Raw genomic sequence first — 70,083 nt, forward strand, 5'->3', positions numbered from 1 at the left:
TGTGTGCTCAGCCGGGTCGTACAGGCGGAGACCAGCCGTCCGGCTGCACATCACACCCTTGGTACTACCTGGCCACGGTTTCAGACCCAGCTGTGGGAAGAAAAAAAACAAACCAGTGGTAAAACTGTCAATCTGAAAAAAAACCCACCGGGAAAGTTGGAGTGGGGCAAAAGAGGCTGGTAATGGGGATTTCTGCTTTTTAAATATCTATTTGGAGCAGCGACCCTACTTTCAACCCCTTGGAAACACAGTGAATTTCAAAGCCAGCCAGAAAGGCGCACCGATTTTGGGGCGCCGAGCAAGGCTGACCCTTTAACAGCAGGTTATTCTGCGCTTCAGATCAGTTTGGATATTGGGCTGGAGGGGCGAGCGCCCCGTCCTCCTAACAGAACAAACAGCACCCTCTACTGCCCTCTAAAAAATTATCCAAAGCACAATTTTATCAAACTTAATCACTGCAGCTTTGGACTGTGGTAAGCAATACTCAGGCAAGTTGTGAATTAGAGAAAAAAGGAAAAACGAGGGGAAAAAACCAATTGTCCTCGGTGGGTGCTCCTTGGACTTGTCCTGTCGTTGTAATTCAGCTTTAAAAGTTAAATGTCATCACCTGCAGGATGAGGGTGGACCTTGTGTCCCGATGAAACCCCTTTTTGGGGCAACAGTGGGGAAAATTTGGTGGAAATTCGCCTTTCCTCTTGGGGACACATGTAATGGGGGCTGAGGGGAATTTGACCCTGAAGAGGGATGGATTGATCAAGGGGAGGGCTGGCAGTGACTTGGGGACTTTCGGGGGTGTTTTGGGCGCTGGGGGCAGAGAGGGGCCACCCAAGGTGAGGGGAGAGTCCCGCAGTTACTAGTAGTTTCTAGGCAGATACTAGGAAGTTACCAGGCAGACACTGAGTGTCTACTAGTAGTTACCAGGTAGTTCTTACACGGTTACTAGGCTCTTACTAGTAATTATGCAGTTATTAGTAGTTACTAGGCAATGATGAGCTGGTTACTAGTAGTTATTAGCAGTTTCTAGGCGGCCACAAGTAGCCCCGGGTCAGCCCGGAGGGCGGCGGGCCCCTGAGGGGGAGGCCGCGCGCTGACCAGGGTGGGGTGCAGCGGGAGGGGCCGGGCGCAGGGCAGCCGACGAGGACTGGCGGGAGCTGCGGGGGAACCCCGGGGCGGTTGGCGAGGGCGGAGGGGTGACGCCGGCCCACCAGAGGAGCTCGCTGCGGGGGAGGCGGCGGCTGGGGGCCGTTAAGGCAGCCCGGGCCGGCCCCGCGGTGTTCGTAAGGGCGGCGGGGGCTGCCCGTCGGCAGCGGCACGGCCATGGCGGCGGCGGCGGCGGGGCGGGGTGAGGAGGCTGCCCTGCCGCTTCGGCGCGCTGCGGCCCGCCGCGGAGGTGAGTGCGGCCTGGTCCCGCGGCGCCACGGGGGCCGGGCGGGGAGGGGGGGCCTGTGACGCGGGCCTGTCGGAGGGCGGTGGGGGCATGGCGGTGCCGTTCCCTCCCTGAAATGAAATATGTTCTCATGATGCCACTACTGAAAAGTAATAGGCGTTTGGTGACACAGGCAGAAATTAATGAGGAGCAAAATACAATGAGAGTCTTGGCTGTGTTTTGTGTGTGGAAGGAGGAGGTAAGGTATCTGATGTTGGCCCAGACTAATGTGCAGCTCGTAAAAGGTAGCCTTATATTTAATTCTTTAGTGCAAAGAGGTCTTGCTCTGTCTTTATAAACTAATCCCGTGTTTCTGGGACAGTTAAGATGACAAACAGATTAGTTTCATACACCAGACCTCTGGTGGAGATCCCTAGAATTTAATCTTAAGGTTGGTGGCTTAGAAATTGGGGGAACTTTCCATGTCCTCTCCTTCCCAGGTAACCTCTCCTGAAATCTAGCAAATACCACCCAAAAAAAGGATGTTGAACTTCCAGGAACACCAAGCAACTTGTAGTAGGTGTAAAATACTTGCATGTTGAAAGGATTTGGTCAATGGTTTATAAGCATTGACTATTCACTTGTGTAATGAAAATCAAGTGTAAAAAAAAAAAAAGCCACACACTTAGCAATGCATAAACAAGCTTTTAAAATACGTGACACATCCATTAACAGCAGATTTCCTCACTGTCAGTTAAATTTAGTAGTACTCTTGAACAGAAAGAACACTGGTGGAATTAATTGCTCTGTTTAAAAAGCTGACACCTATTTTAAACGGCCAGATTGCTGGAGGAAAGAAGTGACACAAGTATGTATGCCCTTCAAAGGAATATACTTGGGGAAAGGTAGGAATGTAGTCTTATTATGTTTGGGTTTAAATTCTGTTTTTCACTCATATTTCTTGTACGGGGTTGTCATGTTCTGAACTCCAAAATGTGCTTTGATACTTTGACCTCCTGGGAATTGCAAGGGACTTTAAGATTCTGAAGGTTGTGTTTGTTGAATTCTCAGTGTCTAGAGGTAGCTCACCCCCTTATTTTTAGTGCTCAGCTGGTACAGGTTTTGTTATGAGCCAGATACAGCAAGGATTGCTGGGTATGCTTGTAAGTTGGTACCTGCGGCAAACAGTAGCTGTTATTATGGGTAATTTTTGGTTTGGTAGCCTGTTGAGGAGGGAGGGTATAATTTTCTTAAATACAAAATCAGCAGTAACCTTTGGCTTTGGAAACTTTCTGTGGCAACAGGCCTTGCTAATTTCTTCACACACACCCTGCCCCCCACCCACCCCTTGGGGTTTCTTATTTGTTTGCTTTAGCCTAGGGGATTTCTTTTGACTCAGTAGCAACAAGATAAAAACCCTTGGTACCTGTAAGAGTGTTAGATAATCTGTATTTACAACCGTGCATCCTTTTTCAAGACTCAGTATGTAGCACACTCATGTTAAAAATGACTAATTTTCCCCTCTCCCTCCTTTTCTATGCTACACAGCTTCACATACTGGAGGGGAACAAAAGAGTCAGGTACCAATTCACTGATTATATGTTTCTCACGCAGTGTTCCACAAGCCCATCTTAAATAGCACTGAGACTAGGCTGAGAAGTAACATTGCACAAACTACTATCATACAATTGTATAGGAGCGTTTATATGTCAGAAGAGAGCTGGGCAGAAGGGCAAGTAACTTGTTTTAACCTGCCTCAGAGTTTACAAAGTGGTGACTGGGAGATGTATTTAAGTGTTGTGAAGACCCAAGGAAGGTTAAACCATGACAGTGGAAAGGGAAAAGGGTCTGTTATCCTAAGGAGATAACTTAATGCCTGGCAAGGAAGCTAACACTGCTTATCTTGCAGTGTTTAAGAAGTCTAATGCATTAGAGTCTCCTTCAGAAGGAACCAACCATCCAGCATAGACATAATCAGCCTTCTGTTGCACCCTAGTCACATTTTGACAGTGTGTTTCAAGAAGTACAGTACAGCTGAATCAAACTATGCTCACAGAAATTTAAAAAAAAAAAATCAAAGAATTGTTCCCTGAAATCCTGAGCAATTTATTGTGATAACAATTATTTGATGATTTTAAAAAAAGAAAATTGCAACTTTTTTGCTGGTGAAAGCAGAGTAGGTGATTTCAGTTTACTTCAGCTGTGGCAGGCTGGTCCAGCCCTTGCGGGTGCGATAGGATGCAGGGAGCAGAGGTGGGTGTGATGTTCAGCAGAGACAGAGTAGTGGAAACAAGAGGGCTTGGACCAACAAGGAGAAAAATAAAGAGAATGAAGGGACTATGTTGCAAGAAGTGGATGCTTTAATTTTCTCAGTAGTGATCGGTATAGTGTACTTCAATCTGAATGCTTTAAAATATTTTCTGTGTCCTGGCTGTATTCAGAGCACTAAGAGAGCAGGCAAAGTGTCTTGTTAATTGCTCACCCTGGGCAAAAGGGGGAGCATTGTGTTTCACATCAGTTGCAACTTCTTCTATTGTGTGTCAGGGCTGATCACAGATCCATCTGGCCATCAAGGCTTTTAGCACTTTTTCGGTTTAGTTTGTGCATTTGAGAAGGTTTGGGCAACACTAGGTTTAACCCCTTGTTTTGTAGTGTAGTTGTAGGCTTCAAAGGCCTCATGCATGTGTACAGGCTTATCTATGTGCCTTACTCAAATCTGATAACATGTAGTATTCAAAGATGCATATAAATGCTTGTACGTTAACTTGTGGTATTCTGTGGAGGAAAAAATGTGTTAGTTTGAGCGATGAAACTACTTTATGGAAACATGCAGTGCTGGCATTAGCAGCAGCGTCCCTTTCCAAACCACCGAGTCCAGCTCGGCATTTCAATTTTTATGATCACCTGAGCTTTGAAAACAAAAGAAAACAAAATAATTCAAAAGGATATTTAGTGACTAGCGGAAAAAAAATAAAATTTTGTGTTACTATAGTGTTGTTTCCTTGGAGAAACGTCTTTCACCTAACTGCAGAAATCAAAATCTGTCTGGTTCAGCCTCCCTTCCTCATATAGGAATACAGTGCTGTAAAAGGACAACTCCGTGTATTTGGTAAGGGTTTTAAGGTTGCTTGCCTTTTCTGAGTTGGACATTTGAGGATATCTGAATTTATTTCTAAGATTGCTTTCTGACTTCTACTGTACAGTGACCATACTTTCCTGCTGTACCACAACCAAAAGTGGCTGGATTTCAGTGTTGCTGTTTGCCTGCAGTTTTGGACAGCTGATAATCCAAGCATTCGTGCTTTTGTTCATCTTTCATCCTGTTATGGAGTAGGAATATGATTGCCTGATTACAAGCAATAGAGTTTGCACATCATGTAAAGTTACAGCCAGTCAGCTGAGATGAGGTAACTGACTGCATGCAGGCTCCTGCCTTTCTTGCTTGCAGAGTAAACCAAATTAATGTAGTGCACGTGATATAAATTAACCTGTTTTACTTTGCAGCTGGGACAGGCTTCAGCATGCACACTCAGTTACCATGAGGCTGACAGGTGGTAGCCTGGTAAGATGTGCTAACCCCATTGCTTGTGCTCATCCTGATGTGCCTTGGAGACAGCCGTGCAAAAGGGCTTGTAAAATGAGAAAATATGTGGGTCAATATTTGCTCTTGAGGACTTGCAGTTGTTGAACTTGATTCGTGTGTATCCATCTATTTTTCATTAAAATGCTACGTTTGCTGCTGGCGTTTGAGGGCAGAATTTGGCTATGTCATTTTGTGGGTTTAGTACCTTGAACTTGAAACTTTATACCTATGCCTTAAGGGATTGTCTAGCCTAGACTCTTTCCTTACTCTATTATTCTGTTTTCTGTCTTCCCTACCCTCAAGAAATGGGAAAGAAAAATTAATAATAGACTAAAGCTGGGAGCATTTCCTTTTTAATCAAGTGGTAGAAAATCCTGGGCTGAACAGTCTTTTTTTAAAATTACCTGGTCTCTGATATTTTAATTAATGTTAGTACTTTTCCTACCACATTTATACTGCCCTGAGGGAAGACTTTTTTTCCCTGCCTTTCCTACATGGCATGCCACAAAGATTCCTCTACAATTAACCTAGTAAAAAAAAAAAAAGATAGCAAAGGTTTAAAGTTGAAAAGACATCCTCAAGCTTCTCTCAAATAGTAAAATACACAAGTAATGTTAAAATGTCCCTGAGCCATCTCACATCAGTGTTTTAATGCCTTAACTGAATTGCTGTTCTACTGAAGAAGGTTTAAAAAAAAATTTTTAAAACTGCTGGCTGTGCTTCTAATATCATAACTGAGAATTGTGAAACAGTAAGCAAATCGTTATCTTTTAATTCAGACATGAAGAGTCCGATTTTTTATTATTAGGCAACCTGTTTGGTTCCAGATTTCCAAAATCCACCTCTGTTACTTTGATTTTTTTAAAAAAATTTATTTAAATTACTTCAGTTTTCTTGTTAAGAGAGATGCTGAGTACCTGCCGTTCCCATTGCGTTCTCCGTGCCCATATTTCAGTGTTTGAACATTAAAACAATCAAGCTGATCATGTTTTAAGAATGTGTTTGTCATTGCCTATTGATTGCTCCTCATTGTCTGTTTATTTAGGCTGGGTTTACTCTCAGCATTAAAACACATCTATGGAGAAGTAATTTAGAAATGCTAAATGAATGAGCAAAAATATAAGTGTATTCAGGTGATACTTGATGTTCTGTCTTCACCTATGTTATTCACTATTATGCCAGACTGCTTTTAATTTCAATTCTTATGGAATATTTAATTTCTGTGTCTTCTGAACGCTCTCAGAAGATGCCAGTCAGAAAATTATACTGATAAAAAGTATGCTGGGTTTTAAGCATACATTTATTGTTATGATCTACTCCTGCTTTAATAAGAGTCTTATATTTACTCAGACATTTTATAAGTCACATTAGAGATAAGAATGAGAAGTTATTTTTATGACAGTGAAAGTGAATGTGTTTATGAAACTTTTCTTGCACCAGTCTGTAAAGTTTGAGTGGGTTTTGGTAATTAATAAATCTTCAGTGATTCGTGGCTTGTCTTAATGATAGAGGACTTGTAACAGTGAAACCAACTCACTAAAACTTTAGATTTTAATCAAACTATTAGGAGGCATCTCTATCTCAAGCTTCGAAGGTGGCGTCATAAAAAATAAAATTATAAAGAACTCCGAGTGTGACTTAAATGGAAGGCTGACTTAGAGGGAATAGTAGAGAAGCAAATATACTGATGGTATTTCTTCGAAGAATAGCTGAAGGCATGATCGTTTTGCACTGTGGCCTGCTTCTCCAGTCTTCGCAAACATCTGAATGTACTAGGTTTTTTTTTCCTGGGGAACTATATTATTTTCTTTAACGACTGGCTATGAATTAAGACCACAGAGCTTTTCACCCCTTCTGTATTAGACGTATGTTTGCCATCTGGAATGTGAAGATCATCACTCTTCCCAGGCTGAGTTGACCCATCTTTGCTGCACGTGCTCAGGGCTGGCCATATGTACCTCTCTGCAGCTGTAGCCCACCAGGCTCAAAGTTCCAGTGTATTCTGGCCCCTGCAAAGTTGAGCTGGTATTATTAACTTTGATCAGGACCTGATGGGACTTGGAAGACTCTTGAGGCCACAGCACCATTAGAAAGAGGAACATCTCTTACACCAGTGTGGAGCAGCCACCACCAAGAGAAGTTTTGTAGCAGAGGTGTGTTTCATTGGCAGTAGCTTACTGAGTGCTTTTCAAAAGGTAACTTGTAAAATGCAGCTCAGGTGGGAAGGAGGAATTGAGTCCTCTTGATATTTCCTATTTATTTCATACTTAAATAGGAAGGTGTTGGCATCTGGAGTCACTTACAAAAGCACTTGGTTTGAAACATTTGTTTTCTAAGAAAACCAAGGAATTTAAACCATGATTGTTCGTACCCTAACTAAAAGCGGTTGTTTCAAGTGACTGTTTATGCCAGTTGTGTTGTTTAGGATAATATTGAATAGGCCCATCCCTGTGAGGAACTCAACACAGTTACATTCATAAAAATTAGGTTTAACTCAGCCCTTTGCCGTAGGTAACTCATTTCTCCCATGGTACCGTTGCCAGAATCAAAGATGCACAGAAGTGAAAACCAGAGTTTTCAAGCTTAAACACTAAACAGAAGTGTACCTACCTTTGAGAGGGTAGGTTTCAGCATGTTGACAAAGTTTAACAAGTTGGCAGTAGAGCTGAGTGTAGACGCAGGGTCTCCCAGTCAGACCCTCACACTGAAAAGTTTGGGGTTTGTTTTACGTTAAGTCACATTTGGATGCAACTGAATGACCTTAACAGTTGAGTCCTCCTTTCCATAGATACCTGCATATTTGACATTCACTTTCTTTATCTCATCATTAGGTCTCGAGTGAACTGTTTTTATTACAGTTCTGTAATTTATTTTAACACAGATGTCCAGAAGTATCAATAACTATATATGTGTATAAATCCATGCTACTAAAACAGCAATTTGAGTGGCTGGGGAGCTAGTAGTGGGGTAGCAAGCAGTCTTAGTATTCATTTGAAACACGACCAGAGCTGGTACATCCCTTTCTCCTGAGACATGCATTACATAAATTCAGCATTATCTGGGTGTTAAATACCTTAGCACCAGTAAGGGGCTCTCTTTGGCTGTATCAGTAAAGAGGGCAAGGACTAAATGGACAGGGAGAACCAAAGCATTGTTTGGGGCAAGATTGCACAATATTGCAGTCAGTGAGCAATTATTAATTCTGCAGACTGTATAGGAAGGCAGCTTTCCAGTCTGCATCTAGCATACAGAGCGCTTGGCATGGCAGGCACTTGGAAGCCCAGGAAAGAGATGGCTGTTCTGATATTTTGTGGAGGTACTATCTAAGTAAGTAACTGCCAGGGTGCCTGGAAAAGGATCCAGTACTGAATCAGACTGGGATTCCTGGTGAACATGAGTAATAAAGCACAAGAAGGTGCCCAGCATTTTTGCTGAATGAGATGTATTTCATTAGCATACAGCACTTGAAGACAGACAGTGATGCCACTGTCTGGTTTCAGGTAGGTTTCTCAAAACTTTTTCATAGTGTGGAAATATAACCAGTCTTCAGCATCTTGAATGAACCCACCTCGTCCCATTTCTTTGTGGAGAGGCATAAGCTATCTTTCCAGCCTTGTCCTCTCTTACCTCCTCCCACCCCCGTCTTCCTTCTCTGTTAGAGCTCCATAGCCTCTGCAGTGTATCTGGAATTTGAATCTGATTGTAAAGCAGCCCTTTATTAAAATGCCCAAGTATCTCAGATGACTACTATCAATTAATAGTGTTACAGAACCAAGAAGGAATACACATTGACATATGTGTGTATGTGTGTTTTGCTTTTTTGCATTTTATAGGCATTTTGACTGATTAAAAAGAAAAATCTTTTTGGCACCTGTTCTGTGTCCTAGACTTTAAGTGCTTGAATCATAATAAGAGCTGAAGTAATCACAAGAAATACTATAGTGACTGCTGGGAATTAGTAGTCAAAAGAATCAAAAATATTCCTTTCTTTGGAAAGAAGATGGAAATCTTGACCTGTTTTTCTAGTTTTCCCTTTGGGATTATGTTAATTCTAACATGGATTGTCACTAAGGATAGCAGTTGTCGCCAGGGTCTGCTTTTTTTGGCTGTGACAATCCAAAAACAATAATATTTTCCTTTATCTTTGAACATCTGGGTTTTTTACAGACAGCTTCTTAGTAGTACATTCATGGAAATCTAGGGTGTCTTTCATATTTTCTTTTTGAGCTTACAAGTGAAGTATGATGAAACAGGAAGATGTTACCTGGTTTATTGCTGGATTTTTCACTTTATGCCTGGGTGATAAGTGAATGTTCATTTCTCATTCTGTCTAATCAGCTTTGACAGGTACATTTCTCAGCCCGGTTCCCTCTGAAAAGAAGTATTTCTTAAGAGCTTAAAACGATAACGGGCAAAGTAAATGGTACAGGTGAGGCGGATGGTGTGTTGGTGAGCTGATAGTTACGTTTGCTTGAAATAAGAAGTCTGTAAATAGACATGGTTAATATGTGCAGCCTCGTGTTTCTGTGATTGTCCATTGTCATCCTGGCTCCTTTCCATTTGTGTGCATCCTTCTGGTGTGGTCAGCGTCCCCTTAGGTCTGAGCAGAGCTCCTTTTTCTTTACATTTGTACTATACCCACTAGAAATGGGCTGTAATGCTTCTTGGTGCTTCTAGACACTTGCAAGTCAAGAACTGCAGTCTTGTTTTCAGCCCTGCGTGGTTACATATCTTCATGTAAATGGGACACCCTCAAGACTATTGAAGCCCCAAAGCTTATCATTTTAATCTACCATAGGAGACCCTGTGCCTTTTAGTGACAGCCTTAGCTGATGTTAACATCCATAAGCCCCAACAAAGTTTGGATCACGTGCGCTTTCAGAAGCTATGCTGCCCAGGATCAGTCCTTGCTCTCATTGTGAGATGACATCGAAAGCAGGGCCATTACAGAAGAGGAGCACCAGTCTGGTCGGTGGGATTTCTGAGCCCAGAAGCTAGAGGGGTTTGTTACAGTGCTCCACACTTCCCATGAACTTTGTGCTGAATCTTAGAAGGATCTTTCCATTTCCTTGTAAGGTTGTTCCATTAAAGTATCTGAGGTTAATTGGCTGTGCTAAAGTCACCTGCAAAGCTGCTCTTGGGATCAGATTCATCCTTTGGTTGCCAGAAACTCCTTTATGCACACTACTTCACTTTGTGCATCCTTTTAGATACTTAAACTGCTCTCAATATTTACTGTTGCTATAGTATGTCTTTTCTGAGGATGTCAGTGGACTTCACAAAACATGAGATCTTGCATCGTGTCTGTGCCAGTACTAAGTACTAAGTACTAAGTACTGGTTTCATAACATAGCTGAGAAAACTGTGGCAAGGACAAATTCATAAGACCTAGTAAGAATCACCTAAGAAAATATTGCCATTGGGTCATTAGTAAATAGGAGGTGTGGGCTGGATTAAAGACTCCAGTCCATGTAGTCCAGAGACTTGCCTTGTCCTCTGAAGTGTGGGCTGTTGACAAATGTAAATGCTTTCTTGGGGAATAGCCTAAAAGTAAGGGAAAAATTGTACTGAAAATTACTGATTGACTTCATCATGCAGCATGAACATCTATATCTTTTATTAAAAAAAATCTTATGTCTTATATGGATTAAAATGTTTTAGAAATATCCTTTTGTTAGGGAGCAGTCCCTCTGTGACAAACAGTAGTTGGTCTGTTTTGCAGTGAACCATTTCTTAATGACAAAAAACTGGCCCGAACAGTTGCTCAGAGTTCATGATACCAGTACCTTTATTTAAACATTTTGGAGGCATAAAAATGTCAAGGTCAGTACAGGGGTTCTGCAAGGCTACTGCTTTTGATTAATTCTCTGAAAAGTTTCTGATGGCATGGTTGCAAACTGAAAGCTAAGCTATTTTTTAAAAAAAGTTTTCCTTAGTTGCCAGGAAAGATGTCTTGTAAATCTGAAAGCTGAAGACCTCAAGTTCAGCTTAATATTTATAGAACTGGTTACACACAGGCAGCAGTAGCATAGATCTCCCTGTGCTCTGTGATTTTTGTGTGTCACGAATGGTCTTGAGGCATAGTTAAAAGGAGAAAGGGCAGACTTGTTCTTGACCCTTTTCTGGAGGTGAGCAGAGACGTATCATATAGCAAAGAGGACTATGGATGTGCATGGTTACCATTGGGAAGGAGCCTGCAGTTGTCCAGACCAGACTGAAGACCATTTACCACTCATTGCCTGGTTGGGATTTAAGTGAGAGACGCGTCAGTTTATTCCTGAATTTGTCTCTATGCAGTTCATCAGAAGACCACATAGAAATACGTTATCCAAGGCATATATATCTGCCTAAAAATCAGCTAACCACACAGAAAATAAAAAGGTTATGCTTATATGTACAGTTTTTCATGTGGTTTGAGGCTGATATTATCAGATATGGGGTTTTAAAAGTTTTTTCATGACTACTCAGTAGCTGTGCTTCTGACCAACTTGCAGAGCAGCTGCTGTATCCTTTTTGTGGATCAGGATGGTCTGGCCTTGTTTGGTCTAAGGAGAGCAGACAGGGTTATGCTGTGCTTGGCTGTATCGTAGTGACAAAGCCGGAGCTGAACTCCCATGTTATTGCTAATTTAACAGCAGGTGAATGCCAAGAGCTGCATTAAAGGAGGCTACGTTACCATGCTCATGGTTTGCATTCCCCAGCCAAGTCATTGTTTGGGAACACTGCCTGTTTCATGTGGTATGTGTTAATAGTCATCTTGTGACCACGGAGGAATACTGAGTAGAGCAAATCTTTAAGGTTCCAAAATCAAGGGAACTGTTGTGAACTCTGTGTCTTTATTCTTGTAGATCTCTTCTTGGGGGGAAGCCAATTCTTGGGCTTAGCAATGCTACAGGTGTTAGACTGAGGTAGGAGACTTTACTGAAACTATTGTAGTTCTCCCTTCATTGCAGTTGTCTCAGCTGTAGTAGCATAACCTTATCTTTTGAAAAGATGGAGCCAAAACAAAGGGACAACAATGTTAGGAGGTGAAAAATGGAAAGACTTAATGAGAAGTAGAAAACACAGTTCTACAAAGAGAAAATAGAACTAAGATGATGTGATAAATTTACAAAGAAAGAGAGAATCTAAGTCAAGTCCTGTCAGGCTTTTTACAGTATTGAAGAATGAAAACAACTCCGGTAGCGGTGAAAAGCACTATTTAAAACTGTCCCTAGAATATATATTAGTGCGATTCATCAGTTAGTGCAAAATGCCATTGAGGACAAGGACACAGCAGGGTTCAGGGCGGCTCCAAGAGGCACAGTAGGAGTTACTTGGACAACCAGACTTCTGGTCCCTATAATCCAATCTTTTCATTACAGTGGCTAGCCAAGAAGGTGGTGAATTAAAAACTCAATTTTAATTTCACATTACAATGTTTCTAGGATATTTTTTTTTGCAGCATGCACTTGGTTGCATTTTGTCTGCCAAGAAGGCTGTGCAGTTCACTGCTAAGTCAGGGAAAATATGCATAGAATACTGTCCTTAACTAATATAAAGAAACAAAAATCTGCTTTCCAGCGAGAAGTTATGCAAATTGAAACACAGTGAATACTGCCCATGATAGCGGTATTTCATAGACTTGGGTCTAGTTGCATTGCAATTTGCCCTTTGTTGTATTTTTTAAATAGAGAATATTGTTCGAGTTATCTTTCTCTAGGTAGCTGTTTTTACAGTTCAGTACGCTTGAGCAATCTGGTGTAATTTTCCCCTGTAAGTGGCTTTTTCTGCTACAAACATTGGCAATTCATGCGTTTCGGGGCGAGGTGGGCTTTCATCTAATGCCCAGAACTAAATCATTGGATTTTCATGAGTGGATTAACTCAAGTTGTTTATTGTGTCCATCTTTCACTCCTCTACTTGAAGTAGCTGAGCTATGTGAATCAGTAACTGTAGAACATTGAACATTTCTGGATGATTCAAAATACAGGAAAGAAAAGCTCTAAAGGACTAGTCACCTGGCCATTGTACCTCATGAAAATAAAGGTTTTATTAGAAAATGAAGTCTTGCATCAGGGAGTGATAGTAAACCATGCTAGACAGGTGTCATTTTGATACTCAGTTGTCAAAATCTCAGCAAAAAGCCTCATAAGAGCCAGCTTTATCAAGATCTGTATGTCAAACAGTTCAGGAGTGCTGCTTTGGGAAGTCAAAGTGGGGTTAGCCATGCACACAGCCTGAGAAAGGCCTCTGAATCTGCCATCCCTCGGGTTTCGTCAGTGCCCATAGAGCTGCTGATAGATTTTCACCTGGTTGCACATGTTAATGCTGGCTTGTCAAAACAGTTTGGCATTCCTTGTTTCAGGCTTCCACTGGAACCACATTCCTGGGGTGATTCTGGCTCATTAAAGTACAAGTCATACAGCTTGCACTGAAATTCATGCTCCATTTTTAAGCGGCCTTTTACTTGTGCAAAGAGGGCAGTCATGTTGTCCAGGGCACATGCAGTAGACTGGATAGACTCAAGTCTTTCCTTAGTCATTTGTCAACTGACCATCCCGCAGCTTAGCACCATTATTTAGAGCTACAGGACACAATACGGAGTATTTGATTCTGTTTTTTCATGTGCCCTTGGCCTTGACTTTGCTTTGGCAAGGCACCAATAAAGCAACCTTTAGAACTGAGGGTAAAAGCTGATTGCCTCTATGGGTCTCTAGATGCCTTTTGGCACTGAGCCTTGAGACCACAAGGAGTGGTGCATTCCTTGCCCATGATATCTCCAGGCTGTGTGCAAAGCATGGAAAGCCAACTGCTCCACATGTGGCTTCCAGGGTGGACTGTTGGGTAAAAGAGGTTTTAAGCGCAGTTAAGACATGGCAGTACTTCCCCCAATATTTTCCTCAGCTTCATTTGAAGAGCATGGTTTATTTGAACGGTCTAGTTATGTGGCTTCCTGTGTTTTTGCTTTAAACTTGTTTAACTTTGGCTTATTTTTAAGAGCAGGGCAAGCCACTAGCTTAATTGGAATTAGTGTGACCTGCTGGGGATGAAGGAGAAACAGGTAGTCTTAAGAGTTTGTCAGTGCAGGAGAGTTTCGGTGGTATAGCAGTGTGGGTAAGCGTGCTCCCTGAAAGCATAGCCTGTACCAGAGAAGTGTTTCAAGAAAGATGAGTTAAGCTGGTTTCCCTAATGAATTAAGTGTATTAAGAGAAGAAAGAACTGGAGTGGCGATGTAGTTTTATCTTTGTTGATGGTTTTGCTAGCACAGCTATGCTCTTCTGAAGGGTGTTTTTAGTTCTCTTAATTGACACGATGCTGGTGCTACTTCTAAGTGTTCATTAGAGTGTGTGTCGTCATCCCCCAGATCAAATGTGCCTGCACATATAATTGTTCAGGGATAGCTTCAAGTCTGGATCAATTTTAATATGAATTAAAGTGTGTACAGGACATGAGTTAACTGGGAACAGGGCAAAGGAAATCAAAACAAGCCATTGGAGCAGTTTTTCCCCATATAACTAAATCAGTCAATTTGTTATAGCGGATATAGGTACAACCTTCCTAAGTGTCTGAGACCTCCTGGCCTTTCTCATGTACGGAGCCACTCCCAGACTTTCTTTAAGTCTCTTCTTTAAGCATTCCCATATTTAACTAACTGTGATGTAGTCCAGTTAAAATCCTTCTTTGTAAGCAGTTAATCAAGTATTTCTGACATTGTGCCCTTTTTGAAGTGGACAGAAAACCCAATGAAGAGCTCTGTCTTTGTATTTAAAGTTCAGGTACTCTTATAGTAATGCTTTGTAAGTCCATGAGAGCAATAATTCTGTAAGTAGGAAGGTTTAGGCTTTACAGCATTGCTTTGATGCTACAGCAACATACAGTGTGATTCAGTGGATGGACATTGGTTCCTTCATCTGTGCTGCATGTGAATATTGAAGTGGCTGATGTTTTGTGTGAGCAAAGACATGCAAATATATCTTGTCCTGACTACTGGCTGATTTTTGTCTTTTGCTCTTTCTGTTTAGATGACATGCTAGATGAGGCAACAAGGAAATACCTTTTTACTGACACATTCTGTAAGGTCTGCAGGGCAGTGCTGCAGTTTGAGTCTCAAAGGATGTCACACTATAAGGTAGGCTGGAAAGGAGCATTTCTCCTAGCAAGAACTGGGGCTGTGGTTTGTTCATTTGGTGTTTCTACATAGTGTTATAAAAGACTTCTTATAGTGTGTTTCTCAAGGCTTATGCTAGGCTTAGACATTAACCAACTTGAATGTAGCAGCTGTGGGTTCAGTATAGTGAAGGGCAACCACCTGCATATTGCAGCACGATTTTAGAAGGAACTGAGCAGGTTCAGGCCATGCTATGTATGGGACTGAAGCAGATCTGCACCACGTGAGTCAGAACATGCGTATGGCACAGGGCAGCACTAGCTGTGGAGGATTGAGGTCATGCCTTCTGATATTTCACCCAGCAATACACACGTGCTGCTCTGTGCACCAGTGTCTGCTTGAGGCAGGTTGTATGAATCACACCGAAGGCATTTCTTGGAATAACTGTGTGTCTTGGGATATTGCTGTAGATGTGGGAAAGTGTGCTTTATGTTTAAACTTGATCTTGAGGGTATGCAGGTTTGCAGGCACAGACATTTCTGTCTTTTCCTTTCTTCTTGCAAAAGTTAAAGTTTAAAATGTCCATTGGTGTCAGGAGTCTTTCTTGGTATTCACATTATGAAGACCCAGGTCTTGCAGGGTGTTGTATTTCCTTACTTTGATTTAGCTTAAGCAGACGTTATACTGTCAGAACTTAAGAGTTCAGACCCTCAGCTTGATTTTCTGTTTCTTGGATCAAAATCCAGTTGAGGATAATAAAGACAATTGTAGACTTCACCATTACAAAATAAATTGATGGAAATAACCGACTCCTCTCAGTAGGGCTTGTATTATCTAGCCAGGTAGGATAGGTCCTCTTTCTCTTTTATAATATTGTTATAATATCCTGCCCTGCTCCTCAGAATCCTTAAAAGGCATCTGAAAAGCCTCAGGTCAGAGAAGGCAAGTTACTTTTTTTGCTTTGTAGGTTAGCACTGCATAGCGTGGCATGTGGGTAAGGACATTACAAGTGCAAGAGTTTGAAGGTTATGAGTTCAGAAAGCATCTAAGAATTAAAAAATAATTGCAGCTGAGGGAAGTATAAGTTAATACACAATTTTAGGTACCTGGCCCTTTCAGTAGAAAGGTGTAGGAATCTCCATAGACTGACTCCAAGCTGCAGGTACTTTAACTCAGCTTCCAGGGAAACCTGTTGCTCTCTACTGACTGTACAGGGGACTAGACTTTTTATTTAGGAAGGTAAGTTAGGTCCTGCTGCCTGTTATTCTTCTGTGCCATGACACAGCCTTGATGTCAAGCCACCAGGCTTAGTGTAGAGGAGCACAGAAGACTTGCTCTGTGGTGTGCTTGCGTTCCTTTCCTTACCTGTTTTAGAGTCCATGTTTGTAAGGGGGCATGTCAGGATTTTGGGTTCCCCAAGAAGTTGAGAGTAGATGACCCTGGGGGCTGCTTGAGCCAAAATGTTATGAGTAATGTTAAGTACTATGTTACTGATTGAAGTGTAGTATTGTTACGTGAGCAGGCGTTTGTCCGCTTGTGGCTCTGCTTTATACAAATACAGTTTGGCAAGTGTTGAAAGCAGTTTTTGAATTAGGAAGTCCCAGTCCCACTGGATATATCACTGCTTGGATCCTTGTTACTGAAGCAGGAGTAATTCTAATTCTAGTCTCTTCCCAGGGCAAAAAGCATGCTCAGAAAGTTCGTCGTTACATTCTAATGCATAGTGAGAAAGATGAGGGGCAGGAGCATGGCAAACAGAAGAAAACGGGTTGTAACAGTTTTCAGGTGACTATTCCTCTTTATCCCTAAATAAAATGTTTCCCTGTATACTTCAGTGAATGCTTCTAAATGTTGCCTTGTTTCAGATGGATGGGAGTGCAGCACTGGACAAAAACAAATACTGCAATCTCTGCAATGTGATTTTTACTTCCCCAGTTGTTGCTTTGTCTCACTACTTGGGAAAGATCCACACTAAAAAGCTGAAGCAATTATCAGGAGACCAAGCCCCCATGCCAGCACAGATCATGCAGCCTATTTCTGGTAAGAACTAAATAGTTTGCTTTGTATGTGCTTTCCTGTCGCTCTCTGAAACCAATACAGAGAAGCATCTTCCTACACTTACCACATCTCTGTGCCTTCCTATTCTGCTGAAGTTGCGGAGCTGTCTTGTGGTAACTCCTTAGGTGAATAAACAAAGATACCACCCTGTGCAACTCTGAAGCCATGGAAACTTGCTTTCAGATTCCCTAGCTTCCATTGACTGAAACTAAAGGCAAATATGCCTCATGTTTTATTTATGAAAGGTATTTATTGTTCTTCTGAGAATTAACTGCAGTTCCAATGAGAAGTTCCTCTGATAAATTAATGTGATAAGAAATTAAAAAACAATTAGTCCATGAGCAACATTTAACTGGTGTTAATCCTGTACAAGTTGCTGAACTGTATTTAAAGATGGAGCATAGTGTATGTGCTCTGAATCACCCTCTGCAGGGTACATCTCTCTTCTTGGACTGTATAAGGACCTTAGAGTGACCAGCCATCAAGCACAGCTGATTTTTAGGTATCTAATGGTTGGGTTTCTGATAATTCCAGGGTTGTGTTCCTTATCAGTCTGTACTTTCATATCCTTGCAGGGATTAAGACACTTTATGGTCTCTTGCAAGTAGTTCAGCACCCAGCATACTGTTGTCCCTTCCAGCTCTGTAGTTCTGCAGTCACCTGTTTTGCTCTATGGAATTATTTTAGCCTTTACTTTGTTGCTGTCGGCAGATCTGTCCTCCGCTTCCACATCTCCAGCTTTACAGAAGCCACCAGCTGAGAAGCTCTTGCTGCCTTCAAAAGCTGAAGAGTCTTCATCATCCTCCAACATAAAGTTGAAGTTAAATGATCCAGACAAGTACTGCAAGCTCTGCTCTGCTCCCTTCAATAATCCACTCATGGCCCACCAGCATTATGTTGGTAAGAAACACAGAAGAAATGAAGCACGGAAAAAGATATTGGAGGAGCTGGGAGACAAAGCCATCCCTGCAGAGTCCAGCATGAAAGGTAAGCAGAACATGAACAAGTGTTAGAGTCTCTGAGTGTAGCCTGAGTGCTCAGTTCTGCTTTGTTCAAGGACCTGCTCTGATGTGCGCAAGGGAACAGTAGTCTTCTCCTGTGTTACAGACTAGTTCATTTCTTCCTTTCTGTTTGGTCTGTGAACTGCTAAAGTTCTGTCTCTGGCAGCTGTAGGTTGGAAAATATTTCCTACTGACGTGGAGACCCACATTCAGTTCTCACTGAGTTCTGCAGTCAGATTCAAAGGGTCATAAAAATAGCCCAGTCCCCTGAATCCAAGGCCAGGATCAGTTGTATCTGTGTCATTCTTAAGATGTTCATCCACCTTGTTCTGAAAAACATGTCTGTGCTGGGAACTCCACAACCTCCGTAAGGATGATCTCCCAGGACTTCTTGATCGTTACCTTCTTGACCTTAAAACCTTCTACTGACACTGAACTCAGCTGTCTCTGACCACCCTGTATTTCTTCACTGTGCACAGAACAAGAAGCAGACATAAGAATTGAATCATTTGTTTCCTTTTTGTCGCATTCTTTAAATAATTGAAAACTGGTGTCATGTCTTCTCTTAATCTTTTATTCAGGACTCCGGTTGCCATAATTATTTCAGTCTTCCCACATCTGGGAAATTTGTTTCCTAAACAGTCATTGTCCTCTAGCCGCCCATCAGCACTGTCTCCAGCTCAAGCACTGTGTCCAAAGCCAAAGCCTTGTTGCTGTGCAACTTCCATTAATTTTGAGGGGGCAACATCTGGTCCTGTGCAACAGATCTGTCAATCCTTTCTTTAGTAAGGAATTCAGAATCCTACCTGATAGTTGAAAGTCATTGTTAGTATAAACCAGCTCGCATTAAGTCATGCTGTAATTTAAACAAAGCAATATGTTTTGAGGCAAAGCAATAGACTGTTGAAATTAATGCTGCATTTTGCTAATGGATGAGGCTCTTGGGTTTGCATGGGGGGAAAAGGGTTACTCACTGGTTTTAGAATACTTAGGTTTATGGATGACACAGCTTGTAGGAGAGGCAAAAATACAACTTAGAAAACACAAGGGTTTTTCTCATCTGACCTTACCTTATATTTGCCCGAGGCTCTGTGTACCATATTTATAATGTACTGTATTGACAATTCCCTCAGCATCTTCACAGGGTTGAACCAATGCTGTGTGAACATTTGAGCAGGTAATGTTCAAATTGATCTTATTCTAATTAAATCTGGACTGACTGGGTTGGTATCTGTTGGTGCTTGCTTCGGGTCAGGTATTTACAATAGTATTTAAATTAGTATTTAATTTTTCAGTACAGTTTGTTCTCGTCAGCGCTTGACAACAGTTTACTGGAATTGTCTTGGATCACTTCAGCCATCAGAAGTAGTCTTTGTTAATATTTAAACCCTGGTTACACTGTAAATGTACACCTTTCCAGCTCCCTTCATAAATATTATTCTAGTGTAAAAATTGCAGCAGAGACTTTATCTATAAATGTTGTTTATGTGAACGTTGTGTTAGGACCCTTGCATGGGATGGGATCATGATGTGTTTTGAGTTTTGCCTTTCATTTGTAGTCTCTCTAACCTACAGGTTCTTTCTTTTCAGCAGTTGGGGTTGGTTATTACATGTGTCCCATATGTAACATCACACTTACATCTATAGAAATGTTCCAGTCCCATGTGCAAGGAAATAAGCACCAGGTTAAGTAAGTCAATAAGTCTTTTGTTACTATTCCTCTGTAGTTTGTACTTTTAAGCGTTTTCATTAGCCCTGTTGTCTGCTGTTAAGGGACTTTGATTAGTTCCTGGGTTTTTTGTCTTGGTTTGGATTTCTTTTTGTTATTTGGTTTACTGGTTTAGAGGGGCACTGTCCATTTAAACATCATACTGTGACTGAAACTCAGTCTTAGAGGTCCCGCAGTTGCATCTTCAATGACAACCCACAGGGAAAAGGTCCTGAAACCTGTACAGTTTTCCCACTTACTTTGCTACCTGGGGATAGCAGCACCTGTTTTAGTACAGCATCTTCAGTGCTCAGTCTAGAAGGAAATGGTCTGAACTTAAAGATTCCTACGGACAGGGCAAAGATGACCTTAATCACAAAAAGTGCCAAGTCTCCATCGGTTGCGTTGCTTTCAGGATTCATCAACATGCATCCTACGTTTGGCATAAGGTCCTTTAAGGGGTAGATGATAGCTCTTGTACTTTCCCTTTTACCCAGAAGAGGGCATGTAGACTGTGTTAATTGCAGGATGGATGTTGTGGTGATTTAAGATGTACTTGTTAACAATTGCTGTGCAAGTAGGCTAAATTTCAGATTGCTTATGTGTTAAGCATTTTGATAAGCTGTTTTAAGTGAAGGTGCAATAATAATATAACCACAAGAGACTGATGTGATTTTAAATGTTTGTTTAGTCAACAGAATTAGAGTCCCCAAAAACAGTGAGGTAGGGAACTGCTACAGGCCTATCTATAGGTTAACAAAATCAACGTATAAAGCTGGTGAATAAAGGCAGAAAAAGATACATTTAAGGGATGGGTCTTCAGGGCTGCATTTTCCACAGGGGCTACCTTTGTCATCTAAGCACTTGATCTTCCAGCCCGAGGAAAGGGAGGGTGGAATATAAACCGATAGGTAGTTTTGCCTTGGGAGCACATTTGTCTTGTTTTTAGTAGTCCAGGTTGCTTGATTCTGTTCTGCCCTGTTTTGTTTCTGTTGTGGAGTCTCACACAGTTTGTCTGAAATATCTGTACTGCAATTGTTCAATAGAATGAATCTCATAAAGAAATTAACTTTATTACTTGACAGTCAGTATACAATGAAATTGCCTCTTCTCTTCAGCTAATTGAAGATTAGTTAATAAGGCAGAATCTTAAATTTTCTTTTTAAAAAGTAGTCTTAAAAATGTATAAAGTCATTTTAAAAGCATCTCATTCTTGCAGTACCCTATGTCACAAGAAACTCATTTGGTCTTCATGAAGTTATTCTAGATTTTCAGTTTTCACAAAGAGTAGAATCTGTTCCCTGTAACTTCAGCTTTATAGATATGATCATGTGTAACAGGGTCCATGTAGTTACACAGAGCAACATGCTTGGAATATGTTATTTTTTTAACTCTGGAAATACAGCTTTTTTGTTAACTGAACAGATGCTAAGCAAATTGGTCAGTATTAATAACTAAGACTTTCTATCCAATTTATGCAGAGAAACAGTGCTCGTCAATCTCATGAAGAAATCAAAGAAAACACGTAACTCCTTTCAAGATAAATTAACAGATTATATAAAAGTTCAGAAAGCTAGAGGTCTAGAGCCAAGAAGGTATTTAGGAAAAGTAGAAGAGGAAGAGTTTAAAGATGAAAACATTGAAGGAGGAAGCGCCCTTGGTGATGTTACATCTTCAAACTTTAAGCGTGAACAAGAAGAGCATTCCAGCCTTTTCTCAGAAACCCAGTCACCTACAAATACTGGGGAAAACAGATCACTAAGCTGGCCATCAGCTTATGAGCGTGCACTAGAAAATATACCTAATTGCTGCTATAACAAGGGATGGTGTAAAGAAGAGCAAGTGTCTGAGGTGACCACCATCAGAGATAAAAGCTTTGGCCTATCGGTTGCAGAATCTAAGGACTGCTACAACCTTATGCTTGCTGAAACTTCTACCAGCTCCTACAGAAAAGGACAGAAATTTCAGATAAAACATTTTGAGGAGGAAAAATACATTAGCGAAGAGCTGAAGTGTGAGAAAGAAGCCACAAAGCAGAAAAGAAAGGGAAGTACTGAAGCTGCAGATTTTGGAAAAGAAAATCAGAAGCAAAAGAGAATCAAATATGACAGAGACTTGGTAAATAAGAAGCAATCAAGACCTTATATGGACAAAAGACTTAAAGAAAACCCCACTGAGGAGGAGAGCAAAAAGAATAAAAAGAAACCAGAGACACATAGCATAAAAGAAGAGGAGCTGCTTTGGGATGAATCTGTCTTGGGATGTTGATAAAGGTTTGCTTAGCTTTAAGAAGTTCATTCTGTTTGTAGTCTCACTTAACCATTTTGTACTGTACTATGACTTTTATTGTTAAGCAAAGTCTTTGTTCCAATTTGGAAGTGTAAAAAAGCCTGTCTTCTGAAACTTTTGGGCAAGTAGGTAGGCATCCATTTTTAATCCTCTTACATACACAGCAGCCATTGCAGTGATATGAGTTTGAAAGTCTGTAATCTCTTCTGGTATATACCACAAATAAGGGTCAGTAGTTTACAGAACACTGTTGGAATTTCACCAAAATGTATAGTTTCTTTCTAATATTAATGGTGCCTCCTATTGAGGTTTTTACTATCCTTCTAGGAAAGTACATAAACTTGTAAGATAAATAAGGGCACTACGGTGTTCCTGGCCATGTCTGTAACCATTTCTCTGACAGATTTAAAAGGAGAATGTGAAAGGTGTTTGATTCCAGATCTTATTTTCTATTGGGGGTGTTCTTGGGTTTGGTTCAGTGTTTTTTGTCGCCCAGTTCTGAGTGGAAAATGAGTCTATTAAACATTGTCTAATAGATTTTTCTCATTGTAATCCTGATTTTTAGTTTAATTTAGGAAACGCAGAAAAGGTGCAATTAATTGCTAGTATGAAGCTACTTTCTGCTTCATTCACTCAAAGTAGTGTACAGAAGGAACGCTAGAATGAAGCTAGATTTGTGATCCAAACAATACCCTGAAAAATCAGTGACAGCTTTGTATTTCCATTTTTAAATGTCACGTCACCAGATCTTCATTCACAATGTGGATCTACCTTGTTGTGGCACTGATGTCCTATGTAACTGCAATTAATTGAGAAACTTAGATGATGGGTTTCAAGATCTTGTGTTACCCCCAGGACTCTCAGGTGAGACCTTCAGTGAGCCATGGGCACTGGAAGTGCATCAGTCTCTGCAGGGCCTGGGGCAGGCAGGCTGCCCAAGAAGGAGAGGACTTGCATTGTCTGCCCACACTGTGCAGAGCTGGGGTTGTGCCGAGGATTTGAAGCCTGTGTGATGTCTTACTGGATTGAGTAAATACAGTTCAGTTCTGAAAATTCATCATTTAAAAGCAATTTCTTAAGACACCATTTAGTTATCTCTCTTATTACCTTTAGGTTGCAAGAAGGCATTTTCTGAGCCTTGATGTGGGATCTGAAAGCCATCACGCTGTTGAGTTTCACCACTTAGACTGTGCTTTCCACCGGGTTAGTCTGTCTGTAGAGGCACCTGCGCTCAGCTGCTGCTCTCAGTAAATCTGCCCAACTGAAACTTTCTGTTGTGGGTTGTTGTGGTGTGGGATGGAGTAGAGACCAGCACCCTCAAGCCTTGAATTCTGTCTGATTTGTCTTAGTTTTAGTTTTGCAGGTACAAGAAGTAGGTTGAAAAGCCCTGAAAATAATGTAGTCTGCTTTATTTTTTTAAGGATTTGTGTTTTGTGGTTGATTGCAATCTTGGATTTAGATTTTTCCTGTTTCTGATAAAGTTACAAATCTGAGTAGTTAGCATCAGAGCTGTCAGGTAACTTAGTCCATCCTCTAACAGACAAGCTTAACTAGATACATGTACAACGAAACAAAGTTGAGCAGGAATGTGTAGGTGCCAACAACCATTCATTGGTCAGAAGTCTCAGCAACCTGTACTCAGAGGTCCATGGGAGTTCAGCTTTACATTCAAAGTGTACATAGGCTCCTTGTTCTGGTCCACTTTTTTGATCTCCCCTGGTCTTTGCTTCAGGCTGATAATGCCTCTGCTTTCTTCAGTGACTCTTTTTCCTCGCCCAGGAGTTACGCGCATTTCTGTGTCTTTCCGAGGACTCTTTCCCTGGCTTTCCTTAGCCACTGCTCATCTAATGAGGGAGTCTCAGGTCACACATTAATAACTGCTTTTCTCATTATTTACTTGGGAAGAGGGTGGATTTAACCAGAATTGACTTACATTAGCTATTGAAGACAGTTGGAAGCTGTTGTAAACTGCCAACTGCAGGCTGCTTGTACTGTCCTACAGTGTAACTGGGAAGGTTTTTAAGCGCTCTCTCCTGTATATACTCTTTGCTGTGAGAATACCATAGGCAACACTTCAGCTTGTCTCCTGTGTAACAAAAATGACGACACTCTCTTCTGCCAGGACATCTAGTTTAGCAAACCTTGGGGCATTGTAAGGTGTCTCTGATATTTCTGCCACTCTGTCAAATAAGGCTGTACAAATATGGCCAGTGTCTTTCACAATTATTAGTCAGGAACGCCTGCTCCATTACGGTCCATGTATGCCTTCTTTCCTTAGGAAGTCAGTCTAAGAAAAGACTTAGACCTCCAGAAGATGGAAGGGCCACAATGCAGTACTCTGCTTTTACACAGGGAACAGACTAATTGAAGGGAAGTGAGCACCAGCTTACTTTCTTTTGAAATAAGAGTTGTACTTTTGGACGTCAGGAGAGATTAACAGCTCTAAAAATATGGTAAATGCATCCATTGGCAGAACAGGGGGATGTTTTAGGGTTTTTCAGTGATTATTCCCAGATCTTTACCTGAACTCCATACCTTCCTCGCCCACCCACTGGAAAGTGATTGCACAAACTATATAGAACAGCTCTAAACAACGTTTCTTGGTATGTAACATAAAAGGTAATATCCCAGAAGAAGTGTTCTTGCCACATTTTGATTAAACAGTGATTAATCTATGATGTAAATGCTGCAAATGAGACATAGCAGATTCTCATCTAGCAGAAGTGACTTATAGCTCTAATTTAGATAAGTGATATCCAATTTTCTAAGGTCATAAATAATGATTATTGTTCATATGTTTCCTAACTGCCTTGCTCCTAGCATTTCACATTTATACCAATAGTTATCTGCATGCTAAATATTTTAAAATACTAAGCACAGAGATTGATGACTTTATCTGCCTTTTACTGTAAATAAGTCTTTTTTCACTTCTTAGCAGCAAAGGAGTCCACACAGTCTGTAATGAAAACTAATTCTGCTCATCTGTTCCTCTCATTAAAACTACCAAAGCATCACAATTTTGATTTGAGGACAAATTAAAACACAGATCTTTCTGTCACATCTGGGAGATAGACTTGCAGGAGATCTGACTGGAGACCCCTTGGAGTCAGTGGTGGTTTATGCAGGTACGAGGGTTCCTCTCTGAAGGCCCAACAGCACTAAATTTGATTTGTCTCCTTTTTCAGTAACCCTGTGTGCTGCTTGGTTTTGTGAAAGAGCTGCTGTATATGAAAAAGGCAAGTTAAAACTGTGTACATGTAGCTGAGCACAGAAACAAGGTTAGAACTGCTGTTTAAAGCTGGGCTTAAGTGAAGACTCTTGCATTTCAATTTTGGCACTCTCTATGGTTCACCAGGTCACCTGGATCAAGTACTGAATTCTTCCAAGGCCTCTTTTTCATCTACAGATGGTGCAGAAGTGGACTCTGGCAGATTTATCCTGCCCATGGTGTGTCCCTGAAGCAGATTGCTGCTTCCAGTTTCCCCTCCTTTCTCCTGAAAGTTACCATCCCTGGGACATCCTTGTGTCCCTGCATCTGCTAGTCTCATTCACAGGCAAACAGATGAGCTTGAATTCTCTGTAAGGGCAGCTGGCATTTGAGGGAGGCAAGGCCACCCTTCTGCTGGAGCAGGAATAACAAGAAGTGCCTGAAAGCACTGGAGTTGCTTGTTCAATGAAGATGTAATAGAGCCTAGATGCTCACCTCTGAAAGCACCTGTCATGTTCACAGTGTCCTATGAAAAGGGGCATGAGCATACTCTTCTGCAAAATACTGTCACTTTTTGTAGTTTGCTTTCCTTTTCATGACTTCTTATACTTTGTTTTCCTTTTTATGATTTTTTTTTTATAATTTGGTTTCCTTTTTATGACTGGCTGCAGTATATGAAAAATTTGTAGTGTGATCCTAGTGCAAGGTCTGTCTGAAAAGAGCCACAACTGAAACAGGACACCTCTTTCTGCATCCTGTGAAGTGAGCAAAAAGTTGTCTTCACAGTGGAAAGCTCTCATTTGAAATCTTGTGATAAATGGGAGAACCCCTGAAGTGTCCTTGCATGCCCTGAACTCAGGCTGTGGTTTCAGCAAGGCACGCTGGGAACACCAGCACCTGGCAAGTTAACTCTACCGTTGGCCTATGAGACATATCCTCGTCATATCTAACCTGCTAACTTGCCCAAGAATATTTCTATAAAGATTTAGAGGCATTCTGCTGAAATCAGTGTTAATTGCCTTATTGCAATGTCTTGAGCTGCATCTCAAATTTACCATGGCTGTGTGGAATCGGATTACAGTGTAAAACTGTTGTTTGAGCTAGTCAGAGGACTATTACAGTTTAATTAAATGAAAGTACGTTTTTCAGCATAGAGCTCTTGGCAGGCACTGCCATCCAGCAGCATGGAAGCTGATACCGTGCTTAAAGGCTGTGTTTACCAGCCAGAACACCCAGATGAAAGCACCAGGGTGAGGACTGGGAGATTTGCATTCTCTTTCCAGCCTTTCCACAAGTTTCTCATGTGATTTACAACTGCCAGGAGCATGGTGCCAGATGAGTTTTTCCAGCTGCAGCTTTCTTAAGCTTAACATGTTATATCTTCTTGTCCTTCACATCCACTGGTGGAAATGACCTGGGGGAGGAGGTTACAGCCCTGTCAGATCTGCTCTTGTCTTTCCAGCTGTACCTGTTTCCTATCTACTTATGTTTTCAGAGTGAGGTGGTGAACAGCTAGGCACAGTATCTTTTTAACCCTAACCAGCTGGAGCAGTTCTTGACTATACCCTTAAACTGGTGATGAATGCAGTTATCACAAAAATGGGTCACAAAAAATGAATACATAGGAAATGATAAATAGGTACAGTGACATAAATCTTTCTGTGGGAAAGCTTTGTAAAAAGGGCAACAGTGTTCCTCATCTCCAAATAAACTACTGTCCTTTATTTCAAAGCGCTCAATTTACAGTTGAAAGCAATGAAGTGCTATTTCAACCAGTTAGTTCTGGCAGAGCAAAGGTTTAGGCACTGATTCCTACTGAACTTCAAGAAAATTCTGCTTTGATTTCAGAGAGCTACAGCAAAGTGCCTGTCCAGCTTTGCTCCTAGGATTTGCTGGCAATCACTCCTGCTCCAGGGTGTAAGATTGGGGCACAGGCATAAACCTCGGTTTCCACAAGTGACTGGCATTTCCACAAGTCTGGAACACCTGCAGGAGCCTACTTCACGCAGTGTGCTGAGTACCGCTTGTATCACAGTTGGGCTTCGTTGTAGGATCAATGCTCAACAACATCAGGCAAAAACACAGATCCTCAGGTCACAGACCTTTTCTTCTTGCATCGACAGGCTCAGGTCCTCACTGTTTCTCTTGTTAAGACATGAAAGTTTGAAATAAAACCAGAATCTCAATGCGGGGAATGTTAAAGAAGTGGTATATTGTATTTTTTTTGCTATCCAAGAGCTGTGGGAAAAACTGAAAATTTCTGTGTGGGGGAGGCAGAGGAGATTTAAAAGAAACCTTTACAATGAAGTGGGGTTTCTTAGAATTAACAATGAAACTGTTCACAGCAATGTTTTGAGCACTAGCGTAACAAACAGTTGAAATAAAGTTGCTTTCCCCAAAGCTGAGTGCTAGATGTTTCCAGACCATCTGCATTATAAATTCAAGCTCCACAGGCTGAACCACAATTATTGATAATATCATGCTGTATGAGAATTATATTGACTATGATATGTCTTGCTCACAGCTATGCTTTTTCTCTCAAAATGTCTCTTTTGGAACTGCATTATATCAATCTCTGTTGATGCTATTTCTGAGCCACAGTGGCAAACCCTTCCCTTTTGTAATCAGCAGAACTGATGATTTCTATTTCTCTTCACTCCCCTGTGTCAGTGATATGTCAATGGTTAACAACACACTGAAGTACCATGGCATATAAACAGGCTCTCCTTAGAGTGTTAGTCAAAACTCTGAAGTCTATATCCTTACATTTATTTGACTTCATGTGCAAATGAAGTCTGTGCCTCCAGAGCACCATGGGAAAAGCTGTGGTGGCTTTCTGCATCAGCTTGGTTCTTTCCTACCCTGCCTTCAGCCTTTCTGAAATCCATCTCTTGGGCTTAAAAAAAAAAAAAGCTCTGCTTTGCTCAGCTTCACCCCAGTAATGTTCCTGCTCTTGCTTTGCACTCCCCACGTTGCTGCAACACCAGGAAACTGGTTGTGTCTCTGGTCAAATGAGTCACCCAGGCAAGGTGTTGTGTGACTACTCAAATGTGAGACTTCTCATCAGTTTGAGAGATTTGGCTCTTTTGCCCACTTCTTAAAGGTCCGTAGGAGTTTTGGTGCTGCAGCTTCATGCAAGTCCAGATCAAGGGATCATGTAGGATGTGCTCAGCCCACATGGGTTTCTCTCAGGCAGCACCTGGACTTGCCTTCAGCAGCAATGTCTGTGCATGCACTGAGGTTCCTTGGCCGAGTAGCTTGTGTCACTGGTGCCCATGATGCAGAGGCCTCAAAGCCCCTTGAGAAGGCACCTTTTGCACCTGGATTGCATGTAGCATTCAAATTTGAATGTACATCAGCAACTCCTTCACACATGAGCTTCTTCCCTGCTCTGCGCTGTCATGCTCTGCGCTGTCATGCTCAGCATGGAAGAGGATACCTGGGAAGCTGATGTGAAGTCAAGACCACGATAGCACTGTTGCATCCTACAAAGCAAATCAGGCATAAAACCTACCCCACTCCCTGGTTTATATAATAAAGTCTGGAGTTTGGGACCCTCTGTGAATGGTCAGCAGTTAGCATTGCTGGCATTTGTGTTTGTTCAAGTGCTTACAGATCTGTGATATTTTTTGAAAACTCTCAGGATGAGTGTCTTTTCCCTGCTGAATTATTTCATGGCACTCTGCTAGGGTATCGGTGCTCACAGTCTAAGCTGCTTGATGTACTCGTTTCCTTAGAATTGCTCTCAAAATTAGAGGATTGTATGGAACGGGCTTTGTTTTAAGAAAGGCTCTGAAATCTGATGGAGAAGGTGATACCAGCTACTTCACTGCCTGCCTTCTGGTTTGTTTACATCTCTTTATTTTTCTTCTTTTTTTGAGCTCAGCAAACTAAGAAATCAGACCACACGAACCAGCCGTGCTCGTTTGGGAGCACTAGTGTGCCGACCCCGGTGCTGTGCCTGCGGTGAGGGCGGTGTGTCGCCCAGCCTGAGCAGAGCTGGCATGCTGCCCGCCACGCAGCTGCAAACGGGGGCTCGCTGGCTGTGGGGTACGTACGCTGGTGCACAGCTTGTGTTTCATCTTTTTGCTCCATTCTTGAAACAGCGAGAAGCACCAGTTGGTGAAGAAAAGGAGGTTGAGACAACACCCGCAAGCTGGTGCCCATCTCGACCTCCACTGTGTAGCCTTATCTGCTCTCCGACGCTCATCTCATAGCAACATCACCTTTCGTTATGATTTTACTGCTCTGCGTTAGCCCTGGAAACTAACTCAGTTAACCTTATCGGTCAGGTTTATGAACAAGCGTGAAGGAAATGAGGACAAACACACCACCGCTGTTGTGGCAGTACTTTCTTTTGCATTGACTGATGTGGTGTTGAGGCAAATAAGTCTTTGGGTTGTTTTTTCTTCTTTTAGCAATTGTTTATAGAGCATTCTGATGCTGTTTGGTTAGGCAAACATAGGCAAGCAGGTGTCTTTGTAGCATTACTGCATCATTTGCTAGTGGAGAGCGAGGACAATGCAATGGGAGCCCCCCAGTGAGATGGATTTGTGATGTTTATGCTTCAGAATGTGCTCATGTGGCATTTGACAAATACAAGAGTTCAGAGGTGATCAGCAAATGGAATCCTAGACCGGTGGTGTCTAAGCAGTCTTAAAACTGTTAATAAATAAATATCTATATCCCCTTGTAGGGGCCTTGGAAAGGGGTTTAGTTTTGAGAACAGCTGACTACCTGCTGCTCAGTAGCACTAAAAATCAAAGACGGTCCAATGAACTGCCTAAGAAGAGATTTGGGTGCCTTGTGTTAGACCTCCAGGTTTGAAACTTCTGATCTTTAATGAATATAAGGGTGGCTGTGGAAATGCTGCAGTTATTAAACTATCTAATGGCACCTACTGTCTATTTACTTCCTCGGGGAATCTGTAAAGGTCAGTGTCTACCCTTTCTCCCTTGGGAGTGCTTGCAGCATAAGCCATGGGGGCTTGTCTCCCACGCCACTGAACGACACTTCACTCTGACAGTGAGGTGAGTATGCCTTTGCTGCTTTCCTCGGTCCCCAGTACTGCCTGATCATATCTGGATTTCTGACAATACTTGTGTCAGTCCTGTATACACAGCCAAACACGTTTGTCTTAAGGAAAATGCACTAAGTGCAGGAAATATTGCCATGCCAACCTGCCTGTGTCCTTTGAATGCGTTTGGAAGGATGATACTAGAATAATTTGCTGGAATTGCCTGAAAAAGCTAAACAAAGGGTTGTATTAAGGTACTGACTGCATGCTGATGATGATAGGGAATCTTTATTCCCATTTTCCTTTCTTACTGTGCTGGTATCAGCCAGGACCTTCATTATCATACTGGGCAAACCTTCATCTGAGGGGTGGAAAGGGGGATATATGTGCAGTGCAGGTGGCTCCAGCCATGACTTTCATCCCTGCCCTGTTGGTGACTGTGCATGGACCAGTGCAGCATCTGTGGGCATGCAGGGGACAGAGCCCGTCTGGGCAGGTGTAGTGGGAGGGCCAGGCCAGTAAATCTGTGTCCAGCTCCACAAACAAGTTGTCAGGAGACGAAACAGAGCATGGGTTTGCTGGCCAAACGGGTACTTCTGTCCCAGAACCAGTATGAGTAAGGTACCTCAGTTTGACTGAGAGAGAAGTCACTCTGTGCACACCCTGTGGTACAAGCCCGGAGAAAACGGTTTCTACAGAGCAGCCAATGTGCTGTAAATTCACACCATCGCTCACCTCATAGCGCTGTGCCCCACAGCTGCTTCCTGCTCTCAGATCAGGCCAAATGGCATATCCACTATGACTCGTGCAGATATCACCAACTTTCTGTGCCTCTCAATGGAATAAAGCCTTGCATTACTTCTAGAGATGCTGGGAAGAAAGGGAAATATTGTTGAAAATTTAAGGGTGATGTTTTTCCCCCATATTTCTAGCCTGCACTATTCCAAGTAAGCTCGTGTCTTTCTGTTCTCTTTACAAGTGCCTGTGACTCTCGTCCACCGGTGAAACTGCTGAGAGCAGCTGGAGGAACAAGGGCATTTTGATTGCCCCATGCTGTAGAAGGCCTAATTCTTAATTACACTATCTTGTGTTAGCTTTGCCAAACTCAGCAGTCATGCCAATGATAGATCTCTCTCAAAATTGGAAATTGTTTCTATTGTGTTTCATTTTTCAAGAAAATGAGTGAACCCATAAGAATTCCTTGCATTTCCCTCTGTGGGATATAACTTCAGTCATTTCACTGCTCCTAATAGTAAACTGCCTCCCTACTGAGTTATTCATGACCCCTTCTCAGCCAGGCTGATGTATATCTGATCGCTTCCTGAGTCTGCTGTGAGGAATAAATCAAGCGTCTCCCTTCACGCTGAGTGCTGGCATATCACAAAATTTCTCTGGGACTCTACAAAGCAGAAACGAAATCAACACAAGCCAGAATCTGTCCCACATCCCAGATGAGCTACCCAGCTCTTTAGCTCTCAAACCAACTTTCCTCATTGTGCCTCTGAGCCCTTGACGCTCTTCTTCATTCTGCCTCCTCATTTCTCCCGTCCTGCCCATACATAATAAATCATGATCAGCCAGGATATAGCACGCTGCGCTGAATCGCCGTCTGGTTGCATCACCCTGTCCTTGGGGCTTTCTCGCTCATCCCTTCTTACTGCTCTGCTATAATGGGCCGCATCTACAGTAAATTTAGATGTTGTAAGTAGTTGGGGCTGGTGTCCAGCTTCTCTTGTGAATCACCCGCTGTGCTCTGGGGTGGAGTAAAATACTTGGGAGCAAAAGGAACTGGGGGACAGCTTGCCTAACCACTCGGCAGGTCTGGTAGGAGTGAAATGTTCTCAGCTGTAAAGGTATCTTATGTAGGGGTCACAGCCGGGGCACTGCAGCAGACAGCCCAGTGCTGCATTGAGACTGAACCCTCCAGGTTATCAATCCCCCTGCTACTACTTTTGCTTTTCTAGGATTCCTTTGTTGTGCAGTGGCTTACAAAATGCATGAGGTTTGAAGGACATCAGCACCAGGGGGGCTTTAAGCCAGATGAGTCCCCTTCCTTGTAGGTGCTGGATGAAGGACGGGAGCTTTGCAACATCCTGGTCAAAGCAGGGAGTCCTGAAGGATGACCATGAGCGACAGTCATGCTCAAGAAGCAAGAAAACTGGTGTTAAGGAAGGTGGAAAGCACCTGGAGGAAGAGGATGAAAGTTAGAGGTGGGAAAGAGGAAGGGGCGAGAGGGAGGGAGTGAGTAGAAAAAGGAGAGCTATGGCGAAGCCTTGAGTCTGAAAGGCAAAGTCCGCGCTGGAGAGTGACGTTGGTCAAAATGCTGAGGATTGGTTTGGGGAGGCAGATGCGACAGAGAGCTCTGACAGACAGACAGAAGCCTGCCAGCTTCTGCCTAGCCCTGCCTGAGGAGGCATGAAATGAACCTTGACAGTCTTCAAGGCTTCAGAGACAGAACTCCCCCAAAAGTTCCAAGCTCTTTCAAATGTTTTCATGAAAATGCAATGATGTTAGAATCAGAGAATCATTAAGGTTGGAAAAGGCCTCTATGACCACCAAGTCCAACCGTCAATGCAACAGTAACAATGTGAACCTGTTTGGGCCTGGGAAACCAAAGTCTGAGCTTTTTGTGAGCAACAGAGTCAAGTACAAGCCTAGCCAGGGGAAAAGCCAGGTTCAGAGTCCTTCTGCATTTGATTTGAGCCAATGTGGGATGTATAGGTTTAGGGTAGCCATTAGGTCTTTACCCCAGGACCGGCCCTGGAGGTGGCCCCATACAGCCATAATCCAGATATCTCTACGTAGCCCCTCGCCTTTGCTTCAGAGGAGGTGGAGGCTCTCTGTGCCTGCTCACATGGAGTGAGGACCTGCTGTGGCAACTCCACATGGCTGCAGGGCACATCCCAAAACTGGCTGGATCCTCTGCAGCAGGAGGAAAGGTCCATCAGGCCAGGTGCCCTGGAGAAATAACAGTATCCCTGCAGTCCCATATCCAGAGATAAGCAGATGCTCTGCATGGAGAACAGGCTCTTTGGGTTAAATTATGTGTTTGGTACTTTCCTGTCCCTTGTGGGCTCTTTTTAGCCTCTCCAGGGGACCCCAGCATACCTGGGGTTCCACCAAGGCTTATTTTTACATCGCTTGTTCCACTTGAGTCAAAACGGCTTTGCAGCAGCATCTTAGTTCCCAGTTTTCAAAAGTTAATCTGATTTACTGCCACAGGACTAGACCAGTGGGGCTAGTGACCTGCCCGCATCAATCTTCACAGCCTAAAGCAGAGGCTGGGCTGGGCTTTCTCTGAAAACTGCCTCTTTGATCTACCTAGCTGGACCCGAGGAAAGCCGGTGTGTTACAGATGTGTTGGGGGTTTCCACAGGCCACATCTTGCATGCTCTGCACAGGCAGACTCCCCTCCGCTCCAGGACACAGAGGATAGGGACAGAAATATCAGGGAAGCAGTCCAGCTGTGTTACCCATTTGGCTCGCAAAAGCAGGCAAGTCTGGATAGAATCTCCTCTGGGATCTGCTGAAACCAGTGGAAAAGCAGATGAACCCTCTGACTCAAGGTCCTGCCCCCAGGCTGCACCTGAAATCTGTCGCAGCTGCAGAGATGCTGCTGCTACTGTGAAAACAGCCCCCCTCAGTTTGCAGTGATAAACAAATAACACCAAAAGGGCTGGGGGTGGTGTGGTGGTGGTGGAACTTCATGTTTTCGCAAACTTTCCAAACATATGTGCACCGTGTGCCAGCTCTGCAGAGGGCAGCAGCTCATTGCAGCTGCAGAGGATGCTGTGCAGGGGTCTGCATTCAGCTAAAGCCTGTGTGTAGATGTAGGAACCCTTTTCCCTATGGCTATACCACCATCCCAGGGCTGATCCCTGCTGTGCCACACTGTCCCGGTGCAAGTTTGGGACTGAGGAGTGGGTAATGTGAATTTTCTGTGGTTCCTTTCTCCCCTACAGGCTCCCAAAGCAGGTTAGAGGAGGTAAAGGCTTTGTATAAAAGGGTAATTATTCACAGGGAAATTAATTCTTATTAAACGTGTAAGGTGTTAGCAAGTAAGAAAGGTGCTTTAACCAAAATAATTGTGTTTTCTGTGAGGCTTTGTTATGGGTAAAATGTAGGGAGCAGCAGAGTAGAGGGCACCAGGCACCGACCCTTTCCCCGGTGGGTTGGAGGGCTGGGGGGAGAGTTCAACCTCCTGTCCTGAGGGTGAAGGGGGTGTTTTCATGGTGACTGGAGGGGGGAAAAGGATTTCTGTGTTTTTAGGCAGTGATTTATTTATTCCTGTTCTCATGAGCTCTGTTTTAATGGGTGCTCCTTAAAGAGAAGTGTCTTTGTCAAACCCATATATCGAAGTTTCACTTTTCTTTACAAGAAGTGTGCTGTGGCTGTATGCCGTGTCTTTGTGCTTCCCAGCCCAGTGCTTTTGAAAAGTGGGGTTTAAAACTCATTTCTCGAGCTAGCCCAGCAGTTCCTGCTGTTTAAAGGCCAGATGTTTAATCTTTTTCTTTCAGCCTGGATTGCAAAGGGCCTTTTGCTTGTGTAACACCCCCCCCACCCCCACCCCCATTCTCAGAGAGCAGCGCCTCCAAGATGAGCTCAGACATATGAGCTGGAAATGAGGTGGTTGATTTATTTTCTGAAATTGCCAGTGTTTTAAAATCATTTGAGACCCGCTATGTATAGTTTAAGGCTCCTTCTGCATTCAGAGGCGGAGGGTGATGCAGGATGGGGGAGGCAGAATGAAAGAGGGGAGCGGGTTTGTGCACCAGCTCAGAGCCCCAGGCATAAATCTTTGTGTTTCAGCAGACAGAAGGCAAGTGAGTGATATTGGCCTATAAAAGGGGAAAAAAAAGCCTTTTTACCAGAATTTATCTTTGCCAGTGTAGGCAAAGTTACAAGCCTGGGTAACAAGTAGCCGAGCAGGTAATGATTGAACAGGCAGTCCATCCTCTAACAGACAGATTTTATTGAGTACATGCACAACTAAGCAAAGCAAAGCGGTGATGTCCAGGCTCCGAAAATAAGATCTCACCAATCCGTTGGCCAGACGTCTTGGGAGTCTTGGGAACCCAGAGATGGTTGCTGCAAAGCTTCATGTGGATTCATCTCCTTTAAGTCCAAGGTGATTACAGGGTTTTTCATTCTGCTCATCTTTTATCATCTTTCCAAGTCTCTGAGGCTGGTAACACCTCTGCCATCTTCAGTGAGTGCTTTTCCACGCTCGAGCATTACATTCCCATCCCTTTCCTTCCAAAGACAGTGTCCCTGGCATTCCTTATCCCCTTCTCCTCAGCTTAAGGGGTCTTAAATCACACATGAACAGCTTTTTCACATTAGCATTTGGGGGTGGGTGGTTCAAAGACAAGCTGCTTATGCTAACTTTTGCTTTTTTACTATGAGGCTAATCAAACACTGGAACAGGCTTGCCCAGAGAGGTTGTGGAGTCTCCATCTGTGGAGATAGTCAAAACCCAGCAGGATACAGTCCTGGGCAATCCTCTGCTAGAGCAGGTGACCCCGCTCTAGCAGGGTTGAACTAGATCATCTCAGAAGGTTCCTTCCAACCTCAATCATTTTGTGATTCATGCCAACCACAGGCTGGGCTGCTTGGCCTGCCCTCCCCTCCTGGATGGCCCTCTTATAAGAGAGGAGGCCATCCCTTGCATCAAGGTCTGGTATGGCGTGTGTCCCCACCGCTCAACGCCTACTGGGTTGCAGCCAACAGCGGAGCTAAAAGTTCTTCTTGGTGGCAAACACAGAGGCCAACCCAGTCTTGCCCTTGACTATGGTAGGAGGCGCTTGGCCAGCCCCAGTCCTTTCATCTGGGTGTCAATGCAGAGCTTCACCTGCCTCAGCCAGTAACAAGTCACTACCATGGCAAAGCACATGCAGATTTGCATTAGCAATATAACTACAATGGGGTGCAGCAGCATGTTGAAGATGCCGGTGGCCGTGGGGGACCAGCCAAAGAAAATTTCCCACCAGTGGTGTTCTCCCACCCTCTTAATTCGTTCCATTACCTGTTTTATAACATTACCATCATGATGTACAGTTATTAGGATCTTTTTAGCTTCTGCCTTAGCATTTTCTAACAGCTGCTGTAACTTTGCATGCTCTAACATTTCTTTTACAAGTGACAAATCCATACCGATGGGGGTTGGGGTTATACTACGATACAAGGTATAGTTTCTGATTAGTAACTGGCTAGTAAATACAGGTGGTTTATACACAAAATCACAGCCTCTAATAATAGCTACGTTGCAAGCGCACATATTTGAGTCGTTAAACACGGTCTGATTATAAGCTCCATTAATTTGCACGTATTTACATGTGGTTCTAAAACACACACAGCCTTTCCCTACATACACTAACACCGTTTTATTACTGCTCTGGGGATTGATCTCAAAATGACACACCCCTTCTTTGGTGTCAAAGCAAACATCGCTCGCCTTAAGGGCATCATCTTCGCATATGAATCCCAGCCCCCTTTCCAAAATGCAGGCTTCCAAATCTACTGATTGCCATTTCCCATCAGACACCCTCGCCCACATGCGGTGGTCCAGGGGGTAGACCACGGACCCGTTTGTGTTAACCCCCAGGGCCACGATGGGGTAGACCTTTTCAATGTGGGCCTCCGCCACAGTCAGGACATGGGCGATGACTGCATTGAGGACCTGGTCGTGGGTGAAGTTGACGAGCCTCCACCAGGCTTGGAGCTGCCGCTCCTTCTCTGTGGCCGCGTCCCACACAATCTTTCGGATCTCAGTGGGGAGGACGCCGTTGTCACCGTCTCTCAGGATACCTGCAACGACACTCTGCACCCATATCTGGGCCTGGATGCAACTAAGAGCAAGAGAGACGTTATTTTGTTCAATGCCCAGCGCTCGCAACAGCACCTGGTGGTCTTTCTCGCTTATTTGTTCCCAGGTGGGCAACACCTCTGACACGAGCCACTGCCCCATCCCAAGGCTGGCCAGGGATGAATTCAGGGGGTTGAGGAGGCCCTGCACGCCCGAGGTGACAGCCTCCAACTTGTTGGCCAAGACCTCAACGTTCATGCTGTTGAGGACTCCCAGCCCGGCACCTCCTCCTCCCAGTGCTGTGGCCAGCAGGTCTCTCCTGGCCCGGGTCCCCTGGATGGAGCGGCTGTGGAGCCACGCCAGCCAGCCGGTGTTGAGGGTGGATAGGAAGGGGGTACAGTGCGGTCTGATGGATGAAATATTTACTGTGGACAGAGACAACACCACCTTCTTCAGTGACCGGACAGGCCCAGTCAACAGCTCTTGGATGTTATTTTTTTTTACTACATAAGGGCCTATTTTGGAAACAAAGGGGCGCAGGACAGCAATGATGGTAAATTCTTTTTTAAATCCTTCAGGACCTCCTATCCACCACTTTCCTCCAAGCTCAGGGGACATTTCTACACTCAGGTTTCCTTGACACCACACCTGGAGGTTTATGACCAGGTGTGGGCAATGTCCATAATCCTGATTATACCACACAGCCTCTGTGCCTAATTCAAATCTATTAAAGGTTTTGCTCTCGCGGAGGCAGTTCACTGGCACGACCCACTTGCGGCCGTTAGGGGCAGTGATAGTCATGGTGGTGCCATCAATTTGCATTGGGTCAGTTATACTTTCTTGGGAGTATTTAATTTCCAATTTTACTTGGTTGCCAACTTCAGCGAATTGAGCTGCATGCCAGGCCAAAAAATGGCACCTTGAGATCTTAATGGCAGCAAAGGAGTGCGTCATGGTGCTAATCTTGAATTTAAAGGACAGCCCTACACTGTTTTGTGCCCAGAGGCAGACCACAAAGACTGGCTGGACCAAAGTAAAATTGCACCAACAGTCTAATTCCTCCACAGCACAGGTTTTTTTCTGGTTCTTCTTAGTTTTTTCTTCCATTACAGAGATTTGAGTTACTCGCTGGTGAGTGGATCCATTAATTACCCTGCACCCTACCTTTATTTCTTGTCCCACCTTCCCCAGAAGCTGTGGAAGTCTGTTTGTGCTATCCCAGCTCCACTCATTTTCCAAGTACACCTCTGTCCCGTGCATAACCACCGTTGACAAATTTAAGCCTTTGTTAGAATTTAACCCCATGCTTCCTGTATATTTTACGTGAGCTTGAGACCAGGGCCAATCAGTCCCAATTTTTGTGTACCTCCTAACCCTGTGCTGGGCTGTGGCCCCTGTGTCGGGGTGCCTTTCTAAGTGGGAACGACTCACTTTTTGTCTGAGATGCTGATGGGTTGGTTGGGCATGTTGGGTGCTCAGCACTATGCACATACCAGAAAGTAAAGCAAATCCTGCAACCAGAAATTTGAAAGCATTTTCCCTGTAGCACAAACAGAGCTGGTGATGCCACGAAGTTCGCCCTTCCCGCTGGTCACACTCGCCTTCCATTTTCCTTTATCTGCAAAACATAAGCAAGACGGGCTCTCCAGCCCCGTTAATTTCCCTTCCATGCTTTTAACTGTGAAGAATGGAGCCATTTTTCCTGCCTTTTCACCCCCTTTCTGATTTCTACCTGGTACATGGAGGGGCTGGCCTTGTTCACAACCCTAACAGGCCCCATCCATAAGGGTCCCAGCACTTGGTTCTTCTCTCTAACCCCCCGATACATTACCAGGTCCCCCGTGTTCCACTCCACGGGGTGTAGCAGCACTCCCAGCTGCTTGTCCATCTTGGGGATGTTGGTCTGCACTGTGGCGAGCTGGTGATATGTAGCCGACACGGTCCTCAGCATGTCCTGGACCCACCTGTCTGTCAGAACGCGGGGCTGCAGTTCGTCCGGTGGCTCCCCTCCTTGCCACCAGTCTCCTGGTGGCTTTGGACCTCTTGCAGGAGGCAGCTTTCGGGGAGAAGGCGTGTGAGATGCCACAGCCCCCCGTAATGCCAGCAGGACCAGTTGGAGCTTCTGATCCCAGTCTTTTCTTTGCTGGTACACGAGCTTCCTCAGTGCCGTCTTCAGTGGTTGGTTGGCCCTCTCTGCCGAGCCAGACTTCTGAAAATGCCCCATGATGTGAAGCTTTTGCTTGATGCCCAGGGCTTGGCACACCCCTTTCATGACTTCGCCAACAAAGCGTTGGCCGTGGTCCGAGTCGATCTCCTTTGGGACACCCCACCGTGAGAAGACGTGCTCTACCAGGATCTTTGCTGTTGCGCTGGCCGTGTTGTTTCGAGCCGGGAACGCTTCCACCCACTTGGTGAAGTTATCACTGATCACCAAGCAATACCTGTTCCCTTGCGCTGTCTGGGGCAAAGGGCCAATAAACTCTATCTGCAACTTGCTCCATGGCCCAGAAATCCTCTGGTGGCCCAGGAAGGCTTTGGCTGTTTTGGCATCGGGATTGTTGGCTGCACATGTCAGGCAGTTGCTGACATACCTCTCCACATCCTCTCTCATTTCAGGCCACCACCCAGCACCCTGCAGCCTCACCATGGTCTTGTCTGCCCCCAAATGCCCCTGCTCATGAGCCAGAGCCACCAGCTCCGTCCGGACGAGTTCAGGCACCACCCAGACTGGGAAGTCAGCCCCCTCCCTCCGAGCCAGGACCAGCCCTGAGGCATCCTTCCACACCTTGCACCCTTTGTACTCCCTGACCTGCGCTAACTCCCGGATGCTGGGGTCTTGTGCCTGCAAGCCCAGCAAGTCCACGCCCTCCCAGTGTCTGCTGGGAGCCACTGACATGGAGCTGTTCACCAAGGGATTGCTGGCCTTCCACATCAGCCCTTCCTTTGCACCTTGCTTGGCTTTGGCATCCGCCTCCTTGTTCCACTTGGCTTCCTCTGTTCCCTTCTTGTGGGCCTTCACCTTAATGATCTGGGCTGGGTGAGCCCTTTGCTCCGCCAGCCTCGCAAGGTACAACATCTTTTTGGCATAGGTGACAGGCTTGCCATCGGCAGACTGCATGTTCCTCTCCCTCCAGAGCGGCAGCCATTCCAGCGCCGCTCGCACCACCCAACCCGAGTCTGAAAAGATGGCCAAGGGCTGGTCTGCCGGCGTGTTTTCCAGGGCGACCGTCACGGCCACCAGCTCGGCAGCCTGGATGGAGTGCGGCAGGCACTTCCCCTTCACCACCTCCCCAGTGCCCCGGTTGACAGCAGCATAGCCCGTGTAGGGCACCCCATCCTCCTGGTAGTTGGACCCATCTACGAACCACACAACATAGCCTCTCTCCTTTGCCTCTGCCAGGCTGATGCTACTCTCAAACAGGGGCGCCCGCCGCAGTTTGGGCCCAGCCAGGGACCCCCCTGGCTCCTCCCCGTCCTTCTCTCCACTGATTAACACCCCATAGGTACCAGCCAAGGGGTCCCCAGTGACCTCCTTGTCAGTGAATGCCAATGCCCAGTTGGCCATCCTGGGGCAGCACAGGGGACCCTTGTCCCCCTTCCCTGACAAGACATACCTCACTGGGGTATGGGAGGTCCTCAGCAGCACTGGTGCCGACCCCACCAAGTACTCCCAGTGCTGCAGGGCCCAGGTCAAGGCTAAAACCTCCCTCTCATAGTCAGTGAACTGCTGCTCAGCCGGCGTCAGGAGGCGCGAGGCATGAGCAACAGGGAGGAGATGGGCATCATGCTGCTGGCCCAGGGTGGCCCGCAGCCCCTTCCCCGTGACGGCCAGCTGCAGTATGTAGGGCCTGTCTCCCCGGGGATGTGCCAGCACAGGGGCTTGTGCCACGCTCTCCTTTAAGGTCTTCACCGCCTCATCCTGCTCTGGCCCCCATTTCCAAGGGGTGTCCTTCTTCAGGAGGTGGCAGAGGGGGGCAGCTTTCTCCGCATAGCCCTCAACGAACTCCCGGGAGAACCTCAGGAGAGCCAGGAAGGACCTCAGGGTGGTGGTGTCAGATGGTGCCGACACCTTCTGTATTAGCTCAACCCTCTGCTTCTCCAGAGAGCGCCCTTCCTCCCCCAGGGACACCCCTAGGTAGGAAACCTCCTTCCAGCACAGCTGGGCCTTCGTAGGGCTGACCCTGAAGCCTGTCTTCTGGACAGCCTCCAGCACCTCTGCCAGCACTACCAGGTTCTCCTCCTTCGTCCGGGTGTGGATGAGGATGTCACCGGCACAGGACAGCACACTCTCCCGGTGGCCAAGCTTCTCCCACATCCTCGCCACATGCGCGTGGCAGATGGCGGGGGTGTTGTGGAAGCCTGGGGGGACTCTGGTGAAGGCAAATTGCCGTCCTCGAAGGGTGAAAGCAAACTTGTGCCAGGCCTCGGGGTGCAAGGGGATGGCAAAGGACGGGCTGGTCAGGCTGAGCACCGAGAACCATTCGGACCCCCGGGAGATGGCCGCCATAATGTCTGGGTACTTGACCACTGCGGAGGTCCGCAGCGGGGTGACATAGTTCAGGGTGCTGAAGTCGACCGTCAGCCTCCATGTTTTCCCATCGGCTTTCCGCAGGGGCCACACTGGGGCATTGCTGGTGCTCTGGTGCTCCACTAGCACCCCCTGCTCCAACAAGGTTTTGACTGTGTCCCACAAGCCGTCCTCAGCCTCAGCCGGGTACTGGGGCTGCGGCTGAGGCGGGGGATCTGGCCCTTTGACTGCCACGACAGCATCAATCTGCCCACAGTCCAGCTTGCTCCTTGCCCAGACCTGGGGGAACTGCTCCGTCACCCGTTTCACTCGGGGCTCCCACTCAGGGTGGATGAGGCGCTCAGGGGCTTTCACCGACATCACCCTGTGGCTTGCCGGGATGACAGGCACATTACTTTGGGGGCAGTGTAACAGCGCTTGGTTTGCCAGGTCCACCACCACCCCCATATTTGTCAGTGCAGAAATGGCTAAAATTCCCGGCTTTCCCTTCATTTCAATTTTCCCAAATTTTTCAGACCCTTTGGCAGTCCCAATTTCAAAGGGTACAGGCCCTGTGAATGGCACTGATGATTTTTGGCTGTTAGGCCCCGTCAATTCAATAATTTCACAGGTTTGGAAAAGGCCAGATTTGTCAGGGGCCATATTCAAAATTGAATAAGAGGCACCAGTATCAATTAACATCACTTGTCCAAGCACCCCTCCTCCAATAGTTATATCAACTATCAGGCGCCCCCACGAATCGGTCTTAATTGGTGCCAAAAAAAGGGGCGATGCGGGTGCCTGGCAGCCCTATTGCTGAGCCTTAGACCCCGGGTCAATCGGGTTGGAGCTGCTGTGCTTTTTGGCCTCATGCAGGGCCAGTTTTTGGAAGAGCTCTGCATCCGGCAAGCCATCGATATCCTCCTGCTTCTCATATTTTATCAAGCGCTTTCTCAGCTCAGCCCGCCAAGGGTTGGATTTCTGAAACCTCAGCCCTTGCTGGTTCTCCTTCCCTGAACCGCCCTTGCCATCAGAATCTTTGCGGTTGTCTCCTTGCATTTTTCTCACCCCTGAATTTTGGAAGGACGTGGCTTTCCCTTTCTTTCCCCCCAGCATGTACCCCGGGAATGCCTGCTTTTGCAGCTCAAAATTCTGGGTCAGGATCTGCTCCAGCTCTGACAGCGGCTTTCTAGCCGCGTCCCCACCGGCAATCACCCGCAAAGGGGGGGTCAGCCCTACCACCAGCGGCTCTTTGAATTCAGGCCTGTCAAAATTGAGGGGGGAGTCCTTTGAGCCGGGGAGCCCAGCCATCTGGTAGAGCATCTTTTTACGGTTAACATAGGCATCTGGCCGCTCCTCGGGGTTTTGCTTCTCCTGGTGGAAGAGCACTAAGGGGTTGACCTCTGGGAAGAACACCTTAAGCACGGCCAACTGGACATCCCCGATGTCCTGGACGTTGCCCATCTGCACGTCCCCCGGCAGTGCCGCGAAATCATCTGGTTTCATGCACTTTCTCACCACGTCTATCAGGTCACTCACCGAGTTGCCGCTTTGGCACCTGGGCAGCCGCTGGGCCCTGGACAGCCAGTTGACTGCTGTCTCCTTTGTCAATGGCCCCAGCATCTTCCCCACTGTTTTGAGCTGCTCGGGGGTAAACCACAGCACAGCCCTGTTGGTGTCTATGGCCTGGAGTGGGACATGGCCAGCCGGCTCATCAGGGGGATTCTTTTTAGTTTTGGAAGCCTCCACCTCCCCTCCCTGCAGCTGGCAGATCTCCTCCCGCAGAGGAGCATAGGGGGACGGCCTGGTGGGGCCATTGGCACTCCACACATCATCCTCATAGTCATAGTGGGGGGGGTGCGGGTCCGGGGAGTCCTCCCCTTCGCCATTCCCAAACCGGCTCCTCTTCCCTTGGATGGCAGCCACAATGCCCCGCGACACCCCCAGCTCTGCCTGCAACTCCTGAATCTTGGCATGGCATACCTTGTGATCAGGGCCAGTGCCCCGGTCCCGCTGGATGTCCTGCAGGACGGCCCGCACCGCGCTCTGGGCATCGTGCGTCTCCCCGATCCACTTCCCGACCTCCTTCTCCAGCTCCTCCGTTTTCAGCTTCTCGTAGCCCAGTTTGCTCTCCAGCCGGGTGATCTCCACCGCATTCCGCAGAGAGTCCCCGCACAAACCCTGCACCTCTGCCCGCAGGTTGTCCACCTGCATTTTGAGCTCGCTCTTCGCCTGCTCCAGCGCCTGCACATTCTCAAGAGCCTCCTTCAGCAACTTAGACAACTCCCTGCCCACCATCAGCAAACCCTGCAAAGCCGCCCGCTTCTTGCACTTGTTTGTGGGTTTGGCTTTTTTGGTCTCCTCCGACCAGCTCTCCCACTGCTGGCATAGCTGCTGGTACGCCTCCGGGCCCTGGAAGGCCCCCGGGGACCAAATAGGGGGGAGACACTTCTGGAGCACAAACTGCTCCAGCTTCCAGTTACTAACGATGTCGGTCATCATACTGAGCGGAACGAGATCTGGGATGGCTCCGTCTCAGGGCAAAGCTACCATAACACCAGCACCACCAACCCACCCGCAGAGGAAGGCTGCAACCTCGCGACTTGGCCCTCCGAAAAGCCCCCCGGGGGGATGCCGAACCGCGTAGCAAGGGAAGGGGAAGGTGGAGACGGGTGGCCGCGACGGAGCGGGCAGCGGCCGCGAGCCGCCGGCTCCCGGGGAAGGGATGGGGAAGGAATAGGGGAACAGGCAAAGAGAAGCAAAGGCGTAGTAAGATCTCACCAATCCTTGGCTGGATGTGCTGGCAGTCCCGGGGACCTGGAGAGAGTCGCTGCGGAGCTCCTCTGGATTCGGCACCCTTAAGGTCAATGCGTTTGCGAGGTCTCATCCCGTGATTTTTATAGGCATGGCAGGTCGTTGTTTGGGACTGATAATGCCTGTGTTTACTTCCTTGGTGGCCTTTCTCCTGCAGGTGCTGTATCCCTCCCCGTCTTCCCAAGGACACTTTCTTTGTCTTCCCTTATCCTCCTTCCACTGATTAGAGATGCTGAAATCACATGGGAGCAGCTGCTCTGCCCCTTATCTGTTCTGCAGGGGCCCAGGATTAGTCACTGCTTTCTCATATTAACCTCTGCTTGCACCAAGTGCCCTGAAGAGGGAGAAATGGAGCCTGTCCCCTCAGGATCCATCCTCCCAAAGTCCCCCAAAGGCCTCCTCACTTGCCGCACACACTGTTAGCACCTGGGTTTTGGGGGGAGATCACACATGGGGCTCACACCTGACATCTGTAACACATGCAGTCCCACCAGACTCCCTCTCCAAGCACAAATTGCTTGCTGGGGTGGGAGATGAGATGACAGGAAAAACATAAAATTTGTAGTTTAGATCCATTTTGGCTTCTGGACTTCAAAAGCAGCATTTTTCCTTGCCACAAACCAGCCCAACGCACACTGGCATATACCTTGGGGGTGCTCCACATGTCAGGAGCCTCAACTGTGATATTACGTCAGCTGAAGTACAGCTGTAAGTCTGCACCTGCAAAGGCAGACGGACCCCCCCAACCTCGTCCTACAAACCATATCTTAGCTCGGAGCAGTTTAGAAAAGAAAACTCAACCAGCTTGATTTTTTTTCTGCCATTACACTAAGAAAAAGGTAGGACTCATCTTACTCAGTGAAAATGCTGTAATTTTCATCACTGCTTTTCCCCCTAATGAAATACTCCAGAAGCTACACCCTTCCCTGGAATAAAATAATTTTAAAAAATTTTAAAAGCAAAAAAATTACCACCTGTGGCTGCTCGAGTCCTGGGGAGCTTCCATCCAGCAGCCTGTTATCCCTAACAAGCCCTTATTTCCAGATCCTGGGGTACTGGCCATGTTGGATCAGGCTTGAGGCTGAGCAGCCTTCCCTGGTCCCAAAAGTCAGCTCCTGTACCCCAGAAAGCACAGACAGAATGGATTTTTCCTGATTTTTCATCGTTTTTATGGCTAATGTTGCTCCAGCCTGGCATTTACAGCCCCTCTGCGATTACCTCTGCTGCAACATGGGAGTGTAGCAGAGATGAAACCCCAGACAAGTCCTGCTTCTTGTCTTAGATCCCTTTCTTAGAAGATCCTGATGCTTTGCTCCAAGCCCCTGAGAGCAATCTGCTGCAAGAAACCCATCATAGGGAGAAAATAAAAAGTTGAAAATGCAATGAAGCTGGTGAAAGCGCAGGAAATTAATGTCAACGTGGTGAGGTACATGGGATACGGGCTGAGAAAAAGAAGAGGGCATATTTCCCCCTAGGGTGGGTGAGGAGGAGAACCCCAGGGTGAGCACCGAGACAGGGCAGGGAGTTGGCTGGGCTGGAGGCTGTGATGGTTGTCTTTCGTTTCAGAAAAAGAATAAATTCCCCCTAAAAATTGCATAGCTGAATAACACAATTGCACCAAAATTCAGCGATCTCTGTCCCCCCCCCGATCCTGGCCCAGCGTGAGACAAACACTTGTTATTAGGAACTTCTGTACCCCACCAAGGTCAAAAACAAATCATGCTTGTGTTAACAGACCAGTTCAACTTACACCCTTTTTCCTCCCTACTTTCTTCCCAGAACAGCAGCCCAAAACAATGTGGGGATGTTATAAACAGCAGCTGCTCTCCTGCACGTTCCCACAGTGCTTTTATTTTTGTTGGCGATGGGCTGCCAGACAAAGGCATCCCGCCTCCAGAATGTTTTCTTGTAGGAGAAACACCCAGTCCTGAGAACAGCTTGGCCACCAGTAAACAGCTCAACTGCCTATAAACAGCAGATTAAAAAGAAGTTAAAAATTAATCCCTGTTCCAGCACACACGTTATACTTTTACATTGCAAATATTCCCCTTTCTTTCCATAGGAGACACCCGACAGGTAAAATCACTGCAGGGAAGCATCTCTAAAGCTGCTGTAATAGCCTGGGGAATCCTCCCAACCCAAAATATCTGCTTAGACAACCGAGAGTCACCAGGCTTGCAGCAGCATCTGGTGCCCAGTGTAACATGCCCTGTGTCCAAGATTGTAATGGTGACAAAAGCCACCTCTGGGAGCACTTTGGTCCTGGCCAGGAGGCCAGAAGATGCTCCCGGTGAGAGCAGCAGTGAGAAAAGGGGGATGCAGCCACTGCAGCACCCAGGGACGTATTGCTCAGCACACTGACTTCACCGTAGGGATACAGGGAAAATTCACTTGCAGTGGTGCCTATGCCCTGTTCTGGGGAGGCCCCAATTTGGGAGTGATGTGAAATAAAAGGGGAAAGGTGAGCAGGAGGTGAAGAGGGGAAAAGCAAGGGTTGCTGCACCCCATGCACATCAGGGGCTCAGCTCTGAAAACAAGGGCTTAAAAGCACTGAAATGAGTTTGAAAGTGCTAAAATTACTTTCTCCTGCCAGGAAAGAGTTAAGGAGCGATTCAGCCAACCCTAAATTTTACCAGCCGAGCCCTTTGTGGTAAGGCTTTTGGTGGTTAGCAACCTGCTTCGAGCAGGAAATTATTTTAAACAGAAATAGGGAGGGGCTCTGTTACAGCAGCATGGAAAAATCTGGTACAAAATGGACCCAAAAAATTGCATTGCACGAGATGATACAAATCATTTTTCCTATTCATCTGCCAACTCAAACCCTGGGGGAGGTTTCTCGGTGCCCCCACATGAGACCCCCCCGGGAAATTCCCCCTTGCTGTGTAAGGGCCATGAGCATCTGCCTGACACGGGCATACGAGAAAACCGAAGCCTGCTCAGCAGCCAAAGGGGCAGTGAATAAATAAAATTAATAAACTAAATTTTTTTTCCCCAAACATGGAAATATTGAAGGCTGCTGACACCAGTTCTCCCCTGTAATTTCACATCATGTATTTCACTCTTCGAATCCTAAACCCCAAGTGCTCCAAATGTCTCTCTCTCAAAGACATTTCAAAGCCACTCTGATATTTTATCTATCATTTAAATATTTCTGCGTATGAGCTGTGCAGTGTCGCAGCTACCGAAGCAGCGCCCACAGTGAGATGGGGAGCCCCAGCAGAATTTCCTTATTTTTGTGGTTTTTCAGCCACTACCTTTGTTTGAGGTTTCTTACGCTTATCTTCAAAGCTTTCTGTAATGCCTCTCACCTCTGCTTTATGGCGAGCTAGTTTGGTGTTCGGCATTTTCCAGGTGCGGAAAGAAACACCTCCCTCTAAAGATTCTGCTGAAGAAAACAACCCCACAGCTCAAATTGCATCTTCTCCTTGTTTTGAATGCTTTTTTATTTCAGTGGAGGAGAAACCTGCCAAAATTCATCCTTTCCTGATTCTATTTTTAATGCCAAGCTCCTACATTTTGTCATTTTTTAATGGCATGGATTGCTAGATTAAAAGGAGGAAGAAAAACTAAGTGATGAAATATGAAGAAATCATAATCAAAAACCAATAAGTTCTCTTTTTTTTCTTCCTAAAGGGGATTTCAGGGGATCCTGTGCAGTGCTGGAGAAGTGCATGGGGCTGCTGCCCTGATGCGTGCCTGGATTTGGGGCTTGGCGCAGAAGCAGCTGCTGGGCTGAGGCTCTGGGCACCGCTGCGGCACATGCTCTTCGGCAGCTGTCGGCGAGACATCTGCGCCGGGACGGGGACGAACCTCCTGGGGTGAAGACAGCCCTACCACCAAGAGGCGACGGTGAGTGGAAAGGGGGAGCTGGCGCAGAACCCCTCTGTCATTGACCCCACCACCATGGCCCGGCTGTGGCTCCATCTCTGCATCTGCCTCCAGATCCCAGGTAAGAGGGGCATGTCTCTTAAGGGTTGAGGGTACCTAAAATCATGCTGGAACCTCACCTCCACCCTGCTCCAGCACGTGGGATGCGTTGCACAGCATCTGGACGATGGAAGTTTAAATACACAGGCATAGTGTAGAGCTATAGGACGTTATTACCTATCACCGCATGATTTTGGACAATGCCATTAAGATCATGCTTTAGCTTTTGGGCAGCCCTGAAGTGGTCAGGCAGCTGGACTAGATGATTATTTTAGGAACCTTCCAACTGAACTATTCTATTCTATTCTATTCCATTCTGCTCTGTTCCATTCTATTCTACTCTACTCTATTTATAATGGCATAGACACCGCACAGCTTGTTTTTTACTGCACCCTCTTAGTGCAGACAGACTGGAAAGCTGCTAATGAGTAAGTTAAAGTAGTACCTATCTACGCTGCCCGTGTAAGATGATAAACATGCCATCAAATTTTCTTCTCAGTCTCTCCAAGGACTGAATGTTTCCTAAGGGCCACAGCTGGAATCAGTGTTTTATAAAACCGTGCTGCCTCCTGCTTATTGCAGACAGGTTGCAGGAGGTCTGGATGGAATAGATACAGTCGATGTCGTGGCAAAAAGTGGTAGAATTATGCTTTACAGGACAAATTGTGTCATCGGTTCTTAGATGGAAGGCACTGAGAGTTTGAAACACCCATTAAACATATATATTAGGGTGGCAGCTCAAGTTGGTCCCCCAGGACGTTGCCCAGCCCGGGTCCACAGCTGCCCAGCGTCCTTGCTAGAGGCTGTCAGGACTGCAGGGTGGTTTGTTCATGTCGTGTGGTGGTCATCCAGCCATGGCGTAACATGGCCGGTCTGGCAGCAAACAGCCCAAGGCACTCTGTTGACACCTATATACAGGTAGTAATATGCTATAGTTCTATACAGTGGGGTCCCTGCTGAGAAAAAACCCACTAAATTAGAGTTTGCTCTGCATGTGCAAAGGGAAAAGGGACCGTTTTTGAGCTGCTGCAGGCCAGTCTGGCCAAGCACATGGAAACAAATCCATCCCACCCCGATTCCCTGCAAGAATATACACCGGGAAAGGGAACAGGGAGGTTTTGGGGGATAAAGATGTGGCAGCTTTTCTGCTCTGGCTCCGTCCCAGCTCACCGCACTGGAGTTTGAGCTGAGCTGAGCATTTTCCAGGATCCCTTCTCATTCTTTCTGATTCATCTAATAATCTCTCCAACAGCTCAAGGAAAATGCTCTCGTGGGGGATTAAGTTTCCCATGTTCAGCAAAGCCAGACCTCAGGGCAATCGAGGAGACCCTGAAGCCACCATGCCCTGTGGCCACACACATTTCAGCCCCTAAAAAAAACACACAGGTGTTTGCTAGAGCAAGGTTTGGGAGGATTAAACTCCAAAACCTGAAAATTTTGTATTTCAATAATGAGACATTTATATTGTCACAGCACCAGGGGATGTGGTGAAATGCTGTGGCTGCTGTGCAATGCCTGAATTTCGGCTGAAGCCTGCTCGTCTCTGCAGTGCACCAGCAGCAATGGGGTCATCGGTGCGGGGACGAAGGAAGGCTCTGGACCTCTGTCAGTCACCCAAGCCCTCTCCTCTGCCTGTCCCCACTGGGGACATGGGGGGCATCAGTGCCATGGGCTTCAGATGTTCTTGTGGTCATGGAAACCCATTCCCACACCACTCGGTTTGCAGGGCTACATGAGGCCATTTGCAACAACCACTGTAAGCAGCTTTGGGATTTTGAAGGAATAGGGACATTTTAAGGTTAAAAGAAAAAAACAAAAAAAACCATGTTTTGCTGAGGTCCTTCCATGGCTGTAAAACATGTCTGGGAAACAGATAGGGGAAGCGAGAGCATCCCTATCTTCAGAGGGCTGTTTTTCACTCGGTCTCAAGAATATCTGCAGCTTTGTAGGACTGTTTGCTGAACAGAAAGGATCACAAGTCACCTGTTATCCTTTTCACAAGGACACATCCTCGCTCGCACACAGACACCACTCACGTCTGCCGGGGCCAAGCACAACTCAGATAATTTCCACAAAAGCTGCAAAGCCCAAACAGGGTGATCTGATGCCAAAGCAAAGCTTTCAACCCCAGCGCTACCCCTCACTCCCTTTCTGTCCCTAGGTCTCGAAATTCGCACAAAAATAATGTCATCTGAAAACTAATATCAAATTGGTTCGTGTTGAGATGTTTTGCACGCTTTTTGGTCTTTTTCTGCACCTGAGATGAAGTTTTTCAGCTTTGCATCTGTTAGAGCAAAAATCTGGCAGATAAGTTAAAAGGCTTTAAAAAAATATTAAAAAAAAGATCTGTTGAAAAAGAGGCGAAGCCTCTTTGAAAAATGAAAGAGAAAAGGAGGACAGGAGAGGGGTATCACAGGAGCAGGTGGGGATGCCCTTCCCTACACACACAGCCCCGAGGACACCCTCAAAATCATTCCTTCATCCCTCTCCCTGCCACTGAGCCTGCTCTGTAGCTGAGTGTTTGCAGGGCAAACCACCTGTATAACTAGGCTTGACCAAAACACAGCTGCAGAACCCAAAAAGGCCTCTGAGGGAATATGGGAGCACCCTGATAAAAATGCTCCTGTTTGTCGCTCGTGTGATCCCCTGCTCTGTGACTACTTGATCTTATTAAGCCCTTAAAGAAAACCTGTTCTTAGCATGGAAGAAAAAATAATGAAAATAAAATAATAACTATGTATTCCTTTTTTTTCCTTAGGTTTCTGTACAAAACTACTTTTATCCCAGACTCCAAACCATATTTTAGCCCAGACTAAAAATAAAACGGAAATCCCCTGTGAGCTGCAGAAGGAGCATGCCGGGGTGTACTGGTACCGCTGGAGCCAGGAGAGGCAGAATTTCGAGTTCTTGATATATTCCACCCGGCTGGGCAAAGCCACGTATGGCGCAGACATCACCCAGGACAAGTTTAGTGTCCATGGGGCGAGTTCCCACACCTCCTTCAGCCTGCACATCAGGGACCTCAGTGGCTCAGACAACGGCACCTATTACTGCTCCATCTCCCAGTCCTCCCAGCTCTTCGTGGGCAGTGGGACACGGCTTGATGTGGGTAAGCATCAACCCCGGGGCTCTAGAATGTGTCACTGGCAGGCTGTGGTGAGGTCCCCTGGGTGAGGGGTGATGCACATTGGTAGACCCTTCCTAATTTTAAGATGCAAGGTTGGGCCTCTGGGGCTTCTCTAAAGAGACCTATGAGACTGAATAAGTCAGAAAATACAGAAAACAGCTATAGTTTAGGACAGCTGCATGTGACGGTCCTTTTGCCACCAGCAGTTGCTCTGCTGTGGTCACACCTTGAGCACCACATTGGTCCTAGCTTCTTAGGATATCCACAGGAAGATGCTCAGCTCCCAATATTACCATGCCCTGTATTTTTCTTGTCCCCTGTGGTAGTTTGGATGAGAGGCTGGATATGTGCCCTGCTCAGCCGCTGGGTCCTCCTGCACCCTGGTCCTTCCTTACGCTTCCTCCAAGTGGCAAAAGCATAAGGAAGGCCAGAGGACGTCACCCCTTGCATTGCTGGGGTGCATCTGACTGGAGGTTTCAAGCCTGTCCTTCACATAAAGGATCGAGTTGGGATTTATTCCTCAAAGCTCACAGCCCACCATCACTGGGAGCTCCAACCAGAAGCTATCTGTGGGCAGCACTGGGGGAGTGATGCTTTACAGACCCTGGGTCATAAAACATCTATTTTCAGCTCATTTTCCCCTTGACCACTGAGAAAGAGGTGGTGTAGAAAAACGAATGTGTTTGAAGTAGGATTCAGCCCTTTCTTTGCACGTTTTCAGGGAGACAAATAACTTATTTAACGAAGATGCAGCTACACAGCTTCTGGCTCTAAATCATCCGCAGAGTCCCAGCCTTTCTGGTTGTTTTTTTTTTTGCAAATATGCCCTGAACCTTGAGCTGGCTGAGAAACTTCTTTTGGATTCTTGCTGGCTTGAAGAAAAGCCGTTTTAAGATAAAAGAGAACTGGTTTTCATCAACTGGGCACATATCTATGTTCAAAGCAAAGCATGAAAAACAGGGCTGAAAATCAGCATGATCAAGGACACTCCAACTGAAAACTAAACACCAGCAGGTGGTCTGGGAGGACTCAGGCCTTGGTGAATATTTTCTTTCTTTTTCCTTTAGTAAACATGATAAGTTGTTTTTAAGTTCATTTTCTTTAAGACTATTATAATGTAAGGGAGAAATTGTCCAGCTAAATCCCAGGCACCTAATGTTTCACCTTTTTATGTAAAAGAATGGTAGTTTCTGCAGGATTTTCAGTCCTGGATAGAAGCAGGTAAAAAATAGTTTTGAATCACCCAAAATTTTTAATAACTGGAGTTTAAGCAGTCAGGTGTACAGCTATTCAATGACATTACTGGGATATTTTTCCTGACTAACTTTACAGAGAGATGAATGTGCTCCATTGTAAATCAGATACACCATAATAAATTCTGCCCTCAATTTTGAACAAAAATTAGAGCAATCTGAATATGGAAAAAAGCCAGGAATCCCTTAAAGCCTCATGGTCCTACTGAAATCTCCCACTACCTGTGATTTCATGCTGCACTGATGAGATGCTGCCTGGCAGTAAATGCAGTATGAGGAAGTTTCCTTCTTCCTTGCCTTAAGCTTCTGCCCAGCTTTGCCTGGTATGTCGTTTTACTAATGCTTTTACAAGCTCCTGGTAACTTCTGTGGCCACAGAGAGGTTCAGGTCAAGCTCCCAGCTGTTCTGTATGACCCAGCCCTTTGTGGGGGTCCCTGGATGGGGCTAGCTTTAAAGGCCAAAATTTCCAGCCCTTCCTGCCTTCTCTTTGAGACCTCCACTGCACTTGGTGCCCTATTAACAATCTTCTTCTCCTTCTTATCCACCAGTTGATGATTTGCCTCTGCCTCCAATGACCACTAAGGCACCGCTCTCCAAAAAGCCTCTGTCATCCATAACCAAACGCAAAGCTGCTGGCAAGAAAGGTACGGCACCAGGGCGGCTCAGGCTGCCTTGCAAAAGGGGCTTGCTGAGCTCCTGGGGGGTCCCCAGGGTTCAGCTAGAGTTTGTCCTGGGGTGGGGACAACCACAACATGACCCTGCAGGGGTGGGCATCGGGGTCCACCTAGACCCACCACTCTGGACAGAGCTGGCCTCTGCCTTTAGGAGCAGTTCCCTGGGATATACAAGGTTTTAGGGGCTAAAGTGTACTTCCATTCAGCCCTGCCTAAGCTCTGATGTCCCGTGGGTGTGCAGCCCCTGCGGGTGCAGCGTCACTCCTGCAGGCGTAGGGAACTCCCATGCTAGAAAGGACACCACAAAAAAGTTTATTGTGACTCATATCTAAGTTCCCTGCGATGCCTTCGGGGTGTAATGCATCCCCCAAGGTATACCCTAGGTTGATGCTTATGTCCTCTGCCCCTCCAGAGGACTTGCCTTGCCTTTTGCCCCCCCATCCCACCCTTCATCCCCCAAAGATGCCAGGGCAGGATGATGCCGGGTGCTGAGCTGCAGTTGGGGCAGCTCCACACCATGTCTCCTTTTGCTCTCCAGGTGCCTGCAGCCCCCTGGTCTGGGTCCCCCTGGCCACCAGTGTCCTGCTCCTCCTGATGAGCCTGATCCCCACCACTTACCGCCTCTACCGTAAGCATCCTGCCAGCCCGGGGGGACGATGAGGGGTATCAGGCTGCGGGACAGCCCGAGAGTGCAATGGGAAGCTGGGAGGGGTCCCCAGGCTGACAGATACCATCTCTCCCCAGGTCTGCGGCGGAGGCTGTGGCTTCGCATCCACAGGCAGTAAATCCCACCGGTTCCCCCCACCTCAGGCAGGCAGGGAGAAGCTACGGACCCTCCACTGCACAGTGCTGAGCACTGCCTGGATGTCACTCAGGAAGGACATTACAGGGGACAGACATGGGCTTACACTGCAAGACAGACATTTCCTGCAACAGACCCCAATTTTAACATTTTTCGTTGACACAACAGCTGGTAAAAGGCCCAGGCCGGATTCTGCAGCGTGCTGAGCATTTCCCAAAGGGGACTGAGCAGGGCGAATATCATGACTGGTTCTCCACTGGAGGCACCAGGGCAGGTGTACCGAAGGGATTCAGATGGGCTGGAAAGATTCTGTGAGCTCCTTGGCTCTTCTCTGTGTTCAGCTGTATGAAAGCACAAAGGTGCTTTCAGTTTCCTCCTGCTAACACATGTTAATAAGACTTTGGTAACAAACATTAGCGAGCAACTGGCAGATGCAGTGGCAGGTTACTGCACAGCTTGTAAAGGCCATGTACAGGCACGTTGATTAGCTATAGTGAATATATTGCGTAGCCATTTTGCTCTGCAGGCTGGTGTCTCACGGCCCCGCTCGGTGAGGGACACGGTGGCGGGGCAAGTGAGGAACAACGGCCTTTGCACAAACAAGAGTTAAAGCAGAGCAAACGCTCAGGGGAGCTGATCTGGGAGGGTGTCTTTCCCATGGGAGACTGCACACTGCCAAGAGTGGGAGAGTAAAGCCAGACAAAGTGATATCAGCAAGGCCAAACACCTGGCGCAGCATGTAAACTACCAACCGCCTCTGAGAACAGAGGCCAGGCTGGCCCTGAACCCAGGGCACAACGAGCCAGTGCGAGCTGCCCCGAGCGATGCCTTCAGAGAGTGTGCTGAGCCCTAAGCAATGCCACTGTGCCGAGCCCTGAGCGATGCCCGCGTGTGCTGAGCCCGGAGCGATGCCCGCGTGTGCCGAGCCCTGAGCGATGCCCGCGTGTGCTGAGCTCTGAGCGATGCCCGAGTGTGCCGAGCCCTGAGCAATGCCCGAGTGTGCCGAGCCCTGAGCGATGCCCGCGTGTGCTGAGCTCTGAGCGATGCCCGCGTGTGCCGAGCCCTGAGCGATGCCCGCGTGTGCCGAGCTCTGAGCGATGCCCGCGTGTGCCGAGCCCTGAGCGATGCCCGAGTGTGCCGAGCCCTGAGCGATGCCCGCGTGTGCCGAGCCCTGAGCGATGCCCGAGTGTGCCGAGCCCTGAGCGATGCCCGCGTGTGCCGAGCCCTGAGCGATGCCCGAGTGTGCTGAGCTCTGAGCGATGCCCGCGTGTGCCGAGCCCTGAGCGATGCCCGCGTGTGCCGAGCTCTGAACGATGCCCGAGTGTGCCGAGCTCTGAGCGATGCCCGAGTGTGCCGAGCTCTGAGCGATGCCCGCGTGTGCCGAGCTCTGAGCGATGCCCGCGTGTGCTGAGCTCTGAGCGATGCCCGCGTGTGCCGAGCCCTGAGCGATGCCCGCGTGTGCCGAGCTCTGAGCGATGCCCGAGTGTGCCGAGCCCTGAGCGATGCCCGCGTGTGCCGAGCCCGGAGCGATGCCCGAGTGTGCCGAGCTCTGAGCGATGCCCGAGTGTGCCGAGCTCTGAACGATGCCCGAGTGTGCCGAGCCCTGAGCGATGCCCGAGTGTGCCGAGCCCTGAGCGATGCCCGCGTGTGCCGAGCCCTGAGCGATGCCCGCGTGTGCCGAGCTCTGAACGATGCCCGCGTGTGCCGAGCTCTGAACGATGCCCGCGTGTGCCGAGCCCTGAGCGATGCCCGCGTGTGCCGAGCCCTGAGCGATGCCCGAGTGTGCCGAGCTCTGAACGATGCCCGCGTGTGCTGAGCCCTGAGCGATGCCCGAGTGTGCTGAGCTCTGAACGATGCCCGCGTGTGCCGAGCTCTGAGCGATGCCCGAGTGTGCCGAGCCCTGAGCGATGCCCGCGTGTGCCGAGCTCTGAGCGATGCCCGCGTGTGCCGAGCCCTGAGCGATGCCCGAGTGTGCCGAGCCCTGAGCGATGCCCGAGTGTGCTGAGCTCTGAACGATGCCCGCGTGTGCCGAGCCCTGAGCGATGCCCGCGTGTGCCGAGCTCTGAGCGATGCCCGCGTGTGCCGAGCTCTGAGCGATGCCCGAGTGTGCTGAGCTCTGAACGATGCCCGCGTGTGCCGAGCCCTGAGCGATGCCCGCGTGTGCCGAGCTCTGAGCGATGCCCGCGTGTGCCGAGCTCTGAGCGATGCCCGCGTGTGCCGAGCCCTGAGCGATGCCCGATGTGTGCAGAGCCCTGAGCGATGCCCGCGTGTGCCGAGCCCTGAGCGATGCCCGCGTTTGCCGAGCCCTGAGCGATGCCCGAGTGTGCAGAGCTCTGAACGATGCCCGCGTGTGCCGAGCCCTGAGCGATGCCCGCGTGTGCCGAGCCCTGAGCGATGCCCGAGTGTGCCGAGCTCTGAGCGATGCCCGCGTGTGCCGAGCCCTGAGCGATGCCCGCGTGTGCCGAGCTCTGAGCGATGCCCGCGTGTGCCGAGCCCTGAGCGATGCCCGAGTGTGCCGAGCCCTGAGCGATGCCCGCGTGTGCCGAGCCCTGAGCGATGCCCGAGTGTGCCGAGCTCTGAGTGATGCCCGAGTGTGCCGAGCCCTGAGCGATGCCCGAGTGTGCCGAGCTCTGAGCGATGCCCGCGTGTGCCGAGCCCTGAGCGATGCCCGCGTGTGCCGAGCTCTGAGCGATGCCCGCGTGTGCCGAGCCCTGAGCGATGCCCGAGTGTGCCGAGCCCTGAGCGATGCCCGCGTGTGCCGAGCCCTGAGCGATGCCCGAGTGTGCCGAGCTCTGAGCGATGCCCGCGTGTGCCGAGCCCTGAGCGATGCCCGCGTGTGCCGAGCCCTGAGCGATGCCCGAGTGTGCCGAGCCCTGAGCGATGCCCGCGTGTGCCGAGCCCTGAGCGATGCCCGAGTGTGCCGAGCTCTGAGCGATGCCCGCGTGTGCCGAGCCCTGAGCGATGCCCGAGTGTGCCGAGCCCTGAGCGATGCCCGCGTGTGCCGAGCCCTGAGCGATGCCCGAGTGTGCCGAGCTCTGAGCGATGCCCGAGTGTGCTGAGCCCTGAGCGATGCCCGCGTGTGCCGAGCCCTGAGCGATGCCCGAGTGTGCCGAGCTCTGAGCGATGCCCGCGTGTGCCGAGCTCTGAGCGATGCCCGAGTGTGCCGAGCCCTGAGCGATGCCCGCGTGTGCCGAGCCCTGAGCGATGCCCGAGTGTGCCGAGCCCTGAGCGATGCCCGCGTGTGCCGAGCTCTGAGCGATGCCCGCGTGTGCCGAGCTCTGAGCGATGCCCGAGTGTGCCGAGCCCTGAGCGATGCCCGAGTGTGCCGAGCCCTGAGTGATGCCCGAGTGTGCCGAGCCCTGAGCGATGCCCGCGTGTGCCGAGCCCTGAGCGATGCCCGGGTGTGCCGAGCCCTGAGCGATGCCCGAGTGTGCCGAGCTCTGAGCGATGCCCGCGTGTGCCGAGCCCTGAGCGATGCCCGAGTGTGCCGAGCCCTGAGCGATGCCCGAGTGTGCCGAGCTCTGAGCGATGCCCGAGTGTGCAGAGCTCTGAGCGATGCCCGCGTGTGCCGAGCCCTGAGCGATGCCCGAGTGTGCCGAGCCCTGAGCGATGCCCGAGTGTGCCGAGCTCTGAGCGATGCCCGAGTGTGCAGAGCTCTGAGCGATGCCCGCGTGTGCCGAGCCCTGAGCGATGCCCGAGTGTGCCAAGCCCTGAGCGATGCCCGCGTGTGCCGAGCCCTGAGCGATGCCCGAGTGTGCCGAGCCCTGAGTGATGCCCGAGTGTGCCGAGCCCTGAGCGATGCCCGAGTGTGCCGAGCTCTGAGCGATGCCCGCGTGTGCCGAGCTCTGAGCGATGCCCGAGTGTGCTGAGCTCTGAGCGATGCCCGAGTGTGCCGAGCCCTGAGCGATGCCCGCGTGTGCCGAGCTCTGAGCGATGCCCGCGTGTGCCGAGCCCTGAGCGATGCCCGAGTGTGCTGAGCTCTGAGCGATGCCCGCGTGTGCCGAGCCCTGAGCGATGCCCGCGTGTGCCGAGCCCTGAGCGATGCCCGAGTGTGCCGAGCTCTGAGCGATGCCCGCGTGTGCCGAGCCCTGAGCGATGCCCGCGTGTGCCGAGCCCTGAGGGATGCCCGCGTGTGCCGAGCCCTGAGCGATGCCCGCGTGTGCCGAGCCCTGAGCGATGCCCGCGTGTGCCGAGCCCTGAGCGATGCCCGAGTGTGCCGAGCCCTGAGCGATGCCCGCGTGTGCCGAGCCCTGAGCGATGCCCGAGTGTGCTGAGCTCTGAGCGATGCCCGCGTGTGCCGAGCCCTGAGCGATGCCCGCGTGTGCCGAGCTCTGAGCGATGCCCGAGTGTGCTGAGCTCTGAGCGATGCCCGCGTGTGCCGAGCCCTGAGCGATGCCCGCGTGTGCCGAGCTCTGAGCGATGCCCGCGTGTGCCGAGCTCTGAGCGATGCCCGCGTGTGCCGAGCCCTGAGCGATGCCCGAGTGTGCCGAGCTCTGAGTGATGCCCGAGTGTGCCGAGCCCTGAGCGATGCCCGAGTGTGCTGAGCTCTGAGCGATGCCCGCGTGTGCCGAGCCCTGAGCGATGCCCGCGTGTGCCGAGCCCTGAGCGATGCCCGCGTGTGCCGAGCTCTGAGCGATGCCCGCGTGTGCCGAGCCCTGAGGGATGCCCGAGTGTGCCGAGCCCTGAGCGATGCCCGCGTGTGCCGAGCCCTGAGCGATGCCCGCGTGTGCCGAGCTCTGAGCGATGCCCGAGTGTGCCGAGCCCTGAGCGATGCCCGCGTGTGCCGAGCCCTGAGCGATGCCCGCGTGTGCCGAGCTCTGAGCGATGCCCGCGTGTGCCGAGCCCTGAGCGATGCCCGAGTGTGCCGAGCCCTGAGCGATGCCCGAGTGTGCTGAGCTCTGAGCGATGCCCGCGTGTGCCGAGCTCTGAGCGATGCCCGCGTGTGCTGAGCCCTGAGCGATGCCCGCGTGTGCCGAGCCCTGAGCGATGCCCGCGTGTGCCGAGCTCTGAGCGATGCCCGCGTGTGCCGAGCCCTGAGCGATGCCCGAGTGTGCCGAGCCCTGAGCGGTGCCCGCGTGTGCTGAGCTCTGAGCGATGCCCGCGTGTGCCGAGCCCTGAGCGATGCCCGAGTGTGCCGAGCCCTGAGCGATGCCCGAGTGTGCCGAGCTCTGAGCGATGCCCGCGTGTGCCGAGCTCTGAGCGATGCCCGCGTGTGCCGAGCCCTGAGCGATGCCCGAGTGTGCCGAGCCCTGAGCGATGCCCGCGTGTGCCGAGCTCTGAGCGATGCCCGCGTGTGCCGAGCCCTGAGCGATGCCCGCGTGTGCCGAGCCCTGAGCGATGCCCGAGTGTGCCGAGCTCTGAGCGATGCCCGCGTGTGCCGAGCCCTGAGCGATGCCCGCGTGTGCCGAGCCCTGAGCGATGCCCGCGTGTGCCGAGCCCTGAGCGATGCCCGCGTGTGCTGAGCTCTGAGCGATGCCCGAGTGTGCCGAGCTCTGAGCGATGCCCGCGTGTGCCGAGCCCTGAGCGATGCCCGCGTGTGCTGAGCTCTGAGCGATGCCCGAGTGTGCCGAGCCCTGAGCGATGCCCGCGTGTGCCGAGCTCTGAGCGATGCCCGAGTGTGCCGAGCTCTGAGCGATGCCCGCGTGTGCCGAGCCTTGAGTGATGCCCGAGTGTGCCGAGCTCTGAGCGATGCCCGCGTGTGCCGAGCCCTGAGCGATGCCCGCGTGTGCCGAGCCCTGAGCGATGCCCGAGTGTGCCGAGCCCTGAGCGATGCCCGAGTGTGCCGAGCTCTGAGCGATGCCCGCATGTGCCGAGCCCTGAGCGATGCCCGAGTGTGCCGAGCTCTGAGCGATGCCCGAGTGTGCCAAGCCCTGAGCGATGCCCGCGTGTGCCGAGCCCTGAGCGATGCCCGAGTGTGCCGAGCCCTGAGCGATGCCCGAGTGTGCTGAGCCCTGAGCGATGCCCGCGTGTGCCGAGCCCTGAGCGATGCCCGCGTGTGCCGAGCCCTGAGCGATGCCCGCGTGTGCCGAGCTCTGAACGATGCCCGAGTGTGCCGAGCTCTGAGCGATGCCCGCGTGTGCCGAGCCCTGAGCGATGCCCGCGTGTGCCGAGCCCTGAGCGATGCCCGCGTGTGCCGAGCCCTGAGCGATGCCCGCGTGTGCCGAGCCCTGAGCGATGCCCGCGTGTGCCGAGCTCTGAGCGATGCCCGAGTGTGCCGAGCTCTGAGCGATGCCCGAGTGTGCCGAGCTCTGAGCGATGCCCGCGTGTGCCGAGCCCTGAGCGATGCCCGCGTGTGCCGAGCCCTGAGCGATGCCCGAGTGTGCCGAGCCCTGAGCGATGCCCGAGTGTGCCGAGCTCTGAGCGATGCCCGCGTGTGCCGAGCCCTGAGCGATGCCCGAGTGTGCCGAGCCCTGAGCGATGCCCGCGTGTGCCGAGCCCTGAGCGATGCCCGAGTGTGCCGAGCCCTGAGCGATGCCCGCGTGTGCCGAGCCCTGAGCGATGCCCGAGTGTGCCGAGCCCTGAGCGATGCCCGCGTGTGCCGAGCCCTGAGCGATGCCCGAGTGTGCCGAGCCCTGAGCGATGCCCGCGTGTGCCGAGCCCTGAGCGATGCCCGCGTGTGCCGAGCCCTGAGCGATGCCCGAGTGTGCCGAGCCTTGAGCGATGCCCGAGTGTGCCGAGCCCTGAGCGATGCCCGAGTGTGCCGAGCCCTGAGCGATGCCCGCGTGTGCCGAGCCCTGAGCGATGCCCGAGTGTGCCGAGCTCTGAGCGATGCCCGCGTGTGCCGAGCCCTGAGCGATGCCCGAGTGTGCCGAGCCCTGAGCGATGCCCGAGTGTGCCGAGCCCTGAGCGATGCCCGCGTGTGCCGAGCCCTGAGCGATGCCCGAGTGTGCCGAGCTCTGAGCGATGCCCGCGTGTGCCGAGCTCTGAGTGATGCCCGAGTGTGCCGAGCCCTGAGCGATGCCCGCGTGTGCCGAGCCCTGAGCGATGCCCGCGTGTGCCGAGCTCTGAGTGATGCCCGAGTGTGCCGAGCCCTGAGCGATGCCCGAGTGTGCCGAGCCCTGAGCGATGCCCGCGTGTGCCGAGCTCTGAGCGATGCCCGAGTGTGCCGAGCCCTGAGCGATGCCCGCGTGTGCCGAGCCCTGAGCGATGCCCGCGTGTGCCGAGCTCTGAGCGATGCCCGCGTGTGCCGAGCCCTGAGCGATGCCCGCGTGTGCCGAGCTCTGAGCGATGCCCGCGTGTGCCGAGCCCTGAGCGATGCCCGCGTGTGCCGAGCCCTGAGCGATGCCCGCGTGTGCTGAGCTCTGAGCGATGCCCGAGTGTGCTGAGCCCTGAGCGATGCCCGCGTGTGCCGAGCTCTGAGCGATGCCCGCGTGTGCCGAGCTCTGAGCGATACCCGCGTGTGCCGAGCCCTGAGCGATGCCCGAGTGTGCCGAGCCCTGAGCGATGCCCGCGTGTGCCGAGCCCTGAGCGATGCCCGAGTGTGCCGAGCCCTGAGCGATGCCCGCGTGTGCCGAGCCCTGAGCGATGCCCGCGTGTGCCGAGCCCTGAGCGATGCCCGAGTGTGCAGAGCTCTGAGCGATGCCCGCGTGTGCCGAGCCCTGAGCGATGCCCGCGTGTGCCGAGCTCTGAGCGATGCCCGCGTGTGCCGAGCTCTGAGCGATGCCCGCGTGTGCCGAGCCCTGAGCGATGCCCGAGTGTGCCGAGCTCTGAGCGATGCCCGCGTGTGCCGAGCCCTGAGCGATGCCCGAGTGTGCCGAGCTCTGAGCGATGCCCGCGTGTGCCGAGCTCTGAGCGATGCCCGCGTGTGCCGAGCCCTGAGCGATGCCCGCGTGTGCCGAGCTCTGAGCGATGCCCGCGTGTGCCGAGCCCTGAGCGATGCCCGATGTGTGCAGAGCTCTGAGCGATGCCCGCGTGTGCTGAGCCCTGAGCGATGCCCGCGTGTGCCGAGCTCTGAGCGATGCCCGCGTGTGCCGAGCTCTGAGCGATGCCCGAGTGTGCCGAGCCCTGAGCGATGCCCGCGTGTGCCGAGCCCTGAGCGATGCCTGCGTGTGCCGAGCTCTGAGCGATGCCCGAGTGTGCCGAGCTCTGAGCGATGCCCGAGTGTGCCGAGCCCTGAGCGATGCCCGAGTGTGCCGAGCTCTGAGCGATGCCCGAGTGTGCCAAGCCCTGAGCGATGCCCGCGTGTGCAGAGCACTTAGCAATGCCTGAAACGGAGTTGTTCTCTCCAGGGGTGTTAACAACTCTGTCACTGCCTGGGGCTGTAAGTGTGATGTGTGGCTGTCAGTTCCGTGCTTTGCTAAACACAGGCAGCTGCTGCTCACCTTTGGATGCATTCCAGTTCTCTGCTCAAACAGGGGCACCAGTGCCAGGCTCCATCACCTGCAGTGAGTGCATGGGGAAGATTGTCCAGCCACCTTCTGGCCCCAGCATGGTTGGGAAGGCCAGCAGCTATTTTTACTGCTGGGGAAGCAGCAGGGATCTCCTGTCCTGCACATTGTGTGTCCTTAACAGCTGCCCATAAGCAAAGGGCTGATGTAGCGCCAGAGTCCCCAGGGCCAGGGCAAATGCAGGCGCTGGAAGAGCTTATGTATGTTGAAAGCATTACAGTGGCACAGCAGCATCCCTCTGGCCTTACCCTCCCTCAGCTCCCAGCTGCAGAGAACTGCCACTCCAATATAGATTTTTTCTGGAGGCCTTGGTCTCAAACCCGGTCATGGGTGCTCTTTGTGATGGATGTTTCCCCTAAATTATGCAGTAATACTGCCATCAGTGGACCACAATGAGCCAGCTTTCACAGGCTGTGATGCTCACCCAGGCTCTCAGGCCACCCAGCTGATGGCCGCAGGATACATCGACCCCAGACCCCATCCCACCAGGGATGCTGCAGGGAGGGGTCCCTGAGCATCTCTGCTTCTGACACATCATACCAGCAGCATATTTTAGCCTCTGGGAAAACTGAAATGAACTATATGAACTAAACCCACCATTTTTCTACTCTGCAAGCACTTGGTGCACAAAGCTTTGCCCCAGGAGCAGGTGGTTTATGAGATATGTATTTTTACAGGACATCTATAAGGAAACAAACCCTTTTGAAAATTCCATGGGCAAAGTTTTGTTATTTCAAAACTAGGGTTTTTCCCTCTGTCTGCAGCTGCTTTTGAAATCCCAGCTCCATTTCCCATGCTTGACCTTAATGCCCATCCTTGCTTTGCCTCTCCCACCTCATGCCCAGCACAGGAGATGGCCTCCCAAGGCCACAAAGCTGGGGCCAGGTCTGAGCAGCAAAAGGCAGGATGTGACATCCCAGTCCTCCCCTCCCAGAGGCATGTGAGCAGTCTCGGGGGTAACCCTTCCCAGTCTGCTCCCTCCATCCCATGATCACACCATCCCCATGGTGTCCAACCCTCACTGGAACCTCACTGGAGCCACCCTGGCACCATCTTGTCTTGACAGAGTTCAGCCACCAGCTTATCCCATCTCCTGTAACACCCATGCAAATGGTGGGGATTTACCCCTTGGCTCTCTGCCCACCGGTGAATAACTGTAACAGGTAGCAAAGAGTTTGCTCAACTCCTGAATTCCCCAATTTAGTGTTGTTGTTCTTTTGTAAAGTGAAAAAAAAATTAAAAACCCAACAAAAAAAACCCAAACCAAACCAAAAGACCCTCAACCTCAACATCATCTGTGTGCAGTTAAAACAGGAAAGTACAGCAACGGTCAAGGATGCTACCTGTCCTGTTGAAACACAGGTTTGGGCAGTTTAGCAATGGAAACAATGAAAAAATTGTAGTAATTCCTATAATCATCAATAGGGTGTTTTACGGCAGAAAACTTTAGAGAGGTTTTAGCAGCAGGTTTCACAAATGCAAGAGATGGTGGAAAAAAAATCACCTCCTGTTTCACAGGCTGTTTTCCCAGAGCATATAACAGAGAGAAACAGAAGCACTAATAAAAATATTATTTTATGTCTGAGAAAATTAGCCCAGTCCCTGATATCTGCAACTTCTTTGGTTTTCTTTCCTTCCTCGTCACTGTGCTGAGAGCACGACAACGAGACCCGCTGAGGGTCAGGGATGCTGTTTTGCAGCATGTGGGGGAAAAGGGATGCTTCCATCACAAAAACTAATGAGAAAATATTTCTATGCATCTCTGCTAATAGCACAGTGCCCACATCCGTGGAGGGGGGGAGATACAGGCTAGAGCATCCCCCATCGCAACGTCACCCCTGCCATATGTCACCTGGGTGACACATAAGAGTCCCTAATTTATTCCTTGTTTCCTTCGGAGGATGGACCAGCCTTCTCCCATCTCCTGCTGTCACCCTCCTCCCTGCAGCAAGGAACATCCATACCTAGAAAGGAAAATAATAGGATTTCATATATAACTCCAAACCCTCACGTGAGCGGTTAATAAATGATGTCGCCTTAAATGACAAAAGGAGACGCTGCTAAAAATTGAACAAAGACAGAAGGCCTTTGAAAAGGACAAGGAGGGTTTTGCAGATCTGTGGCCTTAAGTACAAAGTGTTACCTGTGCTGCACCCACCCCTGCGAGCCATCGGGCAAGGAACTGTAAAAGAGGTCAAAAATTACATGTTGCAATAAGCCATTGTTATTATTTTATATTATTTTATATTCTATATTTATATAAAGTTATATAGAGAATATAGAATATATATTCTATATGATAAAAAAGACTACCGTTATTCTTTCAATAAACAGTGCGTGCATATCTCAGAAGCATTACAATATTCAAGGGACAGAAAGCAGAGCAGAAATACAGGTATTTCAGGCGTTGCAGTAAATAGTCTTCACATTTTTGTAAGACTTCTGTAAATGCACTTGAAAAAGAACGATGTCAATCTTTCCAGAATATCTCAGTTGCTGATCTAATATTGGCAGTGCCCAATTCTTCTTTATTCTTTTAACCTGCCCGGTCAGTTTTATGTCGAGGGCCTGTGTTTTTATAATAGAGACAAGTAAATACAGATCAGGTGCGGTTGAAAACATTCAGCTGACAGCAAGCCAGTGACACGAGATCAGAAGTTATACCCGATTTTAAAGCTCCTAAATATATAAAAAAAAGAACTTTGCAGAGTCATAAACACAGCTGAGTTGGGCACGCTAACGGAGAAAGGATGAGTAACAGCTCTATTAAATGATCAAACTTGAATTCGGTGCAAAGGGAAAGGAGAGACATATACCCACGGGTGCTGTTTAAATTCCTTCTGATTTATCCTTGGCCAGAACGGCTCCGTGCACGGTAGCTGCTTGTTAAATATCTCCTCCTGGCAGGACAAACGGATTCACAGCAGGACTTCTAGGCATCCAGACCAAACTTGTTAAATCGGAATTTCAAAATGCCTTTTTCTGCCACTGCATAAACCCAGATACATCCCAGAAGCTGCAAAACAAACATCCCCGTTTTTACTTGCTTCTCGCGAATGCCATTAGTGCGCAGGCACAGCCCTGAGCACACCCGCTGAGCTGGGGCACGGGCAACCCTTCCCTGCCTTTCAGAAGCCTCCAACGCACAAAAGCCTGCCTCCAGCCCAGCACACACCAGCTCACCTGGCTACGCTGCTATTTCGTGTATCAAACAATTTACAGGAGCCTTAAACACAGAAATATTGTATCATATATATTGACAGATATTTATATTGAAAAATTTCTAACTCTCATATATTACAGTTAAATATATTATATAGAATATAGTCAATATAGTTATAACTTATGTATTATACATTACATTTAAATATATTATATATAACCATATTATATAGATTATGTTTACATATTATGTGTCATATATATCTAGAGCTATATAGTATTATATATAGTAGTATTATATATATATTGACAGTTACATAGATCGACAGATACCTATTAAAAAAACCCCAAACACTGGGGAACAAAACTACCTTCAGGGAGCATAAGCACTTCTTGCTCATATTTCCCTGGACTTCATCGCATTTAATTCAATAAACCAGAAATAGGAATATATTACTTTTCTTATTTGTATAAAATTGTTTCCTTAATATTATTATATTTTTATTTAATATTTTTTCTGGTTATTAAATTAAATATTTGCTGAGATAACAAATATTTGTGTATATCAATATATCTGTATTTCATGCAGTCAGGATAAGATCTGCACCTTCTGTGGAATTATAGACAAATATTTGTTATTCCAGGATTCATTTAATTGGAACAGATATCAGACCAAGTTAAAAATAAATCTGTACAAGCTATGTGTTTTGCTTCTCTACCACCTTGTTACAGGAAAGATTACTTTGAGTTTATGCACCAGTGGTTCTTTCACATGAAACAAAACTCTCCCCATGTTTTAAATATTTGTAACAGGAGAGGGGTTTTAATATTCCTCCCCTAGATATTCATTTTTCCCACTGAAATTCAGCTTCTCATTTAGCCTTTAAGATACACAAGTGTATGAAGGGGGACCGCATTACGCTTTTAAGCAGGAGAATATAATTATTAATATTTGCAGTTTCTGATCTAGTTAATAAATTAAAACCAGATGTGAAACACTCAAAAAAAATCCCAATGACGGCATCGGCGCAGAATTTTTTCTCTGCCAGGTACAACGTACCTATGTGCTGTTGCAATGGGGACCCCACACAACCAACCCATTTAGTTCCTTTAACATAAAAACCCAAAAACCCTAAGACCAGACACAGAAAGCAGCTGGCAGTCAATATGAAAAGGAAACCTGCTCAAATGGCAAAGACCTCTCCATCCTCTCTGAAAGCTCCTTGGAGGGGTCGGGAGCCCTCAGGCAGCCAGGCTGATGCGGGCGCCCAAGAGCTCGTCCCCTCAGCTTTTTTTGAGTCAGGCAATAATTAAGGGCTAAATTTCCTCTTGCCCAAACCAGACTGAGCCTCTGCATCACGCAGCAGCAAACCCGATCCTGCAGAAACCATGGGCATCTGCAAGTGAAGTTTTGCAACGTTTTTCAAAGGCTTGCTCTTTGCCGGGGAACACCAAAACCCACCTGATTTCCCCGCGTAGAGCATGGGGAGCAATGAATGCCTCCGAAGCAAAGTGATGAGCCCACAAGCCGGTGCCAACCAGCAGCCCCCTGCCTGCTGCCATCAGCCCATGTCCCGTCCCACCCCACACACCTTCCTCCACCCTGCAAGCACGATGGAGCAAGCCTTACCCAGCCCAAGGTGCGAGCCACCTTGTGCTTTTCTGCTCTTCTTCTCTGCTCGCGGTTAAAACATCCAGATGGGAGGTTGGGCACCAAAATTTGGGGTGCAACCAACCTCCCTCCCCAGGAAAACCGCCCTCCCCGTGAGGCTGGGCAGGGAGGAGGGCTGTGGCTTAGGAGACATCTCTTTGCCCAGAGCGTGTGATCCAGCCCAACGTGTTTCCCGTTGCTCCCTCCCCGCACGGAGAGCCGGGGCTGCAGGCTGTGCAGGCAGCATGAAATGCACCACAAAACCTAGGTGTGGGGCAGCTGCCTCCGGGGACAGACAGAGCATCCTCGGAGGAGCTGGGTGAGAGCTGCTCTTTCACATCGCAGTGAGGCCTGTGACAGAAACCACAGCCGAGTCCCACCATACCTGACATCTCCTCAGGTACCACCAAGGGAGGAGGTGCTGGGCTGCTGGGGGGCCCTGCAGCCGGCTCGCAGGCAGGATCACAGGCAGAACCACTGCCGTTCCTCAGCAAACCTCAAGGTGCAATCGTTGTCTAGCATAAGCATGAGGTAAACTTGCTGGTTGATGTCTCAGGGAGAAGGTGCTGGGCTGTGCTGACACCCAGTCACAGGGCTTCAAAACATTATGCCTTAACATCAGCACAGAATGCAAAATTCAAGTTGGGGTATTTACTATCAGTCTCTTTAAAAAAATTGAGACAAAATATTCCTGAGGGCTGGGATTGTGTATTCCTGCCCTGAGCAACAAGCTGCAAATTACCCTGCTGTTATTAAAATATATGTCTCAGGTAATCTTGATGCAGGAGGAAACGAGTCAGAGCAGCAGTGGAACTGCCATTACTAAAATATATGCCTTTCCTCAGGTCATTTTGTTTTAATCTGACTCACCCATCACTACCATAGCCAGAATAATTTTGATTTAATTTAGAAATATAGGTCATATCCCACTGCTCAGGGCGCAAGCTGCCATCCCCAAGGGGATGCCAGGGGAAGGCAGCTACTGCCGTGCAAATTCCCCTGCTCCCCAAAAACCTGGGTCCTTCCTCACCTCCCCAAAGCTGGGGCACAAACTGAGCCAGCTGGCCATGGCCAAACATCTTTCCTGGTCATTATCCCTCTTCCAAGAGGCATCCAGGGTGCCCCAGACTGTAAAATGGAGACAGGAAAAACTCACCTGCCTTCTCCACCCTCTCCCAGCACCAAAGGTGTCTTCCTCAGATTCCCAGGAGAATTGCTCCAATGCTCCCTGCTGGAGGTATGAAGGGGTGTGATACACCAAAGATGGCCATAGCATCCTCAGTGGTGTCACTTACGGGTGGGCACGCCATGGAGGAGCTGGTCATATAGCCCTTTCTCCCTTCCCTGTGCCGCTCATCGCTGCGAACTGAGCAAGGGAGAGTCCCAAAGGGCTGTGGAAAGAGTCCTGTCCCACCACGAGCAGACAGGGATGTGGACACGGAGCCTGCAGGGCTGGGTAGTACTGCCCTGAAGGGCTGGAACCACATGAAGCTCAAACCATCTCCAACACATCATCTTCCAGCTCACACAACTGGAGACACAGGTTGGAAAGCCATAGGCAGCTCATGTGTATATATCACCTATATCCTGAATGAATACACACCTAGAAAACAGATTCTTTCTCTATGCAATGGTAACCACATGAAAGAGTTGCACCCTGCCCTTTTCTCTCACTGTCTGTGGTGCAGAAGACAGAGATGCTGGGAGAGCTATGAAGAACCCCAGCGTCCATTCTTGGGATAAATGTCCTTGTGCAAGGCCAGGAGCTAAGAAAGATTTAAGTGTTCTGCCTTAAAGAATGAGATAATTGGAAAATTAATAGTGTTCCAGAGGAAATAGATGTGGAGTTTTGTAGCAAATGGCCTCCTTAAAATGACACATTGTAATGAGATCTCATAGTTAAGAAGATGAAAATGGCTAGTTTGGTTCAGAACAAAGGTCTGTCCAGACAACTGTTCTGTCTCCAACACTGGCTACAAGCAGATGGCTAAGGAATAAAAAGCACAAGACAATCCTATATGTAACTTTCCCTTAGTATTCATACTATTTTTAACTAAAAAGATATCCTGAGCCTGTTGATATCTGTTGAGTAACCCGCAATGGACCTCTTCCAGGCATTTGTCCAGGCTCTGCATCCTCAGTGTCCTTTGGCAGGGACATCTGTGGGTGAAGGACAACTTCATTTGCTTTCAGCCTGACCCACATCAGCTGCCCCTTACTTCGTGTATTGGAAAGGGCAGTGAATAATCAACCTCTCTCCATTCCCCGCAGCCACTCATGACTCTAGAGACTTTTAGTGCATATTCACTGAAATCATGTTTTCAGGCTAAAAAGTCCTAGCCTGCCTTCACAAAACCCATCTCGGACCTCTGATCCTCCCTTTTGCCCTTCTCTGAACCTCTTCTGGTCCTACTACTTTTCTTCTGAGCCCCCTCTCTGAGATGAGGAGGTGAGACCAAGACACAGCATTCAAGGATTTGTACAACACATTGGACCATGAGATGCCCATGGATCGGACCATACGATGACATAGCCGTGTTCTCTGGTTTTATACCGCATTTCTTTCCTACCTGCTAACATCTGATTTGCGTTTCCTGCTGGGTACTGAGTTGATGTTTCCATGGTAGTACCTGTCTTAACCCAAATTTTCACCC

General features: G+C 48.4%; 3 protein-coding genes across 5 annotated transcripts; 2 read left to right on the top strand and 1 right to left on the bottom strand.

Annotated features, from left to right (window-relative positions):
• The first annotated feature begins 1,144 nt into the window (after positions 1–1,144).
• Positions 1,145–22,632, top strand: KRCC1 (lysine rich coiled-coil 1). Of its 3 annotated transcripts, none has more exons than XM_064448891.1 (7): positions 1,145–1,390; positions 14,954–15,060; positions 16,717–16,824; positions 16,905–17,079; positions 17,809–18,084; positions 19,689–19,788; positions 21,288–22,632. In XM_064448891.1, exons 1-7 carry the CDS (start codon positions 1,318–1,320, stop codon positions 22,072–22,074), a joined length of 1,626 nt encoding a protein of 541 aa, XP_064304961.1. In that variant the 5' UTR covers positions 1,145–1,317; the 3' UTR covers positions 22,075–22,632. The 3 variants fall into 3 exon arrangements, with proteins under 3 accessions (XP_064304961.1, XP_064304962.1, XP_064304963.1); XM_064448892.1 differs by having other exon boundaries at positions 19,692–19,788; XM_064448893.1 differs by lacking the exon at positions 14,954–15,060.
• A 12,640-nt stretch (positions 22,633–35,272) lies between these two features.
• Positions 35,273–44,513, bottom strand: LOC135313022 (uncharacterized). The gene is made up of 2 exons (XM_064448894.1): positions 44,414–44,513; positions 35,273–38,743 (listed from the first exon to the last, which is right to left on the bottom strand). Exon 2 carries the CDS (start codon positions 38,731–38,733, stop codon positions 36,109–36,111), a length of 2,625 nt encoding a protein of 874 aa, XP_064304964.1. The 5' UTR covers positions 38,734–38,743; positions 44,414–44,513; the 3' UTR covers positions 35,273–36,108.
• Positions 44,514–48,334: 3,821 nt separating this feature from the next.
• Positions 48,335–54,360, top strand: CD8B (CD8 subunit beta). Its single transcript, XM_009503311.2, has 5 exons — positions 48,335–48,395; positions 51,132–51,482; positions 53,302–53,397; positions 53,966–54,055; positions 54,172–54,360. Exons 1-5 carry the CDS (start codon positions 48,350–48,352, stop codon positions 54,210–54,212), a joined length of 624 nt encoding a protein of 207 aa, XP_009501606.2. The 5' UTR covers positions 48,335–48,349; the 3' UTR covers positions 54,213–54,360.
• The last annotated feature ends 15,723 nt before the right edge of the window (positions 54,361–70,083 follow it).

This window comes from Phalacrocorax carbo, chromosome 4, assembly GCF_963921805.1.
Source record: "Phalacrocorax carbo chromosome 4, bPhaCar2.1, whole genome shotgun sequence".
Taxonomy (NCBI): Eukaryota; Metazoa; Chordata; class Aves; order Suliformes; family Phalacrocoracidae; genus Phalacrocorax; species Phalacrocorax carbo.

Coding starts and splice junctions, on each gene's coding strand:
- KRCC1 (XM_064448891.1), top strand. CDS start 1,318: ATGGCGGCGGCGGCGGCGGGGCGGGGTGAGGAGGCTGCCCTGCCGCTT. Junction 1,391..14,953: donor CGCTGCGGCCCGCCGCGGAG/GTGAGTGCGGCC, acceptor CTTTCTGTTTAG/ATGACATGCTAGATGAGGCA. Junction 15,061..16,716: donor AAAGGATGTCACACTATAAG/GTAGGCTGGAAA, acceptor GTCTCTTCCCAG/GGCAAAAAGCATGCTCAGAA.
- LOC135313022 (XM_064448894.1), bottom strand. CDS start 38,733: ATGGAAGGCGAGTGTGACCAGCGGGAAGGGCGAACTTCGTGGCATCAC.
- CD8B (XM_009503311.2), top strand. CDS start 48,350: ATGGCCCGGCTGTGGCTCCATCTCTGCATCTGCCTCCAGATCCCAG. Junction 51,483..53,301: donor TGGGACACGGCTTGATGTGG/GTAAGCATCAAC, acceptor CTTATCCACCAG/TTGATGATTTGCCTCTGCCT. Junction 53,398..53,965: donor CAAAGCTGCTGGCAAGAAAG/GTACGGCACCAG, acceptor TTTGCTCTCCAG/GTGCCTGCAGCCCCCTGGTC.